The 71,932-nt window shown below is 43.4% G+C and overlaps 3 protein-coding genes across 4 annotated transcripts in view; 2 read left to right on the top strand and 1 right to left on the bottom strand.

Moving 5' to 3' along the window:
• Window positions 1–7,377, bottom strand: part of LOC140564859 (multiple inositol polyphosphate phosphatase 1-like) — a 9,929-nt gene extending 2,552 nt beyond the window's left edge. The window contains exons 1-4 of the mRNA XM_072690532.1: window positions 6,798–7,377; window positions 6,267–6,461; window positions 4,734–4,831; window positions 3,246–3,376 (exon numbers count right to left, since the gene is read on the bottom strand). Of these exons, the coding sequence (XP_072546633.1) occupies window positions 3,246–3,376; window positions 4,734–4,831; window positions 6,267–6,461; window positions 6,798–7,377 (1,004 nt within the window). The remainder of the gene's footprint in view (window positions 1–3,245; window positions 3,377–4,733; window positions 4,832–6,266; window positions 6,462–6,797) is intronic.
• Window positions 7,378–12,790: 5,413 nt separating this feature from the next.
• Window positions 12,791–21,190, top strand: LOC140564464 (multiple inositol polyphosphate phosphatase 1-like). 2 transcript variants are annotated; one of them, XM_072689951.1, is made up of 5 exons: window positions 12,791–13,513; window positions 15,746–15,937; window positions 17,358–17,455; window positions 18,155–18,285; window positions 19,114–21,190. In XM_072689951.1, the coding sequence occupies exons 1-5, from the start codon at window positions 12,916–12,918 to the stop codon at window positions 19,469–19,471; spliced, it is 1,377 nt and encodes a 458-aa protein (XP_072546052.1). In that variant the 5' UTR covers window positions 12,791–12,915; the 3' UTR covers window positions 19,472–21,190. The 2 variants fall into 2 exon arrangements, with proteins under 2 accessions (XP_072546052.1, XP_072546051.1); XM_072689950.1 differs by having other exon boundaries at window positions 15,743–15,937.
• Window positions 21,191–22,633: 1,443 nt separating this feature from the next.
• Window positions 22,634–52,793, top strand: sgms1a (sphingomyelin synthase 1a). Its single transcript, XM_072689949.1, has 6 exons — window positions 22,634–22,691; window positions 41,490–42,354; window positions 43,241–43,358; window positions 45,464–45,617; window positions 45,906–46,072; window positions 47,214–52,793. Exons 2-6 carry the CDS (start codon window positions 41,714–41,716, stop codon window positions 47,397–47,399), a joined length of 1,266 nt encoding a protein of 421 aa, XP_072546050.1. The 5' UTR covers window positions 22,634–22,691; window positions 41,490–41,713; the 3' UTR covers window positions 47,400–52,793.
• Window positions 52,794–71,932: the final 19,139 nt, after the last annotated feature.

Here is a 71,932-nt window from a genome sequence, read left to right as displayed (position 1 = left end):
CAAAGATACCTCTAAGCTTTAGACAGTACTAAACACAAGTCAATAAGGTGACCATAGTACTCTATTCGCTATTCGTCCAAGTACTCTCGGAAGAGGTGGGTCTTCAGTCTGCGTTTGAAGACAGCGAGCGACTCCGCCGTTCGTACACCCAGGGGATGCTCGTTCCACCACTTCGGTGCCAGGACAGAAAAAAGCCTGGACGCTCGTCTTCCGCAGATTTTGAGGGATGGCAGGTCGAGACAAGCTCGTCCTGTAGACCCTGACTCTCGTTTTAGCCTTAGGTTGACGTTGATGTTGATGTCCAACAAGACAATAACCTTTCTAGCCAAGAACTGCTGCTACTGCTATGCTCGTGATGGACGTGTCATGCCATGGCAATATTGGGCCTTCACTGTAACAGAATGAGCTGCAACTTAGGTCAAATCCGTACATACATTCACTTAGACTATTCCTAGCATGCAAAAACCGGTTGAAAAGACGTGTCTGCATGATGTTGTTGGTATTTGGTTGAAAAAAAAAGTCAACAGTGAAACAGCGTCTTTTTCAAGTCATAAAAAGACGTCCCTTTATGCCTAAAAAACTTGCTGCATTAAACCTTGTGGACATTTACTGCGGTGGTCTTTTTCAACGGCAGCGATTACACTCAGAAAGACGCTTAATGTTTTCATTGGGTTATTTTCATGGCTGTATTAGGGCTACATGTCCTAATTTGACTTAAATTAGGACAAATAGGACAACTAAGTCCACCTTGGCTTAAATTTTGACCGAAACACAGTCCAATTTTTTAACGTTTCTTTTTTTGGGCTAAATAAAGTCCATGACGGGCCAAGCAGATGACATCTGGTGCTGGGTGGGTTAGTCCAGTAGTGCCGAAAATGAACAAGACATGCCAAGACCAAGGCCTCTTAACTTCCTGTTAGTGATCATGATTGACTACAGCTAGTAGCGTCACTGTGTCCACATAAACAGGCCTTATCTTTACAACAACAACAACAACAACAAAAAACATGTTAATTGTTGGCTGAAATCAACAGATGGTCAAAAAAAAAAAATATATATATATATATTGATAATTTGTCCCTTAGCAAATTGTACCTTGACCAGATGATTTTTGGAGCCATCAAAAGGCATCTGGCAGAATTGTGGTTGGATTTTTGACCTCTTTTCTTGGCCAAACTGGTAGAGTTCAATTACAACTGCTGTAATTTGCCAGTTTTCTGGCACGGACCTGACCTTTAAGCACGGTCATTTTAGAAGACCACTCCAAAAGCTTAATGTTAGCCTGCCTCTGTTGAAACCCCCGACTGTGTCCAGGTTTTAGCCGTCTAGCTGATGGTTTGAGGTTATGCTGAAGAACTTGGACTTTCCCATTGTACTGCATGCTTTCGATGGGGCCACAGAGAAGCCGCCAGCTGTAGTCAACCATGATCACTAACAGGAAGTTAAGAGGCTTAGGCCTTGAACAGCTTAACCCCTTAACGCAGAAAGGCTTATTACACACTAAGGCGTATTACTAGTATCTGTAGAAACTGGTGGGACTATTTTTTTGATAATAATAATAACACTTTCTTGCCCACTGGCGGCTCATAGACCTTTTAAGGGGTTAAAGTATGTATGAATAATTAAGATGCCTGGTGTTGATTTCAGAAACCACAAAAAGTGTCCAACTTGTGTACACATTGTTTTTTGTCCTCTATTAAACGTGTATGTTATAACTTATTCAGCCCCAGAAAAAGAACAGCACAAAGAAATCATTGAAAGCCCAATATTGACATGACACTCAGGCCCAAGATAAGTAAGTGTAAACTTCCATGAGTATGATTACTTACCGTTTGAAACGAGCTGTATGTGTGTGTTTATATGAGCAGACAAACATCAGCTTTTAAAACCTAAAACCTAAAATACACAAAATGGACACAAGTATTGGGACACCTGCTAATTCATAATTTTTTCTGATATCAAAGGAAATTAAAATAAAAAGATTTTATTCTGCTTTTGTTGGAGTAACTGTCTCTACTGTCCAGGGAAGAAGGCTTTGCTACCTCATCCTAACTCCTCAACTCATCCCAAAAGTATTGGATAGAGCACCATCCATCATCCATTCCAGAGGACATAGTTCCACTGCTCCACAGCTCACCCCATGCCCCTCTAGCCCACGCCTGGCATTAGGCAGCATGGTGCCAGTAGGTTCGTCTGTGTTGATCTGCTCCAGAGAGTCCTATTCTACTGGCAGTACTTCTTTACAAGGACTAGACAAGCTGTGTGTGTGCCTTTGCACATCCGTGTCAGCAGTGGGTGCAACTTTCAGTAGCTGGATGCATTCCTTTAAAGGGGTGTCCACATACTTTTATATATTAAGCAAAATGTACACAAGTTGTTGTGTGTGTGTTATACAACAAATGTTCAAATGTTTGTGGACACCCCGTCTAATGAATACGCTCAGGTACTTTCATTTGCACCCATTGCTGACACAGGTGTGCAAATGCACACAAACACACAGCTTGTCTAGTCGCTGTAGAGATGTACCGCCAGTAGAATAGTAGAAATGAGCCAGTTGGCACCATGTTGTCTAATGCCAGGCGTGGGCTAGAGGGGTATAAAGCCCCCCAGCATTGAGCTGTGGAGCAGTAGAAGAACTGTGCTCTCTGGAATGATGGTTTGTGCTCCATCCAGTACTTTTGGGATGAGTTGGTGGAGTTGGGGATGAGGTGAGGTCAGTAACGCTACTGTCGCTGAATGCAATCAAATCCTCACAGCAGTGCTCCTCCAAAATCTAGTAGAAAGCCTTCTTCTTCCCTGGACAGTAGAGACAGTTACTCCAACAAAAGCAGGATCAACTCTTTATAATACCCTTAAAACAATGAGCAGTAATAAGCAGGTGTCCCAATACTTTTTGCCCTTGTAAAAGCTGCGAGTACCAGGTTTTGCTGTACCTGCCAGCTTGTTTGTCTGGGCGTTGCTCTGCTTTCAGTATCCCTCTTCATCAGTCCCATGAGAAGTGACACTGCAGAAAGCTCAGGCAACAGCTCCCTTGTTCTCTCTCGGGAAGAGAGACAACTAAATGGCCTTTTGTGTCACGAGGCCTTCGGTGCCCGGTTTACGATTTAAGGCTTGGCAAACAACTGTAACGTGGACAGTAAGAGGGCTAACTGAATGCAGCTGAAATCACCTGCCTGAGTCTGTCCCTACACGTTTCACACAGACAGTAAAATATTAACAAACATAAGCTGTCCTGCAGCTCTTACTTCACTTGGTTGACTACAGTCTCGAGGCGGTTGAACAGGTTGTGGAAGAGAACGCAGCTGGACATGTAGTTGATTTTGTGGCCGTAACCCCTCTTCCAATACTGACTCAGGTCACCAGCGTAGTCCATCACCTGAAACGTGCGTTACAGGGTGAATTCACATTTAGAAGACTGTAATACAACCTGCAAATACTGTCAAATTGTCGCTGGCAAGCAAAAACCTTGAATATTCATTTTTGCCATTCTTGCCATAATGTGAATCTGGCAGTTGTTCTCTGCATTATACCATAGAAAACAGAAACGCTCCAAAATGTAATATAGTAAATATAGTAATATATGTAAATATAGGCTCCAGTCAGAGCTGTAATTAAAAAAATAAAAATTGCAGCCATGGCTTTTCCTACGTTTCCAAAGACCTGGGGCGTTTAAACTATGGGAGAAGCTGAAATTAGCACAAAACAAAAAAATATGGTTTAACTGGGCAAAAGTTTCGGTGGTATACCACAGCAGCACTACCTGCACATTAAAGCTGCCTGAGGAGAAACCACACAGGCGCTGGTCATGGAGGACGGACCGCCAGAAACGACCAAAAGCACCACAGCAGTTGTCTCTTTAGGCTCATTAGCTATAAGTTGGTAGAGTTGTTGTTCTTAGCTATTGTCTCTAATCGTCTACAGTCGTCTGCCTGCTGCTTTAGAGTTTCTAGTGAACAGGAGACTAGGAGAAAATGCTGTGGTTAGGATCTGGGCTTTTGCAGTGATTGATGGTGCCGGTAAGTGTGTTAGTGCACTTCTGGCTTGGCTGGATGTAAACTAGCTCTATATAATAATTTTTTTTCGGCCATTATATTAAGCATGTTTCTATGTGTGGAGGAATTGCCATAAATACACTAAATACTGATGACTGTAAGGCAGGAGCTCCCAGTTTAAACCTACAAGTTTACACTTTAATATACTTTTACACTAAAATATTATATAATATAAGTTTTTTTGCTGTGAAAATGCTCATTTAAACTTTTTACTACTATAACTACAACTAATTGACTACTAAAAATAGTTATTATTGGTAGCCCTGAATAGAAACAAAACCGTGGTTCAGAACTGGGCACTGGGCCTCGTTCACCAATAGCTTCCTAAAAAGTTTCTTCAATTTGTTCTTTAAAAAAGTCTGAACAAAAAGTCTCCCGCAGATTCATGATGCGTTTTAAAGCACAGCACTGTTCCCAGCTATTCTCTTATTATGATAAATCCCAATTAAGAAAACTGGTACACTGGTAACATCAGAATTTTCCATTACAAAAACATTTAAAAATGAATTTCTTCTTATGAACGGTTGGTGATACTCAGTAAATTTGCCAGTGTTAAATCAACACTGTTAGAGTTAAATGAACACTATGGGTGCTTGTAACAGTGTTGATTTAACACTGGCAAATTTACTGTGTATCCATTACACTCTCAAGGTCAATCTGAAGGCCCAAACCCCACCATACCTGTGCCTCTGCTCGATCAAATAGCTTGCACCAGGGGGAGTTCACTTGAAGGATGGAGAATTCATATGCACACAGGTAGTATGCCGCCACCACTGAGTCTAAACGTCAAGGACAAAAAAACAATACCAGTGAACTTCAATGCAGTCTTATATTAGATCCCTAATACTGTGGTTTTCCAATCCTGGACCTGGATTATCACCACTGTTGGTGATACCAATTTTTTCTTAGCTTAGAAACCAAATTTCCGAATGCTGCAATGGTTATTAAAGCTTAAACTAGCAGTACATTTGTTTTAGACCAGAAGGTGAAGAAAAAAGTGTCTATTTAAAGTAGTTGTCCACTTTCCAGAGCCATTTATCTGTCCCACTACCCTGCTTAGCTGAGGAAGGTGTTCTTTAGCAGAAATCTCCAGGACCAGGGTTAGGAAACACTGCACTCAACTAAACAACAATTTCAAGTGCTGATGAAAAACTGAACATCTGAATATCATATATATGAACAGCAGATCAATGAGAAATGAGCCGTTTCTAACAAACAGAACATTGTGAGAATCCAGTTGAGTCAAGAAACAAAGCTAAAATCAAGCAAACGCTTCCACCTAGTGTCCTACAAGCATATAGCATATGATGCTAGGCAATAGCACAGTGGTTCCCAACCCTGGTCCTGGATTTTTCTGCTCTAACATTGTTCACATCTTCAACTCAGGAAGGCTTGGAAGGCTTGAAAGTTAGCGGATTAGCTGGATCTGATGTATTGGGAGCAGGGGAAAGGGCCCAGGACCAGGGTTTGGAATCACTGCAGTAGCATATATGACAGAATACAGCAAAAAAGGACTGTAATTATGGGAATTAAGGGAACATGATGGCAATAACACTGACCCAGGGTCCAAAGTGCAAGCTTGAAAAAGTAAGTGAACCCTTGAATTCAATAACCTGTCAAATACCCCCACCAAACCTATAGCTGTTTCCTGTAGCTGCAAATGCGAGTTTGTATCATTCCTCCCTGCAAATGTGTTCATTAATATTTCTGGAATGTCTTCTGGAACTCTTTAGCTCATGCCACAGGATGCCAAATCCTCTCCTTTCTTTAGTTAGTTAACTTTTAGCAGGCTTTGGGTCATTGTCCTGCAGCATGACCCAACATTTCTTCAGCTTGAGGTCATGGAATGCTGCTCTTTTATTTCACTGTGAAATGATTGTATATACTTATGTCTTCTGAGATCTTCTGAAAGTTGTTTGCACCAAGACATGAACCATAGATCACTGTATTCAGTAATACAATTATGTACTTCTTGTACACGGTGTAGAGACTGACTAGGGCATCCAGGTAGTATACCCACAAATTAGGCCTAAGGTCAGTACTACTTCTATAGTTTTTGCTTAAGGCACTGATGGTCTTTAGGCTAAAGGCCTATCTGTGTCCAGTCCGTCAACCACAATTTTATATATATATATATATATATATATATATGTAATAGGTCAGGTTCTCAACCATAAGCCTATATGAAGGGACCATGATGGCAGTCACACTGACCCAGGGTAATATCGGCGTAGGGGATCTGCAGTTGGTCGGCCAGTTTCTGTTTAACGCTGTTCATCTCCGGGCCGTTTTCGAAGAGAGTGACCTGTTCCACGGCCTCTTTGTTGTTCACCACTGTCACCAACAGGCGTTCGCATGTCACAAAATAGCGCATCAGCGTGTCGTTCACTGTGAACTCCAGATGTGCATCTTGAAAAAGATAAAGCATGACTAAATGAAACTGAATGAAAGGCGTACGAAAACAATGGACACTTGTAAACACTCTTACATAGGATGGGTCGAACTGGGTTCCATCTGGACCGAAGCTCTGCGGAGTTTAGCTGCCTCATTAGGTACACACTTTTTATCCAGTTAGCAAGGTCTGAAGTTGTGATCCAGAAGGAACTCAGTTGGACGCTCCTGATCTAATGATAGTCCTGATAGGACTCCCTATGAATAGCCTCTAGACTTTGACCATAGTCAAAATATTATATATGTGACTTGATCTAATAAGGAGATGGTCCCAAAAGACCCTGGATACTTTACCTTGAATCCCAAAAAACTCCTTCAGGCCTTTTTGGAAAGCAAGGGTGCTGTTCACACATCTGGGTACCGAACTCGTGGTGAACTTGACCCGTTTGTCCAGAAGGTTTTCCTTGGTAAGGAGGGTGGGGAATGACTTGGCCAGTCTTTGGGCCAGATACCTTTGTTCCACTCTGCCTGTTGCCACAAGGTGCCCAGCCATCTCCTCCGTGTACCACATCTTCCACGCTTTGAGCTCTGGCAGATAACTCAAGCTGCCCTTGGCCTCCGACTTCACCAGGTTGTCAAAGATGCCAATCTTTTCAATGTTTCCAGCCGTTGGGAATCTGATGCCATGCCTGATGATGGCAGTGAGATGGACGGGGACGCAAGTAGGAGCAGGAGGCTTCACCGCAGAGAGGTTAATGGCGAGAACGTTCTCCTGCAAAATCAGGTTGACCTGTTTATAAATGGTTTTGGTGTTGAAAATGTCTGCGTTTTCCGGGATGTTTTGGTTAATGGCAGCGGCTTTAACACTGCACGAAGAGAAAAAGGCTAAAAAAACAAGAAAAATTAAACACGCTGGAAGATGTTCCTCAGCCATTTTGCCCACTTATTGGACGTTACCACAGATCTGAGCTTTCTGCCGTTCAAGAGAAGGTTGTAGTCGCGTGAAAGGTGTTTCACCTGTCTGTGCCCTTCAGCCGACAGTGCTTGGCCGAGCGATCCCTCCTTATTAATACTGTTTTCAAATGCCCTCAGTGACCTTGCCTCGCCACTGGACTTCAACCCCATTATTTTCTCTTATTTTCTTTAGGGTGGAGCGAAAATCAGAAGATTAGGAATGGTCTGGGTGTGTCATGATGTTGGAGAAACGTATAGTTAAGTAAACAGTTAACATCAACGAAAAAAGGACATGTAATATGAAAATGTAAAATTCAGTTAAGTGCCCTCCGCCATCTATTGTGCTAGAGTGTGACAAGGCCTAAGCCCACGCCTTCACAAACAGTTTAGCTTGTCAGAGCATGTCCAAAACAGCAGGTCTGATGAGGTATTTCCAGTATGCAGTGGTCAGTACCTTCCAAAAGTTCCCCAAGGAAGGGTCATGGGCGTCCAAGGCTCGTTGATTCTCGTAGGGAGTGAAGGCTAGCCAGTCTGGTCTGGTCTTTTCTTAAGCACATTCGGTTTACATCCAGAGGGCAGGCTCGAAAAAGTAAGTGAACCCTTGAATTCAATAACCTGTCAATCACCCCCACCAAAACTGTAGCTGCAAATGCGAGTTTGTATCATTCCTCCCTGCAAATGTGTTCATTAATATTTCCGGAATGTCTTCTGGAACTCTTCAGGTCATGCCACAGGATGCCAAATCCTCTCATTTCTTTAGTAAGTTAACTTGCATGCTTTGGGTCATTGTCCTGCAGCATGACCCAACATCTCTTCAGCCTGAGCTCATGGACTGCTGCTCTTTTATTTCACTGTAAAATGCTTGTATATACTTATGTTTTCTGAGATCTTCTGAAAGTTGTTTGCACCAAGACATGGTTCACACTAATCAGTCTTACTTGTCTTACATGAGAAGAACAGATCTGTCAGTATGCAGGTTTTATGTGGTTTTATTTAATGGGGAAAGCAATTCTAAAATCTACACTTCCAATCTCATCTAGAGCTGGGCAATATGACATGATATTTTATTGTATCGTGATACATTTTGTTATTGTGATAACAATATGCTTTTCTAAGCATATCGAAGACACTGTTAATGTTTAATAAATACTGATCAGCTGCGGGTTTCATTACAGACAGTGTAATTAGACTAGTTTAATTATATGAAGTTCAGCAGATGTTGAATAAAAACCACTGTATTCAGTACGGGAGAGTATCTGAATAGTAGTTTATAAGATTCTGATGCTACTGATGTTTTTACTCTGTGATTACATGTATTGCGATAAATATCGTGTATTGCCACAAACGTCTTTAAATATTGTGGTATAGTATTTTTACCATATCGCCCAGCCCTAATCTCATCTCCTTAATTGAAACACCTTTTGCCAATCTGCTCTTGGAGAAGTCACTGATACAGAGGTTCACTTACTTTTTCTAGCCTGCACTATGGATGTTTACTCAAGAAAAGGCTGTTGCAACTGTTTGTGTGTAAGTAAGTGTCACTGTAGGTCATCACCTAAATACTGACAAGTGGTCGTTGATTTCCAAAGTTATTACAGTCTCTAGCTACTTCCTGAGCCTGCCATGGTTTCTTGAACTTTTGCCTGGTTTCATGTTTTTTTGAGATTTCACTACTGTGGACTTTGCTACTGTTTTTGAACCGCTGCATGCTTTCTGTATCTGCAAGTGGTGGACTGTGTTTCTAAACTGCTTAAGTTGCATAATAACTCCTTCTCATGGGTCCATCATATCTGCCCGACCCTCAGTTGCCGCAGTGTGGTTAATAACACTCAGTTTGAACCTCCTATTATTCACCATAAACTTACTTGGCCTGGTTTAAAAAGGTTGCCAGTTTAGATGACGTCAAAGCGAAGTGTTACTTTTTGGGTTGGACATGATCCTGCATGAAAGCCTCCACTCCATCTCTCTCTTGCATAACTATAATGTAATGAACTTAACATTAAATATAACATAAAAGCCGTAAAAATGGGAAGTGCATGCGCTATCAAGCTAAGTAATCAATAACAAGATTAATTGCTTACTATTGTTTATTATCAAAATTATCAATGTAATGTATTTGTTGTTGAACTCCTTTTGTAACACAAGGACCAACCACAATGGGCTGACGTTTGTCCTACTCTTCTAAAGAAAACACTGACGTGAAGTACTTGGGCAACAACGGTGTGGCAGAGTCAACAAGGGCATTTACAAAAAGTACTGAAACGGAGGGGTCACTTGGCCGACCTCCCGACCTGTGATGCACGTGGAAAAACAAACCCGTTCGCGTAACTCAACAACAACAATCAGCGATGTGCTGATGGTGAGAAGCTCCACCCAAATGCTTCACCCATGACCAAAGTTGCCACTCCAGATCAAAGCTCAAATCGGCTCTATGGTCCAATAAATATGTTTAGAACCCGATAAGTTTTGTTCTGTGTAGATTGTTCTCCAGTACATCACTGGATCTTCTGAATTACGAGAATATGAATATGAATACTGCTACATTAAAGCTAATGCTATAATCGCACTGAACCGACGTCATTGAACTGCAGCATCTTAGACAGCCGCTCGAACCAACAGGCTTCGCCAGTGTGGTCAAGTGGTATTAGCTTAAAGTTACTCATCAGCAAACTGGTCAACCACCTTGGTCAAGCTGATAGACCAGCCAAACCATCAAATGAAATCATATGCTGTGCCGGTCAAGAGCTTAGCTGCTCAACCAGCTTGCTTACCAGGTAACCTCTTGGATGACCAGTTACCAACAGAAGCTGGTGTTGAGCTGGTGTTTTTCAGCAGGTCAGTAAAGTGATGGGACCGCTACGTTCCGCTGTACTTTAGTGTTCAAGTTAGCTTACTGATGTCTAACTGATGCGCAGCAGCATTAGCTTGCATGTAGCAATATTAGCTACCTCGTAACCTCGTAATTCAGAGGATCCAGTGACGTACAGGAGGTTCTGAACATACTTATTTACCACAGAACATGATGGAGATGGCGTCAAGACTTCAGTGCTCTATAGAGGGTATCCATCGAATTAAACCAGCGATTATCTGCTTTAGAGGCAGTTCAAGGCAGTTGGACTCCATCCAAATGACTGAAAACCAATGGTCCACATACATCCAACCAACTGAGGCTCAAATCACACCCGTTCAGAAGATTAGAGTCGGGTGAATGGTCTTAGCAGTGTTTCCACTGTTTTCAGGCTCATTTAGTATACTGGCTCATCCAGGTTTGCTAGCTTTCCCTCTGACTTGAACTTGGCATGTCGCTAAATTCGCCCCCATGGCGGGCTTAGTGTTTTCTCCACCAGTTTTCAGAGGGCGACTTCACTTCACCAGTGAGCTACTTTCACGCTTTTGTCTTAGCAGTATTCACACTAAACGCTAGCACTGCCACGGCCCATGTCCGGCTTCATTAACAGGGAACGATCTTAAAAGCTGCTGCAATCTGCCGTTTATTCAAGACTACAGAATGACCTGTGCATCATTTTAGGTGGAATTGGAAAATGAAGATCTCCAACTTGTGTAATAAATGAAGAAACAACTGAAATAAACCAAGCATGGCACTCTGTGGCCTCCGCTAGGTGGCTAATCTGAATCTGAGAACTGAAGTGGAGTGAAGAGACTGAATGATGGTGGTCTGGGGGGCTGCAGAGGGAACTGTCACCACAATATTAATATTAGATACAATATTAGGATACAACAGTGAAACATGAAAGGTCATAGACCTTACAATGTAGGCTTGACCCGTTTTACTATTATTATTATTATTATTATTATTATTTTCATCTGTCCATCGTTCGATTTACACAGATGTGACTGAGTGTACCATATACACAACCACACAGCAAAGGAAAACCCCATATTTCTGTTTTCTATGGATTTAAGGCCAATCCGTGCACTTGTGACTTCAGGCCTGGTCGACTGTCTAAGCAACTAAGTGAAGACACGCATTCCCACCCATTAAGTTTTACTGCCCGACCAGGTAAATCAGTCTAGAACTGAGCCTGATGTTGAACCACATGTTAAACCAACAAAAGCCAAGTGTTTAAAAAAAAAAAACAACAACAACGAGCAGGTGTCCCAATACTTCTATGTCCCAGTACTTCTCTCTGTGAAGTCACTGACAAAGAGGTCCACTTACTTTTTCTAGCCTGCACTGGGGATGTCTTCCATATTACTGTATCATGCTAAGTAACCAACAGCAAGATTAATGGCTAACTATTGATTATTATCAAAATGATCAATTTAATCTATTAGTTTTTGCACTTCTGACATCTAACTGATGTGCAACAACATTATCTCGCATGAAATGTTCAGGGGCCGGAGATCATTTGAGTAAAAGCACATTTTGTCACCAGACAAAGTGACAAAACTGCATTATCTGAGTGCTGCTACAGAGCTAAATGTAGACAGCTAAAAGAGTAGCCCGTCTTAGCATTAGCAGATAACCACAGACCAATCCTGCATCACAGAAAAGCAGGCCTATCACAGGGAAAGTGTCAAGGGAAGGATGCATGCCTCAGTGATCCACAGGGCAAACCTGGGCCACATCTAGCACTTACTTGTGGCCCACGTCCCACATGCAATGATGGCACAGAGGGGGCCAGAGGGCCAGATGCGGTTGCCAGATCTCGGAAAAGGACGCATCTCAGCCACATTTAAACCCACAGTGACCCACGACACAACTGGGCCATTACCGTGCCACATGTGGCACAGGTCCGAATAGATAGTACATTTGATTTGGCCCGAGCCTGGGCCACACCCGGTACTTACTTGTGGCCCATGCTGCATAGAATGATGGCACAGAAGAGGGACAGATGGCAGCCAGTATACAGCCATGAGAGGGCCACATCCCCTAGAAAGCCCTACCACCAGCAAATATTAAATATTAATATGATTATTGTATTACTGTTTAATAACACCAACAATACTATGTCATTATTAATGCTATTAACTAACTATTAATAATAATAACAACAATAATTATTGCATTTTTAATGCTTGAGGACGTGGACCCCTATCACGTTTAATGATAATGATGATGTTGGCAACTTTGGTCTCACTGACAGTGCCAGTGCCAGTGCCAGTGCCAGTGCTGGTTGCCAGGTCTTTGCCATAAGTGGCTCAGATATGTTTAAGGACATGTGAGCCATATGAGTATTTTTAATATGTGGGCCACTTTGGGCTTACATGAAGTTTGCCAATGCCGATAGTGAGCCGTCTGTGCTAAGTGGCCCACAACCGTGTGCAATCTGGGGAATGCCTGAAACCGGAGAACCGACTCGACTTTTTTGGAGTCGACTCCCAGCTCTGTGACGCCGAGAGCGTGCGTTTCGAAGCTCCCCAAAAGAACCGACACGTTCGAGTCGCTCTCGCTCGCGTCTACCAGCGCAGATAAACAAACCCTGTGCACACAGTCAAAGTCTTCTCATGCCCACCACAGCTCGCAGACCCCTGACGACGTTTAGCAAGCGGCGAAATGCTGGAGAAACCCCCCCCGACGGTGAGTTTTATCGCAGCGGTTCACTTTCTCACCGTTTGTTTGGCTCCTGTCTCCCCCTGCCATGTTAGCGCCGCTGCCACAGACCAGAACATCCCTGCCATCGCCAACTACTTCAACACCAAAAGCCGCTACGAAGAGGCCAACCCGTATTTGCTGGTCGACATTCTCGCCCTGAACCACTCTGCGGTCAAGCCTCCTGCCCCAAAGTGCACCGCCGTCCACCTCACAGCCATCATCAGGCATGGCACCAGATTCCCAACTGCTGGAAACGTCCGAAAGATTGACACGTTTCAGAACCTGGTCAAGTCGGAGGCCAAGGGCGACTTGAGCTTTCTGCCTGAGCTCAAAGCCTGGAAGATGTGGTACAAGGAGGAGATGGATGGTCGCCTTGTGGACAAAGGTAGAGCAGACCACAGGCATCTGGCCCAAAGGCTGGCCAAGGCATTCCCTACCCTCCTGAGCAAGAAAAACCTTCTGGACAAGCGGGTCAAGTTCATCACCAGCTCCAAACATAGGTGTGTGAACAGCACCTTGGCTTTCAAGCAAGGCCTGAAGGAGTTCTTCGGCGTTGAAGGTAACGTATGGACGTAACTCAAGACCTTTGGTACCATTTCTTATGGACTGAAGGGGAATTCCACCCATTGTCTAAATTATGAAATTATTGATTTACTTTATTACTGTGTTATTAAGTAAACATGCAAACGTGAAATACACGCTAACCGGTGGTTTTTGGGGTAGTTTGAATTATTGAGAAGCTCAGAAAACTTCAGAACATTGAAATTTAAGAAGTTAGACGTGATATTTTGGCTGCAGTCTTCTAAATAACATGTTATAATAACTTGGCTGTGACCGAAATGGCTCCCTACTTCCTGAATAGCATTGCGCCATACAGGGAGGGCCTGTTTAGTTCCCTGAGTAATTCGGACATCATCATTATCATCATCATGCGCCAGAAAATGTCTCAAATTCGCAGCCTCCACTGGACTCATATGGGCAAACATCGCCGACTCCAGTTCGTTCCGCTGTCTGTAGCTTAAGCTACTGTAAATTTACCTCGGAAGTCGGATGTCACAGCTGGGAATGGCGTCACACCCACGTCGACCGCGTTCCAGTTGATCATTCCCATAAACATTCTCTAAAACAGTTCGCTGAAGACTTCGGAGTCCAACACAGCTGGTTTGACCATCCTTTACTTCAGTTTCTTATGGCGAATCTAACCAAAATATGCCCCACTTTTTAATGTCCGAGGCTAACATTGACAGCATTGTCCCAAGTTAAGTAGAGGATGCTTTTACTACTGTTGATGTACGGGCGGCCATCTTGGATTTTTAACTCTTTTGGGTTTCTTTGGGAAACCTATTGTGTTTCATGGCAGCGGTCCATGTCCATGTCCGAGTGCGACCTCTGCAGGCAGAAAGGACGTTCTCCAGTCAAGAAAGTGTCAAGGGAAGGATGCATGTTTCAGTGATCCACAGGGCAAACCTGGTCCACATCTAGCACCTACTTGTGGCCCACGTCCCACATGCAATGATGGCACAGACGAGGGCCAGATGTGGTTGCCAGAGCTCGGAAAAGGACGCATCTCAGCCACATTTAAACCACCACTGCTAGAAGTGACCCACAACTCAACTGGCCACACTTACTTAACAACTGGGCCATCCGAATAGAATTGATTTGGCCCGAGCCTGGGCCACACCTGGTACTTACTTGTGGCCCATGCTGCATAGAATGGTGGCACAGAAGAGGGACAGATGGCAGCCAGTATACAGCCATGAAAGGGCCACATCCCCTAGAAAGACCTACGACCAGCGATTATTAAATATTAATATGATTATTATTTAGGGTTGGTGAGGCTCTCCTGACTGTCCCGCGTAGAAAATCCCACTTGTGGGGGGGCGAAATTCCAGTCGAAATGTCCTACTTGGAACTCGAAACATTCGACATCCCAGTTTAAAAGGAATCCAGCATTAGTAACGAGACATGCGCAATGCATTGTGGTCCACATTCAGCTCGTGTAGTGAGCTACACTGTTTCCTATAAATTGAGAGTGCATTGTGGGGGATTGCAGTACTCTCAAAATCCCCTTCATATTCCGCTTTACGATTTCGGGCACTGAGGGAAAAATGGCCGACATACTCATTAGTGCCCTAAAATGCCAATAGGGAGCCATTTAGGTCACAGCCCTTGTTTTAGTCCTTTAGTAGAGCTGTGGAATATTTTGGCTGCGTCCCAATTGTGTACTACACACTAATACTACAGCCAACATACGTCACTGCAACTTCTCCGGCCGCAGTTGCTGCTATACTTGTTATCGTTATTCGCTATTTTTTTCTAATGATTGTTCCAAATGCGAGTAGCTCCTCCCTGTCTGTTTTGCATTGCATTGTGGGTTAATAGTGTCCGCTTATCTTAACTTGGCACTTTTATCTACACTACATACTTCACACTCAACAACTAGTTAGTATTAGTAATTAGTATGCAATTGGGACACACCCACTCTGTTTATGGTTATTCGCGAAGGCTTGCTATATGGAAACCCCTAGCGCCCCCTAGGGCGCTACTCTCTAGCCGCTAGCATTAGCCTCACTATCAGTGCGATACTAGACGACATGCACATCCTGACTGATTGGGAAAACTTTTAACTCTAGGGTTAGTAGCATGATATCAGTATGCTTCTTGCGCAAGGGTGTTTACATACGTGTGTCCACTGCTTTTGTGCACTTTGTCCCCGTGTCTGTTTGTGTGCACTAAACTAATGACCCTTCTTGTGCAAAAATGTGTGTGTTTTTTTGACGTTTCCAAGAAGAGGATTCTGAATACGCTGTGAACGACGAGTTGATGCGCTTTTTTGACTCGTGCCGTCGCCTGGTGGAGACGGTGGAGAAGAATAAAAAGGCAGTGGAAGAGGTCACCCGCTTCAACGAGGGCCCGGAGATGAAGAGGGTCCTGGAGAAACTGGCCGACCGGCTGCAGGTCCCTTACGCCAATATTACCATGGGTCAGTGTGTGATGGTTACATGTCCCCCTCATGTACGTTCATGGTTCAGAGCTGGGCTGATGTATCATCTTGCCAATAAAAAGGTTCCACAGATATTTGCATGCATGCAAATATCTGGTCTTTTCATCATAATGTAATTACCATACATGCATTGTACTGTAATTGCACAAGATACTGTAAATAAAGATATTTTAGATATTGTAGAAGGTTCTAAGAACATTGCCACTGTTAAAAGTAAACTGTGGAGGTGCTTTGAAGAACCTTCAAGGAACCTTTTTTAAGAGGTTCCTCCACAGTTTTGAATTGAAGAACCCCTAAAGGTTCCTCAAGGAACTTCTACTTTTAACAGGGTATAGGTACTGCTCTGTGGAATTACCATTATTGGCACATACAAGTTGCTAGGTTGTTGGCATGTAGTTTCTATGGTGTCACAGGTGGTTGCTAGGATGTTGCTAGGCTAAGGCCCTTCTCTCGCACCTTCAGCAGAAGGACCCGGTGACATCATCTGGATAAAGGATAAAGGATAAAGGTGCACGTATTCGTCACTGTACAGTGTGGACTGTACAGCGAAATGTGTCCTCCGCATTTAACCCATCTGGTAGTGAACACACACTCACACACACACACGTGTTAGGGGCAGTGAGTACACACACACACCCAGAGCGGTGGGCAGCCAACTCCAGCGCCCGGGGAGCAGAGAGGGTAAAGGGCCTTGCTCAAGGGCCCAACAGTGGCAGCTTGCCGAGCCCGGGAATCGAACCCACAACCCTGTTATCGATATCCCGGCGCTCTAACCGCTGAGCCACCACTGCACTGATCTGGGGGGGGGGTCTCTCACAAGAGGTGGAAGTTAGCTTCCTTTTGAAAGGCCCATTGTGCCGCAGCCGCTTAGCCAACGGGTGCATCCTTCGTCAAGGTTGCTAAGTGACAGGAGCTGCGTTTCGCGACACAGTGCTAAGGGCAGTCACAGTGCCTCTGAGTTGGGACATGGCTTGTGATTGGTTGAGAGAGTGTATGTCGCCTGTGAAAAAACTTTAGGTGTGCCAAGGATATGGAAAGCCAGATGTAAAGGATATTACATTGGGCTCCACAATTTAATTAATACAGTTTTAGGGCCCCTGTCAGTCACAGGCCCTTAGAATCGCCCCTGACCGACCATACAATATCAGTATGGTCAATCGATCACCAATCGATACCATAAAACATTGTGGGAATCACACTAACAATGTTTATCAGAACGATCTTAGGGTAAGAGAGGTTTCTTTGCACAGCGCGAGAGCTGGAGAAAGCGTCAGTCGACAACCCTAGTTGCCCACCTGGTAGGGATGCTCCAGGACCAGGACTGAACCAGAACTGCTTTAGAGAGCCATAGCAGACAGACTGCATGACAGCTCACTGGTGTGTGTGATGTTCCTTTCAGACTCAGTGGAGGCGGCGTTCTACCTGTGTTCCTATGAATTTGCCATCTGTGGACTGAACTCCCCGTGGTGCCAGCTATTTGATGAAGTCGACGCAGAGGTACGGAGAGGTTTGGACCTCCTTATCATGATCAGTATTCTAGGTTGACCCAGTTTGACCTCATTGATCTAGCTGAAGAATTACTGAATATGGAAAATTTGAAAACTGACCAGACGCTGACCAGACACTGACAACACTGGTGATCTGGTTCCAGTTCCAGTATACACTATATGGACAAAAGTATTGGGACACCTGCTCTTTCAATGTTTCTTGCAAAATCAAGGCTATGAAAAAAGAGTGGATCCTGCCTCTGTTGGGGTAACTGTCTCTAGTGTCCAGGGAAAAAGGCTTTCTATTAGATTTCGGAGCATTGCTGGGAGGATTTGATTGCATACAGCGACAAGAGCGTTAGTGAGGTCAGGATGTTGAATGATTACCATCTCATCCATTCCACGGCTCAGTGTTGGGGGGCTTTATACCCCTTTAGACCATTACTGGTGTTAGGCAGCAAGGTTCATGTTTACCTGCTTCTGAGAGTCAGTACTTTGCTGTAAACTGTATCTGAGTCAGCAATGGTTGCAAGTTAAGGTAGCTGAATGCATTTATTAGGGGTGTCCACAAACATTTGGACATATAGTGTATGTTAAGTTCTATGTGTATGAAGCGTATTATTTCATAAATATGTTATACACTGTATGTGTGTTAAATCGCCCACCCCTGATTATAAGCATATATCTGTGATGTAATCGGGTGCATCAGGTGATAGAATACTCTGGTGACCTGAAGCAGTACTGGAAGAAAGGGTACGGCCATGACATCAACAGCAAGTCCAGCTGCATTCTCTTCCACGACCTATTCATCCGCCTTGAGACTGCAGCCAACCAGAGCAAGTAAGAGCTGCAAAACATCACACTAATTGTGTAACAACCTGGGGAACATTGTAGCCATAGCAACTACGTAGCAACCACTTACAACAGCACAGCAACCATCTAGCAAAAGCATCCTGTGGTTTCATGGTGCTGTGGGATATCTAAGTAAATACCTAGCAATGTCCTAACTACTATCTGTGACACCATAGCAACCACATAGCAACCGACCAACATGGCATACCAACTTGACAGCAGGACCCTAGCAGACTAGGCATCTGTCAGCCAGCCAGCAATACCTGGCAACCACCTGAGGCAGTATACCAGCGGACTTGTAGAACAGCAGTCACTAAAAACAACATTGCAATCACTTAATACAACATGACAACCACCTAGCAACAGCATAGCAACTGAAAGGCATGGCATACCAATTAGTCAGCAGGACCCTAGAATACCAAGCATCTAACAACCAGCTTGCAACATCCGAGAGGCCACCAACAACATAGCAACCATCTAGCAACAGCATAGCAACCGTCAGACATGGCAGGACAACTAGTCAGCAGGACCCTACCATGCACCTGACAACCATCTAACAATCATAGTAATCACTTGTAAAACAGCATATCTCCACATGACAACCTGGGACATCATAGCAACTGCATAGCAACCACCTTGCATCACCATTACACCCACCTTGCAACTCCATAGCAGCTGATAGACATAGCATATCGACTATCGTCAGCAGCATCCTAGCATGCCAAGCACCTAACAACCAGCTAGCAACATCCTAGCAACCACCTGAGGCAGCATAGAGGCAGCCTATCGCTTCTAAAACTTCTCTCCTTCCCTCAGGTCTGGTCTGCCCGTGTCGGAGGCGGTCACCGTGCAGGTTGGCCACGCCGAAACGCTGCTGCCCCTCCTGACCCTGCTGGGCCTCTTCAAAGACAGCACCAGCCTCACCTCTACCAACTTTGCCCTTCAGCGTGGCCGAGCTTTCCGCTGCAGCCGGAACATGCCCTACACTGCTAACCTGCTGGCGGCGCTGTACGACTGTCCTGATGGCTTTCGGCTGCAGGTCCGAGTGAACGAGAAACCTGTGACCCTGCCAGGCCTCGACAGCTTCTCACCTCTGTACCAGGACGTCAAAGAACAGTATAAGCAGCTGCTGCAGGGATGTAACCAAGACACTGTCTGCCAAATGAGCACCTAAATGTGCGCATATACAGCATCGCTACTATCACCTAAAATTTTTCTTTTTTATTTTTGAATGATACAAATATAATTTTTGACTTTTTGACCGAATGTGAATCTGACACTACTGCACATTCTAAAGCATATCTACTGTTTATTCGCTTAATTTAACATATTGGCCTGTGAAAAAGCAATGGCGCCCTAAATACATTTTTTTCACATGTAAATTTTTGTTATTATTGTGTTCTTTGTGTTAAAGGAGATCCATTTCTGCTTTGTTTATTGCTTCCTGACATAATGTGAATCTGTCAGTTGTTCTTTATATCATGTCAGAATTTCATGGTGAACGGACCAATAGAAATGCTCCAAATTTTTATGTTGACTTCCGTTTAAAGTGGAGGACATTTTTTCGTCCCTCTCCTGTACTTTTCTGTGACAGTTACGATGGACTACGTCAACACAGTTTTGCCTTTCGGTTTACTAACTGTGGTGATGGATTTGGTTTATGTGGAAATTATGCACATTTGAATCAGATAAATTGACCGTGTTGTTTTTTTTTACACTGGCAGACAGGGATAACGTTTTTTTTTAACTTTCAATGGAAGTCAATGTGAAAAGGTTGTATTATTTTGGAGCATTTCTATTGGTCCATTCATCAAGACATTTTGAGACAAAGTGAAAAACAAGCGACGATATTTTTACAACACTATCTGGTGAGAATAATTGATGTGTTTTTGTTGCTTTTGTTTCATGCATAGTGCAAAAAGAGGCAAACAAGAATAAAGTTAGAAGTAAATAGCAACGTATTCATGTAGCTAGCAACCTTAACCTAACCCTGAGTTTGCTGAGTTTGCTTTGTGGTACAGTCTGACACTGAATCCCTAACCACCAGGGGGCGCCGTTGTTTCTTATACTGAAAAAGTTAAAGAAAGTCAAGTCAAACCATACCTTTTTTTTCTGGAAATGGCCTTCAACCCTGTACTATATACTTTACTATTAACCTTGAGCCTCCATCCGACCAGCCATCCAGGGTTGCAGAGGTTATCCTACCCAGAACCCAGAAATCAGGAGTACCTCTGGACACTCTGGAACACAATTTTAAAAGAAACATTTGGCCGCAGCTCAAAATATTATTCAATTTGAGTCTTTTCTATCCTCACTACCATATTCTCCCAACGTCTGGAAGACTGGAAAGGTGGACTGGATGCATGTGCATTTTTGGGCCGTAAATATAACGAGCCAGGACTGATAGGCAACAGTGTGAGGGTTTGAAACTGGCCTGTTTTACAGCTCTGTTTTACTCATGGGAGATGTTAGCATTTAAAGGAGAACATCAGTGGGTTTGAGGTTTGAGGTTTGTCACTTCTTTGTACTGAGCTCTCATTATTTTGCAAGGCCAAGAAACATGTAGTTTCCCACTGTAGGAAACCTAGTATCTCGTTCAGATATAATATATATAATAATATAATATTTTGAGATATAAATAGTTCCCCTTATGTAGTAAAGCGTTCCTTCAAATTGAATAACTCACTATCACTTCAATTTATTAAACTGAAGGAATGATTTATTATGATTTATTAAACTGAAAGAACTGATCGTTAAATTGAGGGAAAGATGTATTCAGTTGAGTGGCTGATTAATTAAACTGAGGGAACAATGAAATGGATGGAATGATTTATTACATTTAGGGAATGATTTATTGCATTTATTTTATTGAAATAAAATGTTATTAAATTGAGGGAATTATTTAATAAACTGAAGGAAGAATTTATCACATTTAGGGAATGGTTTATTACATTTATTTTATTGAAATAAAATGTTATTAAATTGAGGGAATTATTTATTAAACTGAAGGAAGAATTTATCACATTTAGGGAATGGTTTATTACATTTTTTTAAATTGAAATAAAATGTTATTAAATTGAGGGAATTATTTATTAAACTGAAGGAAGAATTTATCACATTTATGGAATTGTTTATTAAATGTAGGGAATAATTTATTACATTTATTTTATTAAAATAAAATGTTATTAAATTGAGGGAATTATTTATTAAACTGAAGGAAGTATTTATCACATTAATGGAATTGTTTATTACATTTAGGGAATGATTTATTAAATAAAAAACAATATAATACATTGTTGATTAATTAAATTAAATGAATCATTGTTGATTAATTTAGGGGAATGGTTTATTAAATAAAAAAATATATGAAATTTACTGAGTAAATTATTTATTAAACTATGGGAATTATTTAATTTAGGGAATGATTTAACAAGAGTAAGAACAATTGATTAAATTGAGGGAATTCATGTTAACTAATGTTAACTTATATGAATATTAAATCATATCAAATAATCAAATTAATAATAAATCCTCTCTTTTTTTGGGAGGGGGGGCGAAGGGGTTAAATGAATGAAGACGCGCCAGTGAGTCGACTCTGAGTCACTGTTCCGAGTCTTGCCTTCTGATTGGACGGTGGAGGGCTTGAGGAGGGATCGGCCTTTGCGTAACAGACCGCAGTGTGTTGTGGGAGCAAAAGGACACCCCCCCCCCCTCTTCCTCCTCCTCCTCCTCCCCTTGCCCCTGCTGCTCCTCCTCCTCTGGTGTGAAGTGTTCAGGCTTCGGACAGGAGCAGCAAATCTCAGTAAACAGCAGCTCTGTCTGAGGCTCGGCCTGCTGCCCACCCCGAGAGCGGATTAACCCAACGGCCAGCGGAGGACGGACAGACAGACAGGCGGGCAGACAGACAGGCAGACAGACAGGCGGGTCGGAGCAGCAGGATAAACTCAGAGAAGATAGCTAAGCTAGCTCCAGTTTATTCGCCACCGTCCTCCATCATCACTCCTGAGAGCTACAAGTCTCAGCTGAGGGGAAGAAGGAGGAGGAGGAGGAGGAGGAGGTGGAGGAGGTGGAGGAGGAGGTGGTGGAGGTGAGTGGGGCTTAACTAACCGCCTTTCTGCTAGTTTCTACGTGCGTCGTCGTCGTTGTTGTTGTTGTGCTACTGGCAGTGAGGAGGTGGAGGAGGTGGAGGAGGTGGAGGTGGTGGTGTTTACCGGCCCGTCCCCAGGTTAATCCAGCTGGCGCCTGGAAAACAAGCTGCGCTGCTGCTGCTCCGGGAAGGAAGCGACGGGGCTGAACTTTGGAAGCTGATTTGGGAGCTGCCCCACCTTCGGATGGAGCTCCAGACACCACTGCCAGCCCTTAAAGAAAGGTGGTGTCAGGCGGTGCTGAGGTCGGTGAGTGAGTGAGTGGTCCTGTTTGAGAGGTGCCACGTCAGAAATGTCAGGTTTCAGTTTTGGGGATGGCTCCTTACAGGTGGTCTGGACGTAGCACACAGGCCTGCTGCTTGGTTATAGAGGGGCTTGGGGGGGGGGGCTTTTTTTGCTGGGATGTTTGTTATGCAGAACGACATAATTCTGGGTTATTTGGCCTTTTTTGCTTTAAAAACCAACATGTGCTTTTTGACAGATGCTTCTCATGTGGTTGTTGGGAGATAGCAGTTTGTGGTCATGATTTATTTGATTAGAAACTGTGTGTGTTTTTTGGGGGTGTGTGTGTAAAAGTTTATGTTGTGTGAAAACTTACAGAAGAAGAAAAAAATTGGGAAAAAAAAAAACTAAAAATAATCATTAAAAATATGAAAAAAATATTGGAGCATTTCTATTGGTCCGTTCGCTGTACAATTCAGACACGATGTAAAGAAGCTCCTCCAGATTCAGGTCCTGTCGAAAAATGTAGAGACCTTTGAACCTAAACGTGTTCGGGATCATTTGAGAGGTAGGTTTGACGAGTTGGACCACTTGACACCGGTTCACTTTCGGTTTCCTCAGGCCTCCGGTGTGGAGGAGCCGGTCTAGTATGGACATGACGTGTGAATTTAGCTCTTTATTTAATTTTTTTTCCACTTTCTGTTTGATGGTAAATGATGGGAGTGATGTCGTAAGAGCAGAGAGGCCTAACTGACTCCCTGATGTGGTGATGTGGTGTATAGATCTGTCAACAGAGCCTATTAAATGCATCAGGGTGAGTAAAACACAGGTGTTTCAGTGGTGTAGTCCAGCTGTAGTCCAGTAGGTACACCATCAGGTATTGATCTGACATCTGTTCACCTGCCTGATGCTGATTGGCTTTTTAATGCCGTTTCCTGCTGACACTTATATGATTGGTCTTTACTTTAAAGAGCCCGTATCTCTAAGCGCTGTGCCTGTTTTTGTGATGTCACAAAAAAACCCGACCACATTTGCATACAACCTTCTGCCGCATATTCACTCTAACTCTGCAGTGTTTCAGCCAGACCTCTACGAAAGCCAGACCCTCTAAATAGCTGGAATGGTCGTGTAAATAATTGTGAACAATGGGCGAGCAGAAGAGTCTGGACCACTGGATGGCTAGATGACCAGGTCAGAACATCTCCTCCAAAACATCAGGCAGGTCGTGTGGGATGTTCCTCGGTATGAAGGTATGCAGTGTTCAGTACCTACCGGATAACTCGCTGACCCTTGTGGGGAGCGAAAGCTAGCCCACCGTCTGCTCCGACTGAATGCTATAAGCAGCTGGAATGGTCATGTCAATAATTTTACGGTAATTCTGTGGTAGTTTTATGAAAAGCTTTCGGCCCAAAACACATTTTTAAAAATCACGTTCGTGGCTAAGAGGTCCGTGCAGGGCATCGTGACAAAGTGTAGTAACCAAGAAAGCCATTATCAGCGTTCCAGAAGAACATGTGGAGCTTCACAGGGGTGTGTTTTAGTGCCATAGTGCCGTAGCTGTTCAGTTAATACATCATCAAATATCGGTCTGAAAAATTGAGGTCAGTTCTCAACATCTGTCTGATGCTGATTGGCTTTTTAAGACTGTTTACTGCTGATACTTATATGATTGGTCGGACTTTACTTTAAAGGCAAATGTAGAATATGGGCCCTTTAAACTAGGGCTGTACGATGAATCAGTCCCTGAAAATGGGAAAACTGAATTATTGGACTTGCAGCCTATCATTTATCACCATCAATATGTTGGTCCCCCCCCAATCAGCCATAATATTAAACCATTCATGACATTGATTATCAGGTTCCAGTGGCACTTGTTGGGCAGCAAGTGAACAGTGGGTGAGCAGAAGAGTCTGGTCCACTAATTGGCTAGATGACCAGGTCAGAACATCTCCTCCAAAACATCAGACAGGTCTTGCGGGGTACCTACCAGATGGCCGGATGATAGGCGTCCAACGAACGAAGCCATTCAGAGTGGTTTGGTGTGAAAGGCTCAGGTCTAGAGGAGCTTATTATATAATTTATTATATTATAGAGGTTATTTTATGGCCCAAAACACAGGGCATTGCAAGGAAGTGTAGTGTAGTGTAGCGTTCCAGAACAAGATGTGGAGCTTCACTGGGGGTCTTCGATTGTAAATGAAGTAGCTATATTTGCATTAGACCAGCCCACCCCAGGTTCCAGGAACCTAGAGACTGGGTCGTTTTCCTCAGGAGAGCGGCAAACTGCAAAACTGGGCCACGTTATACGAGAGAGAGAGAGAGAGAGAGAGGACATTTGTGTGTTTTCATTTAGGAGAAGAGGGAGTGTCTCCTACTCTCTCTCTGTCTCTCTGTCTATCGTTTTCTCTCTCTTGACAGGAAGTGCATCTGGATTAGATCATGTACGGCTGTTGGGCGTCTGCAGGCCTGTGGAGAGAGCGGGGGCTTGTTGCTGTTGCTGGTTCTGGCTGACTTGTTCCTGTCAGGAAAGAAAAAAAAAAAACAAAATACCAGTGATATAATCATTTCGGTAGTCCTGTGCAGTGGCCATGGTTTTGAAAGGCCTTGGTGGAGGTAAATAGCCTGCTAATGCCAAGCCCTGCCGTGTGTGAGAGCTTCAGTTGAAGGTCTGTTAATAGAAGCGGGGACTGTAGGCCTTGCCGCTATTTATACTGCAGTTAGCTCCGACCTCACCAACCAAGCTGACCGTGCTGATATTTGTGGCCTTGTCACACTAAAACTGTATCACATCCTCATAAGCAAGTTTGCTGTTCGCTGGGCGGCCATCTTTGCAGCACCCGTCACACTGGACCAGGCTCCCATCTCTACGAAAGAGGAGAGAGCCTCATTAATAGTTTCTAGCGTTTGGCTCAAGACCAGTCTGGCTACTGAACTTGAGCAGATCTCCACGTTGAGGGACCTTTCCCCACTAGCATGTCAACCCTGGGGCAGTGGTGGCTCAGCGGTTAGAGCGCCGGGATATCGATAACAGGGTTGTGGGTTCGATTCCCAGGCTCGGCAAGCTGCCACTGTTGGGTCCTTGAGCAAGGCCCTTTACCCTCTCTGCTCCCCGGGCGCTGGAGTTGGCTGCCCACCGCTCTGGGTGTGTGTGTGTACTCACTGCCCCTAACACGTGTGTGTGTGTGAGTGTGTGTTCACTACCAGATGGGTTAAATGCGGAGGACACATTTCGCTGTACAGTCCACACTGTACAGTGACAAATACGTGCACCTTTAACCCTCTGCTGCTAGTGGCATAACCAGCAGGCTGATTGGCTCTATTTCGCTGAAGGCCGGGACTTTATCTGTAAACGGTATTCCAACCAGTGGCCGGCCTCCTCATTTATAACGTCTCTGGCTGAACTTGATACTTGGCTTTATCCATTGCACCAAAGGTGAGGTCTATAGTTTTAGCAGATATCTAGGACCGCATACAGGGCTCTAGGGGTACTCTAACGCACCTGCAATGTTACCGTTGTTACCGTTGAATAGCGATAACTAATTTGTAGTGAACTACTTTTTGGTGGAAGGATTTCTTCGATTTAGTAAAAACTGCTGTATAAAAGCAATAGATCACTCAAGATCGTGTGTTATTGTGAAGATCATCACAGCTGTAATGATCTACGGCGCTCCCAATAACAACACACTCCCTCTCTGTTCTATTGCTTATGTAAACAAACGCTGATCCAGGTACACGTAGTCCCAGTTACTACATTCAGATAATTTTGCTGTCTGGGCCAAACCTCACATCTTCACTATCTTCATCTTCTTTCTCAGTTTCTGATCTAAAAGTCCCAAAAGCTGTTGTTAGCTGTTGTTCGACGTATATAAATAGTACATATTTGTCTTCGGTTGGGGTAAAACCCACTCAAGCCAGTTTACCACCCTGTTATTTTACACAAATTTTCCTTTTACGGAGCCTCATAGGGGTAAAAACGGATGAGCTCTGCTTTTATTGGCTGGTTTACGGCTCAGGGGACTATAACCTAGCTTACTACTTTGTGTTGCTGTTCTCTCGTGGTGTATTTGGTGTTGTGTACATGTGTTGTTCCCTAGGTAAAGAGGTGGTAGCTCTCAGGTTAGCTTTTAGCCTAGCGTTTGCCTAGCATCTACTTAGTTTACCAGCTTGCCTGGACCCAAGGGCTTCCCCTAGGGCTGGGCGATATGATAAAAATACTATACCATGATATTTAAAGACTTTTTTTCAGATACACAGACTAAAAACATCAGTAGCGACAGATTCTTATAAGGTATTGTTCAGATACTCTTCCGTACTGAATAGAGCGTTTTTTTTGTTTTTTTTTAAAATAAATAATTACACTGTTAGTAATGAAACCTGCAGCTGATCAGTGTTTATTAAGCACTAACACTAACAGAAAAGCATATTGTAATCACAATATGATCAAATTTCGTCATATTTCCCAGCTCTAGCTTCCCCATGTGAGTACCTCTAGTCTTTTTTTGCTTCCATATTCCTCCCTAAGTAGCCATTGTGTTTAGCCTTGGAAGGCTTTCTCTAGTAAACTGGGTTTATTTCGATTTTATGAGCGTAAATAAGTCAGGAATCTTGCCTCACATTTTTAGTGGGTTGCAATTGGCCCTTTTTACAGCCCTGTTTGGATCCTGCTGGATTTCCCTTTGAAGGAGGAACAACAGGATTGGAGAAAAAGGAAGATCTTTGCGAATGCAGTTGGACCTGTTGCTTTTAGACGTCTAGAGCATGTCACACATTTTTTTTTTCTTTCTTTCTTTCTTTCTTTTTTTTTTTCGTTTCAGCTCCGCAGCTGACGGGAAACAAGCATGCGATCTGTGAGATACAGGGTTTAGAGTTTGTGTAATCTCTCACTCTCGCTCAACCATTCTCCCACCCACAAACACACATCTACCCTACTCTCAGTGTCTGTTTCTGTTTGACTAACTCGCTCGTTTACTGGCGCACTCACACACACACACCTTTGTCCCTCTTTTTTCCCCCCTCTGTGGATTTTGTCCCACTTAAAGAGAAGAGTCATGTGACTCTAAATATAGCCGGGTCTGCAGTTTTATCGTTAATCTCTCTGTCAGATCGATACTGCTACAACCACTAGAAAGAGATATTGTGTGTGTGTGTGTATGTGTATGTGTGTGTGTGTGTGTGTGTGTGTGTGTGTGTGTGTGTGTGTGTGTGTGTGTGTTTCTTGGCCATAAGGTTCTAAAGCATATTCACTGTTTATTGGCTGAATTGAATATAATTGCAGAAATAGCATTAACGTGGTGCGAGTAGGGCAGTGATGATGACCATATTACAGTAAGCTCATCACGTCATCGCCGCAGTTATTATTCTTTTAGAATATGGATTACGGATGCACCGATACCACTTGTTCCTTTACGATACCGATACCAGATTTTCAAGTATCTGCCGATACCAAGTACCGATACTGACTCTGACATGAATACTGGATAGATGGCCATAAATCCTGATATTTATAGTCTTCCACTTTTTATAGGTTGTACTTTGAACTAATAAGCTTGAAAGAACAGCATTTACTGGTTGAGGAACTGCACATTTGTAAAGTTTCAGAGCTATACAAAAATAATAACAGCTTTTTAATCAGTGAGTTAAATTCATATTTTAGAGTGTGGTCTTTAAATAAGCTGCTGAAACTGTAATGTAAAAGTTCCATTAAATGTCTGTTTAATGGTAAGAACTATTTACGACTGGCCTAAACTGGTTGTTTAATTATTTGGTTTCCAAAAATGCTCTGTGTGAAAAAAAAAAATTAAAATCAATAAAAATAATAATATTAAAATGTAGGGCATCACTAAGCTTCATGGTGTTGGTGATCTCTACTGCCGACAGCGATACTGTGTGCAAGTGCCAGCGTCGGCGCCCATACCGATACGGTTTAGCTATAGATGCAGCACTAATATGGATAGTTTCGGCTCCAAGATCTGATGAAGGAGCCACGTGTAGGGTTGGACGTGTATAAAAATGATGGCGGTATCTCAAAATGAGGGGAAAACTCAGGCCCTCTGTAGTTGCGAGTTTAGCGACGTGCCTCGAAACAGCTGAAAACGCCCCAAAGACCATTCACTTACTTTTATGCTGTCAGGTATGAGGCTCAATCCTCTAAACAAGTGGGATTTGAGCCTCAGCTGGCTGGACCTGGTGGTTCTTTGGTAATTTGGATAGATTGCTGCAGAGTCCAGCTGCCTTTAACTTGAGCAGATAACCGTCCGTTTCATTCCTGGTTTGGCCGCTTTCTCCAATAACAAGAATGTTTGCCATTCAGTCCAACTAAAGGGGGCGTGGCGTCAGTGTGTAGCCTCTATACACAGCCCTGCTGGCTTCACACCGCACCTCTGGTCACGTGTGTCTCCTGGGCTTTGTTGCCAGCGTGTTGACATGCCTGAGAAGATTGGTCATTAGTGCATCGAGCTGGCAGGTGCTTTTACGAGGGGGTGATGAAGGCAGGCCTCAGGAGAATTACAGCACAATGTCCTACAGGTTAATACCCCAAACACACACACACACACACACACACTCGTAAAACTACCTTATGCTATCTATTTATATGGATATTTAACTTTTTGGAATACTGTAGACGAAGCCGCCGCCACTGCTGCTGCCGCTGCTGCTGCCACCTCCGCTGCTGCTCTAGTGTTCTCCTGTTTATTAGGTGTGTAGGAAAGCTAGCTTTAAGATATTGCAAACGGTTGGTGGTTGGTGCTACAAGAGCATGGTTTTCTATGCGGGAGCGAGACAGAAAGTAGAGCACTGCCCAGGGTAAGGTTGGTACAAGGAAGCTGGAACTGGGTCGCAGGAAGTCGTTATGCATTAAGACCGTGAGGATTTTTTTTAGTTTAGTAAATGTGTAACTTCATAAAACTTCATTTTTGCATTTCCTAATGCTGTGCACTGTGGTTTACAGAGACCTGCCACCTTTTAAACAGTAGTTCCACGTTTGAGAAAAGGCTGGGGAAAGCATCGAGCGCAACGTAGATCAATTTAAAGGTACAAGAAGGAAAATCCAACATCAAGAAAACAGCACAGTTGGCAGTCCTTCGTTTAACACAGTGTTTCTATGCTATTTATGTAAAGTAGCGTGCAAAATTAGGACTTTCCTGGTTAAACGACAATTCAACGACCTGAAAGAGACATTACGGTAAAGGTGGAATATTCCTTTTATATGTTTTTATTTCAAAATAAAAATAGATTTAAGATTATAAGAATTATTATAATAAATGTAAACATACTGCCACAGATAAATCATGCAAATATGCACAAGGTCTTGAAATGCAACGCGATATTCTCCGCTCCGCACAAGCCAAGATTAGGTGAGGCCGTGTGCTACAAATCAGGGAAAACCAAGGGAAATGGGCTGGGACACAGCTGATCAGCCATTGCGGTGGTCACCATATCAGCTCCAGAGACAACCACGACTTGTCAAGCAAATGTTCACGGACAGCGAAAAAAAGGTTAAATACGCGGACAGGCTGACGATGCCCATAATCCACTCAGAAAAGCGCACTGTGATGTATCGTGTATCATAACCGCAGTAATGTGTTACGCAAAACATTTGAACACCCCTGCTCTGATGACACGTGGTGTTGATTGTGTGAATGAGTTCACATCCTGTCCAGAGACACACATCTGCACTTTCTAGGGCATCATTTCTGCTTTAATTAAAATCATTCCAAATAAAAAAATAAGTGTGGCAAATGTGCAAAAGTAATGGCACGTGAAATGCACTGTTTTATTTGATCAAGTGTTAAAGGCAGACACCTTCAAAAAGGAATGTGCAGAAACTTTGTGTATATATAACCCAGGAGTCGCCATGTCAACAATACAAATATTTATAATTAAATTTAATATATACAATATTTTTTTTATTTAATAAAATGTTTTATTTACTACCCAAAACTACTACTAATTTTTTTTTATGTAATACGAATGTAAAATAGAGGTAAATCAGGCAAAGCAAGTTTTATTCAGGGACTATTTTGCCCCATAGCGCCCTGCGAATACCACTCCGCCAAGAACTGCTTGAAAAAAAAAAAACAGTGCTGAAACCAAGTATAATACTCCTAATTTCCGAAAACCAGCAGCGTCCAAACCGCCGTATAATGCAATATCGTCACATTGCTGACTTCCAAACAAGCCAATTCTGACCGGCTGCCCGGAAAAGACAGGAAAGCAGCTTTCCTCACACCGGGTTATTAATAAAATATATGATGCAATAAAAGTGCTGGGTTTAAAGTATATTCCAGCACGGCGTTATGGTTATTTCCTCTGAAGGTGTGTCTCCTGTAAGATAACGGGAAGCAAAGTTCTGAAGAGATTGGAGCCAGTTTAGCGACTCGGGTTGTTAGAGTGTTAGAGGGAGCTTAGAGTTTCTGCCTGTAAGAAAATCAGGGTGTTATTTTATTACTTGGAGAATTTATTGAAGCAAATGGAAGAACCTGCAGTGCATTCCATGAGTAGTTGCAACAGGAATGTGCAAGTTCTAAAGGCGTTTTGTGGAATGACCGCATTTGGGGGTATTGCATTGTATTGGATGGTGTGCTGCTATTAGGGAAGAGGAATTCCACAGAATCTTTGACATTTCTGCATTTCTTTCATTCAATGGTTGTAAATTGATTTGAGTGAAACTTGTCGGTTCAAGATTTCTTTACAAAGATGGTGATAGGAACCATTACATGTTGCCATGTCAACAACACAAAAAGATACTGTGGTTGGTGTGGCAACAGATAACACCACTATCTGCCAGCGACCTACCACACCATGTGGGAGACTGGGGTTTGATTACACCAATAAGAGTCCTTGGGCAAGACTCCTAACACTACATTGGCCCACATCTGTAATACGAGTAACCTTGTAAGTCGCTCTGAATAAGAGCATCAGCTAAATGCCATGAATAATACATTGATTTCTGTAAGCCCACAGCAAAATTCTAACATGTTGGCTTCAGAAATCTATCGGAAAGCTGCGTAAACTGAGAACAGTGGTGTTAAGTGACATGGCTGGACCTTATTTAAACGGTTTAAGACGGGAACATTAGAATGACGTTATGCTTTATGTTTCACTATAACGCTATAACACTATAAGGACAACGATACCACATACTGTGCTACGACTTACTTTCTTCCTTTTTTCCATTTTTATTTTATTCACTACTCAAAAAAACGAGGAACCTACAGGTGTCCCTTTTTGTATGTAATGCAAATGATAGTAAAATAGAGGTAAATCAGGCAAATTAAGTTTTATTAAGGGCCTATTTTGCCTCATAACACCCAGCAAATATCACTCCGCCATGAAAAACACATTTTGGGCCAAAATTTTTTTGTCAAACCACAGTAAAACAATGTTTTAGATGTTATGTAATGTATCTGTAAACCCTATATTTTGTAACGACTGTCTGTGACTTTGCTTTTACAGGCATTGATGTCTGGTTATATTCCCCACCGCTGTTCTCTAGAACGAAGCGCTTCGCATCCAACCCACCCTGGAGAACTTTTGTTTAAACAAATGACTTTGCTGCAATTCTTCAAATTCAAAATAGAATTTCTCTCTTAAAAACAGTATCAGGGCCTGAATATCGATTCCATGTGACAAGGCTAGATTTTCACAAGTTGTTCATTGGCAGTGTTCAGTGTTGCGTAAGAGCTGTTGAAACACTTATTTTGCCAAGAATTTGCCAGTGTAGGACTTTTGTTTCCCCCCTCCTCCCTTTCTCTGTTCCTCAGTCATAAGGCCATCAGAATCAGAGAGAGATAAAAGCAGTTAGGCAACGCCAGTGACCCCAGATTAAAGGTGAGCATGTCTGCAGGTGTGTGATAAGTGATTCTGAGAATCCGGCTGGTGTGTTATCATGATCTTTCTTAAGAGAAGCTGTAGAGGACAGAGAGGAACTTGCAAAGACGAGGTTTATATAGTTCACTCACAAACCAGCAAAGCGTCAGAATTTAATATCGCTAAACAATTAGACAAGCTGTGTTTGTGTGTGTGTGTGTGTGTGTGTGTGTGTGTGTGTGTGTGTGTGCGCATTTGCACATCTACAACCCCCCCCCCCCCCCCCCCCCCCCAACTCTCCCAACTCATCCAACTCATCCCAAAAATATTGGATGAACTACTGTCCATCATTCCAGAGAGCACAGTTTCACTGCTCCACAGCTCAATGCTGCTGGGGCGGGGGGCTTTTGACCCCTCAAAAGGGTTAGGGCGTCCCAGAGTAGAGTCCTATTCTATTGGCGGTACTTCTCTACAGGGATTAAACAAGCTGTGTGTGTGTGCATCAGTGTCAGTTATGGGTGCAACTTAAAAAAGCTGAATGCTTTCATTAGAAGGGGTGTCCGTAAACTTTTGGACGGGTAGTAAATTTTAATTATTGTGATTATATTGAGACCCTGTAAATTACAAAGAAACAAGTAACTGATTGGATACCAGCAATGCATATATATATATATATATATATATATATATATATATATATATATGTATGTGTGTGTGTTTACAACGAGTGAATTCAACACGTCTGCACACAGTGAAGTTTGGCAGTGTTGAAACGGTCACACCGCAGCGTGGTTTAAAGCAGATGCCCTGACGTTGCGGATGCCCCGAGCTAGTGTAGTGCTTTGCTGTTAGTGCTAGCGGGGCAGGCGTGTGAGCTGAATTAACAGTTCACAGCGTAACAGTTCTTAGTCCAAAGTCAGCTACGACATGCTCTGATCCCTGTGCAAGCTGAAGAGTGTAATAGCGATAAGCCATACAAATGCTTTACTGGGCTAAACAAACTGCCGTCTGTGTGCTCCATTGTACTTTCATTTCCACTTTGGGCCTCCTGAGCAGGCCGAATTGGTGTGTATTAAGGCTGCACAGTTGAAGTACCCAAATTTGATAGGCACATACTAACACTAATGCTATATTTTGCAGAAAGTAAGTGGACACCCTTCCTAATGATTGAGCTTGGCTGTGTTTCAACCTCACCTGTCTCAAGCAAGAGTATACAATCAAGCGGTCTCGATAGACGTAGGCTCAGGGACATTAAACATTGTATTGTTTGTGGAATTTTTGCCCTGCTAGAGCTGCCCTAGTCAGCTGTAAGCGCTGGTTTTACAGCAGCTCTAGAAGCGACAACAGCTCGGTAACATAGTGGTAGACCATGCCGACTTGCAGAGTGGTCTAGCAAACTGCCTCTGAAAGCAAGCCTCATCAGCGCTGGGACCTTGACTTGGCTTGGTTTGAGATGCTTGGTGTGGAGTAACCTCAATGTTCTACATAGAACATTTGTTGAAGTTCAACAAATCTATGGAGTGTCCTACAAAATCACATACAGTCAGTGTGATGCTCTGGGGTCCACATACTTTTGGCCAGAAAAGATTACAGATATGTTTGAAGTATCTTTTTTTTTTTTTTAAAAAAAGGTTCTTCAAGGGTTCTTTGGTGAAGGTAATTGTTAAATATGGAACGTGTAGATCCAAGTAGTCCTTTGCCTGGTTAAAGGGTTCTTTAGATTTTTTTCTTTAAACCATTTGTAGATGGTTCTATGTAGAACCTTTATTTAAAAAAACAATGATTCATTTATGAAGGTTCTACCAGTAAGCAGCGTTTTTTGCTCAGGGTACAATTGGTCATGCAGTACTTTCATAAAACTGTTTAAAGAACCGTGTTTAGAGCCGGAAGAACCTTCAACAGAAGCTCAGAAGCCCCACCCAGAGCAAGCACATGAGCAGCCCATCTTGCTCCTTAGAGGCTGTTGCATGTCCTGTGGGTATTTATGCTCCCATCAGGAAACCACAGAACATGACGCTTCCTTTATCTGCTCTCACAGAGGCAGATCGGCCTACGTTCATGCCCTCCTGTAAAAGCCACAGTATCTACAATAGTGGTCCCATGTCTTCACCAAACGTTTGTTGTCTCGCGTCCCACCCAGAAGCTTTATTATGGTCAGAGCGCCGGTTGAGTCCAGTCAAGGGTGTTTCAGACACTTTTCGAGAAGTTGTTGGTCAGCCTAGCGTGGGCACCGTTGGGTGCCTTAGAATGGAAACCTGTATTCAGGATTGAATAAGGAGAGTTTGGTACCTGGTCCTGCTACTCCACTTTTGGTAGGTACTGACCAACCACTGCATACCGGGAACGCCCTGATGTTTTGTAGATGCTGTGACCCAGCCATTACAGTTTGGCCCTTGTCAAAGTAGCTTACATCCTTATTCCTTATAGCCATTTTCCTACTTTTCCTGCCTAATATATCCCACCTTTCGACCGATGCCACTGTAGACCCCCCCCAGCATTCAAGGCTAAACCTGGCTTTGCGTAGCTGTAACTAAACCTGTGACTACTGTATCACCTGATACTGTGATTACAACAAAGACTATGATTCATTTCAGCTTGCATTCAGAACCTGATCTTCAGGACAGCCTGTGATTCATTAGCCAGGCTAAGAGGGGATGTGTAATCCTGGGCGGGCGGGCGGGCGGGGGATTCCTGATCTTTGTTTAGTGACTCTATTTATGGCAAGAAACACGTCACTTTAAGGCCTGTTTCGGCGGCCGGTCTGCCCCCAGGGCTCAAGCTGATTTACTAGGTGGTTGATTGTGTCCCAAACCAAGTCTAGAAACATTTGACGTGGTGCACTCGAAGGGGTGGGGGGGATAAAGAAGGACTTCTAATCCCTGGCTTTATTTACTTTGTCCAGAGAGTCTTCATGCCAGCATGGCCCCATGAAGGTAGAAAAAAGCATAAATCAATATTTGAAGACTAATATTTACAGTATATTAAAAGAAAGGCAAGCTCAACTTGAGGCCTTTCCCTGCTTCTCTTCCCCATTCGGAGCGTTAATCCTCTGGCTTTAAGCAAACCCGACATGACGGGTTCATTCAGGTTCGTTTTTCCATGACACAGCTATGAAGAAGAGGAGGCAGGTCCTGGAGAATTGCCTCGAGGCTTACTTTAGTCAGGTGTGTGTGTGTGTGTGTGTATGTGTGTGTGTTTTGAGTGTGTGTTAAAGGGGTATTTCGGTGAAGAATCAAATGAATATGATTCATCATCTACCTCCAATGCGGTCAGCCAGCCAAGGCATGTTTCATATCTGAAGCTTGCTTCTGTAGTTTAGAATGAGAGATGCTAGGCTAACGCTGCTAACGAACAGTGCACTTGGATAAAGCTTTTTGATTGGACACACGGATTCTGCATAGGCAACAGATTTGTGATCATCAGATTTTTTTTCATATAGGAATGAACTTGGGTACAGAAGTTTTGGCACCCTTCTCATAGCACAGTAATACAAATACGCTAGGAACAGCCCACCAACTACACGGGGTACTACAGCAACCACTTGACAACCAGCAGGGGCGGCGTAGCAGGCGGCCGGGGCGGTGTAGCAAGCGCCAGGGACGGCATAGTAAGCACCCGGGGTCCCACAGCAACCTCTTAGCACCACCATGGCAACCACTTAACACCATAAGCAACTGCGTTTGTGTGTGTTTAGTTATATTACCTCTCTCAGTATCTCTCAGTTTAGTGAAAAAAGTTCAAATGTACTAAAAAGACCCGAAGAATGTCCTGATTTCCTCCCCCCCACGTGACTGTATGTAGTGTGTGTTGTCTTTTGAGGCAGGTGAGCTGTTATGGAGCAGATTGTAACTAAGGCAACAGATGGACGGTTACAGTTACAGAGTGATTGATATGAGGTTTAAACAAACGTACAGTATATTTGTTATATGAATCCGCCTCCAGCTTTCTCCTGTTGTTACACCCTTCGACCCCTGTTCCCTTTCTCAGCCTCGGTGTGTGTCTTTGTGTGCATACGTCTGCATACATTCCTGTATGTGTTAAATAAATATTTGCTCGCTTCAGCCAACCTCATGGAAACCAGGTGTGTTGGGCTGCCGTGTTTGTCCAAGTCTTGAGGAGAGGAGACGGGTTAGCACGGGGGACCGACCGAACAACCGACCAACCAACCAGCGCAAAAGCAAACACTTACAAGTCCTGGTTCTGTTCAGTGCAGTTTTCTGAAGGAAAACACATGGAAATGCAGCAGCTGTGGGACTGTAATCAGTGCTAAATACACTATATGGACAGAAGTATTGGGACACTCGCAAATTCATTGCTTCTTCCAAAATCAAGGGTATAAACAATGTCTCTCCTGCTGTTGTTGTTGGAGTAACTGTCTCTACTGACCAGGGAAGAAGGCTTTCTACTAGATTTTGGAGGAGCATTGCTGTGAGGGCCTGAATACACTCCGCAATAAGAGCGTTAGTGAGGTGAGGTGAGGATGTTGGATGATCACCACTCCACCTCATCCCTCAACTCCCAACCTCATCCTAAAACACCAACCATGATTTCAGAGAACACAGTTCCAATACTCCACAGCTCCACAATGCTGGGGAGTCTTTATTCTTTATACCCCTCTAGGGTTAGGCCCATGGCGTTAGGCCCATGTTTATCTGCTCTAGAGAGTCCTATTCTACTGGCAGTCCTTCCCTGCAGTGTGTTTGTCAATGTGTCAGCAATGAGTGCAGCTTAAAGTAGCCAAATTCATTCCGAATACGAGGGGTGTCCACAAACATTTGGACACATTACACTATATACCCGTTTGAGTTGAGCTGACCCACTTCCAACTTCCAGGTTAAACTAGAGAAGCGTCACTTTCTGACGATGTACGTGTGTGTTGCAGATGGATCATGGATGTGATGCCTGTTTATTAGATCAGTGCCCATTAGATTAGGCCTTTTTGCAGAGCCGTTAAAGGGTTAACCTGAATGTCTGGCTCTGCCAAACATCACATTTGCAAAGTTTTTACTCCCTGATTCCAAACCTAGTCAGTCAGCCTGGGCATGTTTTGGAGTCGGACGTTTCTAAAGCTTCTTCAGTTTTGCACTGGTGCGACAAAGCTAATGTAACTGGTAAGTAATGGAAGCTTTGGTTTCACTGTGGTTTCCGAGCGAGATTTCCTGGCATAAAAAAAAACAACGTATGAGCCGTCTTAAAGGTGGAAGGTGATTTATGGTGAAAATAAAAAAGCTTGTGTGGTTGTGGTGAGGTTTCTTGAGGGTGGGCTGTTTTGAAATGCTGGTGCCAGTGTGGTTATAGTACTTGCCTATTGTGGTGCTGCAAAGTAGTCTAGAGTCTAGAGAAAATTCCTGGCCTACCGATTAGGAAAAACCCCACCTTTATTTGAATGTAATTTTGATTCATTTCACTTTATTATCAATTAGACTTGAAATTGTTTGATTAGAAATTCATTATCAGCACCTTTTAGATGCATATTTTTGTGTGTTTGTTAAAGTTGTTATGGGTATCAGTTGGGTATCAGTCACCGTAAATGTTGTGGTTTATGTCCCTTTAGAAAAGGCAGTTAACAGGAACAGTGGAGCTCGAGCTGAGATCTGGGTAACCAAGAAAGGTTACCGAAAGAACGGCTGGTAGAATTTCTAGGAGGCAATTCTCAAAACTCTTGCACCTTCAGGACATTTAAGCAAACGCAGGAGTGGTGGTGCACTTTTCTACTGTGCAGCAACACCTGCACAAAAAAACTCTTCCACAAAGGTCGTTGGAAGTGAACTTTTTTCTGCATCTTTGGCACAAAATTCAGCCTCTGACAATTTCAAAGCAACATCTCAACAGTCCTGATGCATTTTGGATACAAGTCCTGTGGCCTGGTCAGGTTCAAATGACGAGTCGTGGCCACAAAAGGCAAAAGGTATGGTGAGAAAAATAGGGATGCTGACTTTCTTGAAAAGAAACCTTCTCCAAATGTGAAGTATGTGTTGCAGCCAGTGGCAGGAGGAACATTTCACTGGGAGAGGGAGGAACGGATTCAGTGAAATACCAGCAAATTCTGGAAGCAAACATCACACCAGCTGTGTGAAAAAGTCCTAAACACACCTCAACCTCCACAATGGATTACCTCATGTTTAACGTCATGCCTTTTGGAAATCAGGTCACCTTTTGTTTGCTTAGCTATTCTTTGAAAACCTATTCTCAGCCTTGTCTTGGTCTCGCCCCTAACAATGTTTAGTCTGCACTACTTGTTGTTGTTGTTGTTGATGTTTACAGACGTTCGATAATTACTCTTTTTTTTTTTTTTATCCTGATGCATGTAGATGCTTAATGTTCTAGTGATGTTCTCATGATGCCCATATATTCAGAAAGCATTGATATTGATGATGATAACATTACCACCCCAGCTCTCGTCTAACCAAATATTATTACCTTTGCCCTCTCGCCCTCTATGAATGTGTACACGTCTGTGCGTTTTCACTCCTGTTTCTTCATAATCTGATTTACTGGCCAAAGGTCCACTAAACTTGGCTGACACTGCAGCTGCTAATCTCTCTCCTACCTGTTTGTTCCCTCTCCTGTTTCTTTTTTGTTATTTTCTGTTTGACCTTTTCACTCTTCACTCCGTCTTTCTGGCTCTCCCACACTCTCTCTGTTCGTGGGGCTGCTTTCATTTCAGTGGTAAAGGTTAGCAAGATTTTGAAAGTCAGTGTGGTTCCTGTAGCTGCACTATAGACCTGCCACACTCTGCACAGGAGGTTTTAGGGCCTTGCTGTTTTGCATCGCGTAAAACACAGTTAGTCATTTGAATAAATAGAGAACGCCTGCTCCATACACTATGCACACAGAAATGTCATGGTAATACCAGGCCTATAGTGATTTTCTGTCTGTTGTGGGCCTCTTCTTGCCATTATTGGTAAAGCTCAGCTTTTTTTTTTGGGTTTCCTGGCACAGAACTTAATGCTTTATGTACTTCATAGCAGTCTCTGATTGTGCTGTTGGAATGCTCCCAGTTGTGTCCAGTTTTCAACGGTCTAGCTGATGGCTTTAGGTCACACTGAAGAACTCTGAAGAGCCAGTGCATTATACCACTGCTCTCAGTGGACCACATACACACACATGTTCAGGGAATAGAGGTCCCTCAGTGTAAAAATACAATGTGCAATTACCCCCCCCCCCCCTCCTATAATTTATATTGTGTATATAGTGGTAATTTATCTACGTTTTGCATCTGAGTGTCTTGCTATCCCTTTGCTGCTGTGGCACTGTGGATTTCCCCACTGTGGGACTAGTAAAGGATTATCTTATCTTATCTTACCACCACCATGATTGTAGCTTAACAGTTACAGGTACAGTGGGTGGAAAAGGTTAAAAGCCTTACATTCACTCTTACTCTTATCTGGCCATCAACTTTAGGTGTAGGTGTTGGGGCTTCTTTCTTGGACTGCAGCGCTCAGTCCATGGTGATGTAAAACTCGCTTGACTGTAGACAGTTGCCTTCTAGGAAATTATAACACTATTCTCAAAGTCTGAGGTTTGCATCTTATTTGTGAGGTTGTCATTAGCTGGGCTACCTGTTGCCTGATAGGCTACCTGTTTGTCCATTGCTCCATTGTATAGCAAATAAGAGTGTGAGCAAAGGATGCTGTAAGACATTTCATATATATATATGGAAGTATTGTGTTTTGCAATACTGTGTCGATCCTCAGAAACTCAGTATTGATTTGGTGTCAGACAGTGGCTCTCGGATCCCACTGTTCTGATTGGATATAAAGTCAACTTGTGTACCTATGGTGGGTTTTTATACTATGCTATGTTTTATACTCTACTATACTGAAATTTGATATAAACAGCAAGCGTGTTTAAAACATAGAGCATAGACTAGTGGCTACAGGTTCTGTGTATGAAATCAATCACAGGATATCCATCTGATGGCTAGCTATGTCAGACAGCATTGACCAGTAGTATTTTCAGCATCCTGAAAGCGCCTGACCAGTCATTGTTCAGTGTACTCTGCTAAACTCGGCCAGTACTACATTTCTGCTACGCTGTATATAAAAAAAGTATGCTGTAAGTAATTTGTTCCAATGTCATGAGCATCGTAATACTGCCTAGCTTTATCAGTCATGGACTCCTGTGGCCATGTGGTGTCATTTGAATGCCATGTGAGTGTGTGAAAGGACAGGCTGTGGGACTGGTCTATGGCTTGCTTTATTCAAAGGCCTTGACTTTCCTCTCACCTCGCAGCTGTGGAACAGGCCAATCTTCATTTGCAATCATCACACACACACACACACACACACACACATACACCACAGTACGTAGCTGGTCGTATCTTGTTTGCCATTCATTTGTGCTTAAAGAATACAATCTAACCTTTATAGTAAAGTGTCAGGAAATGGGACACATGACACGACAAATGTGAATAACCTTGATTAATTACACAAAAATGATGAGATTAATCCAGATGAAACACTTAAATAGTTTGACATCGCTGTATTTTATATATGTATTTTTGGACTGTCAAACCATGCAAAAAATCAATCACCTGTAATTGCATTATTTTTTGCTTTATTTGAGCAAATAATGGTGATCTCATTTAATCACATTATTTGTGCTGTTAATCACGATTAATCACATTATTATGCATTGTTGACTGTGAAGAATCATTTAGAATAATTTTGCATGATCAATGGTGATTTTTTTGCATAGGTAATAGTGATTAATCAGTTATTTTTACAGTTCATGGAGATGAATCACAGTAGTTTTGCACAGTTCATTGCAAGTATTTGTGAAATGCAGATTAATTGCATTGTGTTGTGTAGATAATGCCCATGTAGTAATATTTTTTTGTGCAGTTAATTTTGATTAATCATATTTTGTTGCATATTTTTGTTGCATAGACCACATAGCTACAGCCTAGCAACTTCCTGCAAGTGGGAACCGTTTAAGCTGCACAAGCTTCATTATATTGACCCTCATCAGTATGTAAATGTAGCTGAACTGTCTCTATGTTCTGTTCTTGCAGTGCTGGAGACCCGGTTCTTGAAAGAAAACCCAGAGGAATTGGGCTGCAAGCATCTACACAGCTTTCTGGTTTGGTCCAGGTTAAGAAGACGAATCCCTCAGCACCACATCTCCGATGTTCCAGGAGCATCATGGCTGTTCTCTTGGGACTAGACTGTTGAGTGTAAACTGTAAAGTCACCCCCGTCCTGCCCTTTTTCCTGCTCTGACTCACCCCTCGCCAGCCATGAAGGAGGTGGGGCTCTGGTCAGTGGCAGAGGTATCCACTTGGCTGGTTGACGAGGGCATGACCGAATATTCGGAAGCCCTCCGGGACATAGACGGCCGCGCCCTCCTACAGCTCTCTGAATCGGACTTCAGGGCACCTCCGCTGTCGTGGGTTACTGGGGACAACGGCCGCCAGCTGCTGGAGCGGGTGGAGACGCTACGCATTGCCAACCACATGGAGGTGCATAAGAATGGAAAACACAGCAGCAGCCACCACACCAACGGACACGTGGGCACCTCCCTTGGCAATGGGACCGTTAGCAACGGAAAGGTCCTCAATGGGGAGCCAAAAAACGGCTTCCGATCAGAGGCCGTTCGTATACATATTCCATTACCCACAGAACATGAGCGCTCTTCGTTTCCCACCGAATGGTATAAAACGGCCATGGCTTTCCTGTACGCCCTGTGCTGCTTCGTCACAACGTCAGTGGTGATTTCGGTGGTGCACGAACGAGTCCCATCCAAAGAGGAGTCTCCACCTTTGCCGGATAAGTTCTTTGACCTGTTTGAGCGAGTGCAGTGGGCCTTCTCCATATGCGAGATTAACGGCATGCTGCTGGTGAGCATGTGGATCATACAGTGGCTCCTGCTCAAACATAGGTAGGTCTCCAAACAGGGCCTTTTCAAAGGCATTTCAGGCTGTGTTAGACGAGGTGAACTCCTGTCATACCAGTACACTTTCCATCCCTTTGAGGAAAGCCATGACGTGCCCTCATTTTTTATTTTTATCAACCAAATCTAAATTAAATCTGAATAATAAGACTCTGTCCGGATTGGGTTTGATTATCAGGGGGGGCATCTACCCTTAGCCTCAAATAAAATGCCAGAAGGATGAAGAATTTAGCTTGTATCACATGATCACTTTCATCCAAATGAAACAGTTGCATCCAAATGGTTGAAGAGACACTCTCTTATTTCAGTTTGACAAAGCTCCAACAACAATTTAAATTGATTTAAAATTGATTTATTTAACTTTCTGAAATTAACTTTTTTTTAATTAAAAAAACTTTCAGAAATAAACGATTGAGAATTGCGATTGAGAAAGTTTTCATTTTAGAAAGATAATATTTTTGTGATTGACAGTTGTCAGTTTGCGATTAAAAAAACATTTTTTGTGGGTTTTTAAAAAAAATAAAATTGTAATTTGTTTAACTTTTTTTGCCATTTAAACAAAAAAATAATTGTAGTTTTAATATTTTTTTTGCGATTGAGAGAGTTTTCTTTTTCATAATCCAGATATAATAATATCATATATATATAAACATGGCCAGTGGGCAAAATCCCTGTAGTGAATCTCACCATTGTTTTACTGATATGAACGTCACCACACTGTGATGTAAAGGTGTGCTAGCTGACTGGATGACGATGCTGCTGCTGATTAAACATGTCTTGGACATGAACACCATTAGCGGTCAGGGTTTCCTTTAAATCTAGTCCAAAGTTGTGCTAACTTTTCTTGTGTGTATGTCTCTCTGTTGTTTTTCAGGGCCATAGTTGGCCGCCGTTTCTTCTTCATCGTGGGCACGCTGTACCTCTACAGGTGTGTGACCATGTATGTCACCACCTTGCCTGTTCCAGGCATGCACTTCAAATGCTCGCCAAAGGTAAAGCTCTCTGCAGTAACTTTTGTAAAGCGTGTATGCCAGTGCCATTGGCTAGGTCAACCTTTAGCATGTGAGACATGTAAAGCCAGCCAACGTCTTCTTTTTCCACACATGAAGGAGAACGCCAGCTGCCAATTCTGTCCCCTTAGCTAACAAACACTCAGGCTGGCTAGCATCACACTGAGGGATCCGACCTATCCAACAAGAGAGCTCAGACAGTTATGCTTTTTTGGCTGCCTGGCAATGACTAACTATGGCATCTCTGGGGATTGAACATTTTAAGACAGTTAGGCCACCTGGTCAGGACCAACACTTGGACAGTTGCGCCACCTGGAAGCCCTGAGCGGTGCTCATTTGTCTGGTAAATTGAATCATTTCCAGACACCATTACCGGCAGGAGAAAGTATTATTGGAAACTCTGGTTTGGTCGCATAGTGGAATTAATTTGTGTTGAATTGAGCATGACTTTCCAAGAAAGTTTCCACGGTTGCATCTGTTATTCTTTGTAAATGGTTCGTTTTTTACAATGTAGGGGAAGGGAGAAAAAACGTGCTATTAGAAGCTGCACCTGTACTGAAACTGAGTGTGGGAGACAAAGACAATGATAAACCACATATTGTCCTGGATTTCATTGTCTTTGGGTTGCACACCCACACCTTCTCACCAACACTGTCACTCATCATACCCTCAGGGGCCCAAGGTCAGTGGCTTTGGTTTCCTGTCCTGCCACAGTAATGATGCCTGCATGCAAAGTGTGATCATACACACTCCTTCTTCATTGTTCAGTCCACATTGGGGCAGTTTCGCTGCCAGTGGAACAGGCTCATTGCACAGAGCATGATGCTGCTACTACCAAGCTTCACAGTCTGTACAGTGTTTGCCCTTTTCTTTGTCTGTGTGGTCAACTAGGGTTGGGCAGGATATCGGTAATACCGTCACACCACGGTATGCGGTATCTGATGTGTCTAGTGTCTAGTGCCTGGGCAAATCCTCTTATTCTCCCATGTCTATTTAAGAGAACCACAGAGGTTGGTGGAGCTGTGGATGCTCACTTATTGTGGATTTTACTCTCTGAAAACAGTGGGGGGGGGAAAGCCCACCCTAGTTGTGAGGTTTGCCACATGGTCAGTTTGATGAAAAGGTAGAGCAAGCAAACCTGGATGAAGCATGGATGTCTACTACATGTACCTGAGTGGAAACAGTAGAAAACACTTCTAAGACCGTTCACTAACTTTGCGCTCACAGATATGAGGTTTTATCCTCTAAACGGGTGTGATTTGAGCCTCAGTTAGCTGGAACACGGCCTGTGCTGTGGTGTTTAGCCTGCAAGCTAACTTATCTAGGCCTATGTATCAGGCTACAAGTCCAAACACAACAGAACCGGCCCCTCATTTCACCTTTCCGTCACTTCCAAAACACCAGTTGCTCGACTTCGCTCTCAGACACAAGTTTTAATCGTCAATGCTTGTGTCGGTAGCTCAGCAGTTAGCTAATATGCGCATATGTCTGATACTCAGTGTGTTTGTAGTCAAGCTGGCTAAACAGGGGATAGCCTAGCGAGTGGGCTACGGATCCAAAACCACAGGGAAAACCCTTAATTCAGCTTTCTGTCCTTTCTGTCCTTGACCCATTCTAACCGTCTAAACGTTTATAAGTGGGCCAGACAAGTCAGCCAGACTTGGTAGGCAGATTGTTTTGCTGCTAACTGATCTGCTGCTTCAGAGAAGTTTACCATTTGCAGTCTACTTCCCCGTAATACCATAAGCCACAGTTACATTTTAAGGTATGAAAAAGCAGATAACACCCAACCCTAGTGATCAGCTGCGAGCTTTAGGTAAGCTTGAATGTGTCGTTCGCAGAGCAGGAACTTCTTTCTTGGAGAGTATATAGTAATGTAAAGCTCACTTGACTGCAGGCAGAGATGCTGGTGTTCCAGCGGCTTTAATATTACATTATTAAACATATGTTATGTTGATTCTACCCTATATTTGGATTCTACCCAAATTGCCCATGAAATAGACATGTCGACACGTAGTAGATATGTGTATGCAGTTTGTTTCTGTGTTGATTGTGTGTGTATGTGTGTCTCTTTGTGTCTTTTGCAGCTGTTCGGGGACTACGAGGCTCAGACGAGGCGCATTATGAAGATGATCTCTGGCGGTGGTCTGTCGATCACCGGAGCTCACAACATGTGTGGGGATTATCTTTACAGCGGGCACACCGTGATGCTAACATTAACATACCTCTTTATTAAAGAATGTAAGTATCCACTGGAGGTCAAATTATTGAAAGGACCGCAGAAATAGTGGCAAGAGAATCCGTTCCTGTACATGATCGCATTGACTTAAATTTGAGCTAGCAGTGCCACCTAGTGGCAGTGCCTGCCTTTACATCAACTGTCCCGCTTATCAGTCACACTCACGCTGTTGTTCCAGTACCACAAAGTCCCTAGTGTGTTACGGTATGTGGTATTTCAATAATGCCAGGAGGTCGAGAATTGAATTGCATATTGTGTGTGTGTGTGTGTGTGTGTGTGTGCGCGCACAGATTCTCCACGGAGGTTTTGGTGGTATCACTGGATCTGCCTGTGTTTGAGCGCTGTGGGGATTTTCTGTATCCTGCTGGCTCACGATCACTACACAGTGGATGTGGTAGTTGCTTACTTCATCACTACACGCCTCTTCTGGTGGTACCACACAATGGCTAATCAGCAGGTGAGTCTGGGCTTGTCGAACATGTGACCTTATAGGGCCATCCCAAACTACAGATGTTCTTAGTCAACCAAAAGGCTTGATTTTTAAAAAAATAGCATAGTACCAAAACAAACACAGGAGCCAATCAGCCATAACATAACATTAACACCACCTGCCTAATATTGAATAGTTCCCCCTTGTGCTGCCATAGCAGACTCCACAAGGCCTCTGTAGGTGCCCTGTGGTGTCTGGCACCAAGACATTAGCAATGGATCCTTTAAGGCCTGTAAGTTGTGAGGTAGGACCTCTATGGATTGCAGTGAGCCTCAAGTGCCCATGGCCCTTTCACTGGTTCAATTGTCTTTTCTTTGACCACTTTTTTTTTTGGAGATGCTCTGACCCAGTCATCTAACTATCACAATTTGGCACTTGTCAAAGTGTCTCGGATTCTTATGCTTGACCATTTTTTCTGTTTTTAACCTCTTCATCAGCTTCAAGTGACTGTTTACTTGCTGCCTAATATATCCACCCCTTGACTGATGCCACCGTAGATGAGGATAATCATTGTTTTCACCTGACAGTAGTACTAATGTTATGGATGATCTGTGTATGTGTGTGTGGATCAATAAAAGTGGTCCGAAATGACTTGCATTAAAATTCTTTTTACATTGACTTCCATCAAAAAATTCACACTTGTGTTATGTTGGCTAACAGAGGCCCCTGATAACTAGCATCACGCTGAATAATGGGGGTGGGGGAAGGTGGGACTGAGCCATCCTGTCCACCCAGAGGGAGCAAGGCCAATTATGCTCCCTGGGACTTTCATACAAGAATTTTTGTGTGGGAGTCAAACCAGTGATTGGGCCAACACTTGGGCATCTGTGCCACTCAGGAGCTGTTTGATCAGTTCCCCATTGACCTCTCTTATAAGTAGGGTTTGAGCCAATGGCTTCTTTCCTAAGTACATTAAAGTTGAAAGTGTTGTCTTGCGTAATCAAAAGGTAGAATATTAGAAGCAGCAGGTAGCAGATCTCTCTACAGACATTGTGTACTTTGAGAAATTTTAGGTAGAGTGATGAATTTAGCCATTCTTCAGCATTGCTGTTGCTTGTTTTGGTCTTCTATGTCTAATTTCTGTGTTTTTCTTTTGTGTCTTCTACAGTTTCTCAAGCAGAATTCCCAGGGGAACACGTTTTCTCGGGTCTGGTGGTTCTGCCTCTTCCGATACTTCGAGCAGAACGTTCAGGGCATCGTGCCTCGCAATTACCAGCTGCCACTGCCGCTGCCTTTGCTATGGCGTACATTGCCAGGGAGCAGAGTTGTGTACAGCCGGCTGGAATCCCACTGACCTGACCGGATAGGACCGGACCGGGCCAGGTCGGACCTGATGAGCTGGAGCTCTGTGAGACTCTGAGAACGGGAGAGAGACTGTTTCCCATCAACCCATATATGACTGGCTGAGCACTGTGACATGTATATTACCTTCTTTTCTTGTTTATTATTTTTTCCCTTCATTTCAGCATCCCTCGAAGATGATGGTGGTACAGCTCAGCCCCAGACAACTTGATTCGATCTGCTGCTCTATACTGCAGTGCTGATGCCAAGAGTGGGTTAAGCTGATTCAGACGACCCTCTGAATATTCTGAAGCATGTAAAAATTCACCGCCAAACTCTTTCAAACCGCCTGAACCTTTATCATTAGTTCTACCCCACTCTACCCAAGTCCCACTGGCGGCAGAACCGTCCCAGCAGACATGCTCATGTGGGACTCACATGGGTGGAAGATGTGCTAGGTGGGTTCCAGTTGGGTATAGGCTTGAGTGGGTTTGTACATGCGTTTTTATTTAATGGGCCCCATCGTTACAGTCCACCTTAATCATAAACAGTGTACAACCCAGATGATGCCTATCCTGCTCTAATCACTGCATCCATATGTAGGGCCAACATGGAACCTGAGCACAAATTTTTCTGTTTAACCAGTTGGTGTACCCATACAGGTCCCACATGGACATGTTAGCTGGGAGCGCTAGAGAATGATGCAACCACCACCATGTTTAACAGTTGGTTCAAAGTTCTTGGGGTGGAACTTTTTTTTTTTGGTAGAATCGTACTAATCGTGGTTAAAGTGCAAGAGATTTTTCTAACCGTTTTCGCAAAAAAAATATTTTCCAAATATATGGGAAGTTTTTTAGATTTGTATTTCTCTGAATGCTGGAGTACCTGTCGTCAGTTTTAGAGCTTTTTTCCAGTGCCTTTTTCTCCCCTCGACCGATTGTACCACAAGTTTTTCCACCTGGTTCTGAAATGACTGACGTGTAAATGACAAACAAACAGACTGAGTAATTCCACACGTTTACTGTTCTATCCGTCATGCTGTCTTGTCCGTCCGAATGTCTTGCTTTTGATTCTAATTGACCCACTAGAATGAATGTGCAGAGTCATCTCCGCCTGACTTGACCCTCCAGAACCAAAACCTTAAGCCACAGAGGGAGACTTCGGCTCTTTTGGACCACGGGCAAGTGAACAGTTCTAGCGTGCAACGACTTCTTGAGTTGTTCAGAGCCGAAGGGAGATTGTTGACAGCCGATTCGCAGTAATTTTATATCACTTCCAACATAAAGCTGCATTAACATTTATGAAGGATTGTTCTGGCAACCGTCTGTTCCATATATCGGTTTTGTTGAGGTCGTCAACTCGGCAAGCAACAATATAACAAGCCTTTGTAAATGGGTTTTAGATATACAGAAGTTATGTCAGTTGTTATGAAAGGCCTATGTAGGTGTCGTTTAGCCTTATGAATGAATCTACTGCCCTTTAAAAGAATTGTAAAATCCCCCTAGCGCCCCCTAGTGCCTGACAGTGTGACTGGTTATTCAGAACAATAGCACATTATTGAAGGTGTTCTATTAGATTTTTACTGTATATTTCCTTGACGTTATTAGGGATATTCTGCTGGTACCACGTGATATGTCAGTCGAGCCCTTGTGTGTACTTTATGTAACAGTACGCTCTCTCTTCATACGCTCTTACCTACAGCCTTTCTCCACAATGTTGTTTACCTGTAAGACCAACAACGTTGGATGTATTAACGGCTTGCAGTTACTGCCATGTATTTGCAATATACATGTGTGTACTGACCACCAAAGGTGTGAGGATTTCACACGCAGTGTCCTTTCTGTAGAAAAAGCTATGCTTTTGTACCCATGACAAGTGTTTTCACCTCCAGATCAAATTCAGCACACCTCAATTAGCTAATTAAGCACTTCTGAAGGCAGTAGTCTGAGATGGCTTGAGCTGGTGACCACCGCTCTAAGGAATACTCCTTCAAATCTGCCGTACCTGTGAACAGCATTACACACATTCAGTATATTTCCCTATATTAGCACCTGTCATTTGCTCTATGTAATGGACACCTCCCTCCTATTATAGCTTTTTTTTATTTATTTGACCAATTTTCTCCTCAGTCATTGCCGATTGCCCCTCCACGCGATGCCTTACGAAGACTACAAAGTCATGTAAAAACCCACGCTTGGAGGAGGCCGCTAACCGCCCAGTTCTGTTAAAATACAGCTGCATTTGAAGGATTTCCTGAATTTCCTGGCTTAGGATGGCTGTGGCATCAGTGTACTCTCGATCTTCCTGACAATATGGCCAGCGCTTAGACTGTTGTGCCACTCGATCAGCAGCCCAATCTGTTCTTTTCTCGTCTGGTCTTTTCTAACTGCAGGGAATCGCGTCACAAGTATTGTCCGCGGTTATTGGCTATAGTCTACAGCTATGAAGGCTAAGGTCAAGAGTCACAGAGAAAAAAAGCTAAATGATAAATAATTTATTTATATTTGTATTTTTGTAAACGGAATCATAACGTCTAAAACTCGGGCCCACAGTGGGGTAGCTTTTGTAGCTGAAGGCATCGAGCACATGCAAAACGTGGCTTGGCCAGAGAACAAGCTTCCAAAAAATTCGCTTCCAAACATACCTCTACCTTGGATGTTTTTCTGAAGTTACATGCTTGACTCTAGGGCTGCACAATATGGACAAAATACGACTATTGAGCTTATACACAGATCGGCCATAACATTAAAAAATTTATCATCATTACAGTGGCACCCAAATCATAAGGTGGGATCTACATCCAGTTCTTGAAGGTGATGTATTGGAAGCAGGCAAAGTGGGCAAGCGAAAGAATCTGAGACAAGGGTTCAGTTGAGATGGCGAGATGACTGGAGGGTCAGAGCATCTCCAAAACGACAAGCAGGCCTTGTGGGGTGTTCCCGAGAAAGTGCGCCAAGACAGGACAACTGGTGAACAGGCGACAGGGTCACGGGCACCCAAGGTGTCATAAATGTGATCCATAGAGGCCCTGCTGCTAACACCACAGGACACCTTTAGAGGTCTTGAGGGGTTCATGCTTTGAGGGGTCAAAGCTGTTTTGGCGGCACAAGGGTTTGGCTGATTGGTGCGTAGCTACGCATTGGGGTGGGGTTAAATATAATGCATCATGGCTGCAGTTTAATCTAGCTGAACACCTCAAAGCAGAACATGCTTTTTGGGATCTTCACTCGTTCCCATAGCAATGTCGTCTTCCAGTTTTGACACGATTAGACCCATATTTCTCACAATTGAGGAGAAAAAGACCGACGGTGATCAAAAGCACCGACAGAAACACTCTTCTAGAACCATGATTGGTCAAGATGATCGGACAGCATTCTGATTGGTGATAACTCACTCAGCCTTTTATGACATCACAATGGTATACAAGCGCTCTATCGTGCAGCCCTATTCGATGTCGGCGCTTGATGAATGTTTCGCAAACGTACTTTTATGCTCTACTCGTGAACTTCCTCCCACTTTATAAAGGTGGCCACGGCCGGGTGATGCCGCTTTTAAAGAGGCCTCACAAAGTGTCTGTGATAAGGAAACAAGGTATATTGAAAAGCACTTTAAAAGAAAAAAAAGGACGAAAATGTACTAGTTAGTGTTCGCAGAGTTAGCACAGATATTAGTCCAAACGGTTCCTCACGTTAGCTTTGGCGACAGTATTACCTGGATAGCAAATTGACCCTGGTGTAGGAAAGCCCCCTTTCTCCAACAGGACTAAGCATTTAAACTTTATTGCATGTGAATTGTACGAAGTTTGAATTCCAAGTTATTTTGGATCGTCTCCATTGGTCCGTTCGTCATGAAGTGTTGGCATAATCGGAAAGGCAGTCTTTTTTTTTTTTTTGTTTTTTTTAAACCATAGAAAAACTGTTATGAAAATAATGGAAAGTGTGAAAGTTATGTGTTTATATGATTGTAACAAAATGTCGGTGTGTGGCATGCATCAGGATTCCGAATCCTGTATTAATTAGGCATGGGAGTCTCAGGCAGATTTCCTATTTGAATGTGTAAGGGTTAATGCCTTTGAGAAATATTCTAATAAATATTCAAATGGTAACCTTCTCAGGCAGAAATGCTAGTCCACACCAGGCATGTCGGGTAGATACAACCAAGAGATATTGACTTTACTCTAGCGCCTTCCTATTACTGTACCTTATAAACCCAAACCCAGACCACAAATCCATACTACAGAGTGCACAACTCCAGTCCTGGAGGGCTGGTCGGTCTTCTGCAAAGTTTGGAAGTTGCCTGGAAAGTAACTGGTGAGTTGAATCAGGTGTGTTTGAGTAGGTCAGCTATTGAACTATTACTGCTGGCGATCGGCCCTCCAGGCCTGGAGTTGAGCACCCCTGCCATAGAAGGTGACGGTGGCCCAACCGCGGCCCAACCGCCCACTTAATCAGTGGGAATTGCCTCTTTAACGTTAACAGCCAAATGCTCACTAGCTAGTGCTTCTAGCCTAGCCGAACCCCAAAGTTGCTTCCTTAATGTGCTGATGTTTGCGAAAATAGTCCCTGGTGGTCGCCTGTAGGAAGACCCTCAGGGTGACCTGGACAACTGCAAGAAATTGTGAAGTCTAAACAAACAAGTTTGTGGACAGCAACTGCATTGCAGATGTTGGCTGGAGACTAGCTTTAGATTAGGAACAGTCTTGGTCTATGTTGATCTCTTTTTTTTTTATTTATTTTTTTACTTTAATTTAATGTTGAATTATTTTGCTGACCCTCCGTTTGATTGCTGAAGTCACTGGGGTTTTGAAAATAAGTGTCCAAATGTGCATGGACAAATTATAATCCCTATAGTCCAGTTAAGCGTCCACCGTCCGTGTTGATCGTGAAGAAGGCTGCTGTCTTGCTGGCAATTAAGCTTAATGAGAAAGCAACACTATTTTCTTGGAAATAATTATGTAAATGCAAGCATGTATTATTATTATTATTATTATTATTATTATTGTTTCCTTTGTATGTAAATCACCAACCCGCTAAAGTTGAATTATTTCTGTTTTTATTTTCTATGGATACCAGTTGGTCTGTGTACATCAGTTTATGTTTGTGGTAAACAATCTCACGAATATGAAAGAAGAAAGGGGCAGAGTTTGAATAATAAAAAAAATATTATATATATATATATATATATTTTTTTTTTTTTTTTTTTTTTTTTTACTTTTAACATTTCCGAGAAGTCTAATTCAATGAAATTCAACCAAATTCTCAAAGTTCGTTATTGAGAAATTTAGTCATTCTGATTTCTTGACAGTGGTGAAACTCAGGGTTGGGATGTCTGCAGCACAAACACTCTTTTTGTTTTCTATCCAGAACTGAGAAGCTTTGTGAAATAAACCTCCAGTGTTGAGACAGTATCTTCTTTTTCATGTCAAAGCATCATTAGGCCACTAGGTGGTGCTACTCTCTTTTTCTATTTGTGACTTGCACAGTCCTGTAGTGCAGGCTGGTTTGGTGGTCTGCTGAGGGCAATGGCAAGGCCTTGAATTGCAGGGATGGGGAAAGTGAAAGTGTTGATGCTGTATAGAGACGGGAAAAAGTAAACATTTGGAAATTCAGTAACGACAGATGAGTAAATATGAATTATTTGGGGGTCAGTTTCAACTGATTTTGACTGATTCATTTGCTTGAATGGAAATAAAAGGAAAAAACAGACAAGCCTAGATTTGCCAGACCACTGTTGGCTGCATAGGATGGACCAAAATATCGGCTCTTTATTGTATTGCTTACAATAAAGTATTTATAGCATTGCTAACAATATCAGCAATATAATTATAGTGCTGATAACCCTATAATAGCTATGCTAATGGCATGGTCACAGTGCTTACAGCCCAATAATGATTCTACTAGCCACAGTCACAATGCTAATGGCACGGTAGCGTAGCTGAGCGAGGCCGGCACATGCCATTTTTTCCTTCACAATAATATTTCAAGTGAGGAGACCCAAGCGCAGCTTACCTCAGCCTACGTAAGATTACGCCTCCCCTCGGCAGTACAGATACTGGTTAGCTCTGTGGCTAAATGTAGTCCTCAGACCGTCAGTACCAGATACTGGAGAAACCATCACGAATGCACATGAAATTTGTGTCCATTCTTTTCAGAATTACTTCAGTTAAGATGTATTTACCTCTAAATATGTAAGCATGAGGCCCTGTTTGTGAGGCCCTGCCCCAGCACCTCTATGGAATTCAGGTCAGGACCTGACCTGGTCACTCCAAGCCATTCATTTCGCTCCTTTTCAGCCGTTCAGATGTAGGTTTGCTGTAAAACCAGCTTATGTTTCAGCTTCAGCTCGCAGGCAGACGAACCAGCATTCTGCTTAGATACGGAACAGGACTCCAGGTGCTGAGACAAGGACACATCCCAACACCATGCCACTACCACCACCATGTTTAAGGGTTGGTATGATGTGCTTTAAGTGGAGTGTAGTAAGCTAGGCCGGCCCGCTAGGTGGTCTGGCAAAAAAAGTGACTTGCCTGAGTGATTAGCAAGGGAAAGGCTTGTCCTTGTTTGGGTAAAAGGCAGTAAGGTGAACCCCAGTAAGAGCCACTCAGCTGAATCTCATCTCCATAGACTTTGTAATTCTGTGCTCTTTGCCCTGCAATGTGTTATCTGATACAGAACACCCAGGAACAGTGACTGCTGGGACAGGTCTTTTAAAGGGACAGGGCAGTGAAAATTCTCATTTGCGCAATTCTCCCCTTTCCCCTAATTCAGTCGATCGGCCAAGACGTGTTTAGTGTCTGAGGTTTGCTTCTCCAGTTGTGCAATGGAGCTACGAGGCTACTGTAGCTAAATCGGGCTCAGTTTAATGGACACTAATGGATTAAACAAAGACAAAGACTGTGGTGAGTCTCCGCCCTGTCCAGGGGGTACTCCTGCCCTTGAGTTGTCCAGTTATCTGAACTCAAATGGTTTAGGAAACCAGTTAATTGCCTTAGAACATTTATGTTAAAGTAACGCCCTGGACTTCATTGGTTTCCCTGCTCTAACGGACCTACCAGAACTACTAATTGACAGGTGAGCTGAATCGGGTGCGCTTGACCAGAAGAAGCCCAAAACTGTGCAGAAATCTGGCCCTCCAGGTTCACGGATGCTGATGGCATAATTCTGCACTAAATGGACTCAGCAGCATTTAGCCAACATAAAACCACGCACAGCAGCAGAGAAGCAGAGAAGGGTAAGAGCTTATCTTGCTCTTATGGCCTTCAGCATTGAGGCCAAGTGATGACACCACAATATAAATGACAACTGACCACATAGGAAGAAGGTAGCCTAAGGGGAATGGTACACACTGGCGGTGAGTATGCCAATATATGGTGCCTGGAGCTAATGGCCACACTGCCCAGACATAAGGCCCACCCTAAGGGTCACCATTTCACCATTTCATTGAAACAACGCAAGGAACCCCAATCAATCCCAACACCATGCCACTACCACCACCATGTTTGAGGGCTGGTATGGTGTTCCTGCTGTAAAATGCAGTGGAGTTCTGAAAATGACATGCCTAAAGCCCCTCCTACCATCTGTACCTTGTTCACGTGTCTATGACAAGTCTGCACAACCCTCCACCACCCAGTCACCTCATTCCTGGCTCCACATATCAGAGGGGAGACTGGCCTTCTAAGCAGAAGCCACAACTCTAGCCCAGCGTTCTCTGAATTCTTACTCCCCCGCCTTGTCATGCAACAGGTTCCAGGTTCCATAGATGGGTTTAGGAGTTGCCTGGGTGCCAAAAAGTGGTAATCAGCATGTTTTTTATTGCATGAGGATTTTCCCTAAACCATTCGGGACAATGTTCTCGACTGCCTCAGCTCACTCCTGGCTGATCTTCCTATACGTACCATCAGTCCCCTGCAACTGCAACAGGCCCCAGGACGCATCTTCAACCCTCCAAGGTTTAGCCATGTCACTCCCTTGCTGCGTTCCCTTCATTGGCTTCCAGTAGCTGCCAGCACTAGATACAAAGCCCTGATGCTGGCCTGCAAAGCCAAAAATGGTCCACCACCTCCATTCCTGATGGTCCTTCGTACCAAGAGATCATCGTCCTCAACTGTGGCCGGATATGACCCACCATCTCTCAGGGTGCATGGAAGACCAGCATCCAGATGATTTTTTTTATTTTTTTTTGTCCTGGCACCAAGGTGGTGGAACGCATGCCATCTTCAAACGTCAGCTGAAGACCCACCTCTTTTGAGAGCTAACATCCATCCATTAAAGCTTCTTCTATCTATTTGTGTCCCATCAGTCGTACACACACAGTACTGACCAACTTCCATGATGATGGTTAGCTGCACAAAATGCTGTATAATGCGTTGTTAACAACTAGCTAGGACAATGCAAATGATGCTAAAGTATCTCTTGTTCCTTTCCACAAGTTTGCATGATTTAGCATTCTCTACACTTCTAGTACTTCTACTTAATGAAAAGCCTTACCAGAAGAGCAGAGGCTGTTACTACAGCAAACGTTGGAAAACTCCCTATGAATATCCCCCTCCCGGATAAGCAGGTGTCCACAAACTTTCAGTTAGACGTGTAGTGTAACGGGGTGGTAATTTGCTATGTTTCCACACGTCTCCACATTTCATGTTTTCTTCATTTGGAGGCCAAGAAGCAAATCTCTTATATTAGCTGCTAGATATTCAGCGCGAGAGCATGGTTTTTATTTGATAGATGAGGCCTGTTAGAATGTGAGGATGAGTTGTAGACAAACAGCTCGCCCATGGGTTTAGATAACAAGGCGCCATGCTAATGACGCTTTCAGTCTGAGTTTATATTCTCTGAAAAGTAGAACTGTAGAACTGAGGAATGTGATGTTGGTGGGGAGGATTGAGATTGGCCAATATGGTTTATTGACCCCCCCCGATCGGAGCAGCAAGTCGTTAAAAAATGAAGAGCACTTTAGAACCAGTATGTTTATTTGATACATGAAAAATTCTAATATTTAGATGCACTATGAATGTGATAAAGGGAAAGCTCCAGGGCCGGCTTCAGGCTCCAACACATCCTGTTCTTCTTTATTAGTGAGTGTACTGTAATGATTTACAGCATCCAAAATTGTGTTGACCTGATTCTATACATTTTTAATACATCAGAAACAAGAGATGGCAAAAAAAAAATGCCTCGGTCACATCCTGTTGTTGTCAAAAATGCCCCAAAGCTGATACGGGATGTCCTGTGGATATTCTTCTGTCCATTATCACTGGATCCTCTGAGTTACGAGGTCATTAAACAGTCGGAATATGAATACTGCTACATGAAATCTAATGCTATTATGCACTGAAATGACGTTATTAGGCCAGCAAGCCTAGTTTTGCCTGACCGCCATTGGCTACATAAAATGACCTCTATTACGCTTCATGTAGCATTTCATGTGACCTTGCCTGACCCATTCCTCTTGTGTTCAACGGTCAAGCAGTGATTCTGAAGGAAAGTTCATGCTGAAATACAGGTTGTTAAGTGCAGACCACTCCTGCTGGCTGAGGCAAGGAGAAGTTCTGGGGGGCTTCGAGCTGATGGGACCCGAAGTCAGTTCCCCTCCTTGTTGGGGAAAGGTTGAGTATAATTGGACCATCGGGAGGAGCAGGGAAGGAGATTCAATACAAAGCTGAAGACTGAAAACTGAAACATAGAAACCCGTCAGAAACCAGATCAGCATCAGAATAAACATGGACCGAACAGTCTGATTATGAGGCCACAATCCAGGCTTTCTTGAAAAACTTCAGCAGCTTTAATGGCCAGTGATGACGGGATTATTACACACGATGGAAAAGTAGGAAAGCTATCACTCTGTGTCTCGCTCTGTGTTTTGGTGCGTAGTGTGAAGAGATAAGTCATAGCTGATGACCTAGCCTGGCCTACAGCTGCAGCTCACCAACAGCGAGACGACTATTTTTACATAAACTCGTGACTTCACCGTTTCAGCAGTTCGAAGGGTGGGTGGGTGAAGGAAAATGATCGTAATCTCTCAAAACACTCATTCATTAATGTGTTTTCAGAGCATTTTCCTCCAGTTTAGTCATTGTTTTTCCCCCCTATCAGACACAGAGGGGGAAAGGCACAGGCAATATATATTTACATTTAAGGCATTTAGCAGACACTCTTCTCCAGAGCGACTTACAAAAGTGCTTTGCTATTTACCCTTACTAAGCACAAGTCAATAAGGTGACCATAGTACTCTGCTATTCGCCCAAGTACTCTCAGAAGAGGTGGGTCTTCAGTCTGCATTTGAAGACAGCGAGCGATTCTGCCATTCGGACACCCAGGGGAAGCTCGTTCCACCACTTCGGTGCAGGACAGAAAAAAAGCCTGGACGCTCGTCTTCCGTGGATTTTGAGGGATGGCGGGTCGAGCCGAGCCGTACTTGAAGCTCGAAGGGCTCTTGGTGCGGATCGGCTTTTGACCATTGCCATCAAGTACGGAGGGCTGGGCAGCAGCTACAGGAAGCCAGTGAAGGGAACGCAGCAGTGGAGAGATATGACTGAAAGAATATATATATTCTAATGCTGTGGTGTCACCAAAACATGAGAGCTAAGATCTGAGGTGCACCGACAGTGCACTGGCTGGCTGTACATGTGTCAAAGGAGGTGTTTGTCAGGATCATTGCATGTGATGTGGGGAGAATATGTATGGGTTGGGTAATTGGAATTCCAAATTGGGCAGAAAAAAAGAAAGCAATAATACTGTCTATAAAATTATTTCTACAAGATCTATAGACCACTGGACCAAAACCCAGGCCTTGCCCTCAGAGCCTTAAGATGTAGACCATATGGACCTCCGCCTCCTCTATAGGCAGTCTGGCAGTTCAATTTGACTTATTTGAGTTTGTTTGTTTACCATACTGGTCCACCAATATAACCAGCTTGACCAAACTAGTCAACCACCCTTGTCAGGCTGATAGGTCAGCTAAACTTAAACATGGTCAGTAGCTAAGCTGCTGCTAAATTGCTCCTTTCATTACCTTTGGAATAAGTTTGGGAAGTTTGGATGAGTTGATCACCCAACATCTTGACCTAACCAATGCTCTTGTCACTGAATGCAATCAAATCCTCACAGCAGTGAGGATCTACAAGCAGAAAATATAGTACACAGCCTTCCCAGGACAGTAGAGACAGTTATTCCAACCAAAGCGGGATAAACTCAGAAACTTGATTTCTGAAGAAACAATGAACATGCAGATGTCCCAATACTTTTGTCATTGTGCTTGGTGGATAGAGATAAGAGTTTTTGGACAAGCACACAGAATGACTGGCTGCATATGTGGCTTAACTAAGTATAGGTATGGATCAGAAAATGAAATACAGTGTGATATTAGCCACAGATGGCACCTGACACAGCAGGGCCTCCGACCTAAACCCTTGAACTGCTGAGAAATGGCTTTTTTTTGGGAAAAAAACAAAAAAACAAACAACAACAACCCAAACAACCTTCATCTCGTAAACGGCAGCCGGAAGACAAAAGGAAATTGCTATTATTTATTAAAAAAATATGTTGAACTGCTTGTGAAACATCTGTTCTGCCTTCATTAGTCAGTACCAGAGCATAAAACGCTAACAGTATGTAATGCATCATCCCTCTCCGGCATGCAGAACACGCTCTCTACCCTGAGTGACTCATTTATTTCAATATAGAATCACAGCGCTGAGGCCTAGGAGGCGTTTTCAGAAGATGCGGCGAAACATACAGAGGAAATGCAATTTCGACTATTTGCAGAGCCATTTAGGAATTGAAGATAAAAGACAAAGCCAGGCACGAGTGAAGGCCAGAACAAGCAAACAAATAGAAGATGAACAGATCGCTTTTACTTCCTGTGAGAAAATGCAGAGATCAAAGGCGCCCCCTGCTCCTTCCTTTCCCCATTAAAACGTGCCCAGATTTTACATGCACTCCAAACGCGGTCACATGCCGTTGTCCTCATGTCCTCCCTGCCTGTTCATGTGTCTGAAAGTGATCGTTCGCCCAAATCTGGAGGCTAAATTGACAGATGTCAACCAATTCCCAGTGAGCAACTACTGTACATTTAGCTTAGAGTAGAGACAGTCATTCCAACCAAAGCAGGATAAACTCAGAAACTTGATTTCTGAAGAAACAATGAACGAGCAGGTGTCCCAATACTTTTGTCCTTGGTGGATAGAGATAAGAGTTTCTGGACAAGCACACAGAATGAATGGCTGCATGTGTGGCTTAACTAGGTTGGGTATGGATCAGAAAATTAAATACAGCATCCTTGTAGCCACAGATGGCACCTGACACACAGCAGGGCCTCCGATCTAAACCCTTAAACTCGCATGCCGCTGTCCCCATGTCCTCCCTACCCGCTTATGTGTCTGGAAGTGATCGTTTGCCCAAATCTGGGCGCTAAATTGACAAATGTCGAGGCTTGAGTTTCTAAATGAGAGTCTGAGCCCAGTCTGGAGTCTCTGGTTGCGAGTCTGAGTGGAGTCTTAAGTTTTTGTGGTACAGGTCTGAGTCAGGTCTAAGTCTTGAGTTTCTGCTTGCAAATAAATGAGTCTTGAGTAAGTGTTTCCGGGACAAAGTCTGGAGTTTCTAAATGAGAGTCTGAGCCCAGTCTTGAGTCTCTGGCTGCGAGTCTGAGTGAAGTATTGAGTGGACATCTGAGCCTAGTCTTGAGTCTGTTGGTGCAAATCTGAGCAGGTCAGAGCTTTCTGAGTGTATCTGAGTGTGAGTCTGAATCAAGTCTCAAGTCTATGATTGTGAGTCTGAGTCTAAGTCTTGAGTTAACTCTCCAGTCTCTGGTTGCCAGTCCAAATCTCGCGTCTTTGAGAGTGAGTCAGAATCCAGTCTCAAGTCTCTGGTTGTGAGGCCAAGTTGAGTCTTTGGTTGCAAGGTCCTAGCCTTGAGCCTCTGGGTGCAGGTCCGAGTTCTTGAGGTCTTGAGTTTCTGGTTGTTAGACTAATTCAAGTCTTAAGTCTCTATTTGCAAGTCTTGAGGTTCTGAGTGAGAGTCTGAGCTGAGCCCTGAGTCTCTGGATGTAAGTAGTCTTAAGCCTCAAGGTGCAAGGCTGAGCCGAGTCTTGAGTCTTTAGCTTTGAGTCCAAATCTTAAGCCTCTCAGTGTGAGTCCAAGTTGAGTCTTGAGTCTCTGGTTACGAGTCCAAGTTGAGTCTCGACTTAGGAATTGACCTAGACTCACACCCAGAGACTCAAGTCCCTTTACCATTGGTCATTTATTTATTATTATTTATTTTATTTTTGTCATTTTTTAATGCTGTATTGTACCAAAGAGTACTTATTTTAGTGTGCCAAACACAACCTGAGCATTGGTCATTGGTCATTAACATGCATGAGCTTAGTATTTCCATTTTGATTGGCTGGGAAAGAGGTCACATGTAAAAAGAACCACAGTCTTCAAGAGACCACCATACCTTTATAAAAAAGGCTTAAATACTGCACATTTTGCTGAGAAACTGTGGAGCCCACTAGACGAGGATGAGCTTAAGATTGGACCCGCTGTAAAAATGATTGTGCAGAACCACTCTATTAGGACAGTCAAAACTTGTGACAGCTGTATCTCTTCCACTTCACTGCCACGTGCTCTGGACAGCCAAAAGAAAAGGTCCTTGAGTCTGAAATGACTGTTTGCCCTTCTGGCTGTTTGACGGAAATTAGCTGTTGAGAAAGCGATAACTGTGATGATCCGCATCTGCGGGGCGAAAAAAACATGAAGAATGTAGTTTAATTATAGAGTGTCGGAGGAAAGGAAAGGAGTGGAAAAATAGAGTGAAGTAGAAGAAAAAAGGAGGACAAGTAGTACAGAAAGAAGATGGAATGATGACAAGGAACGTTCGAAGCAACAGGAAAAAATAAGGCCGTGGAAGAAGATAAGGAATTGGAGTCGGAATAAACAAAGTGGAAAAACAGGGTCGATGATCAAGTGCGGAAAGTTGATGGGAAAGGAGGCGAAGTCCTGGGTTCAACCTTGACCTCAGTCTCAACGTTCTCTTGGAAGGCAAGAAAAACAAATGGAACGTGGGCCTGGACCTGACCTCACTTTTTGCTGTTCTTCTGGCCAAAGAACTTTCACATCTGTAGTGATCGGATTATGTAAAATGCACAGCTATCCAGCACATAGAGTCCGATGGGAACAGTCTGGGCCTTCCAGACCTTCAGAGAAAGCCTAATGATGTTTGGGAACTGTGTTTCATTTGTTTAGTAAAGTCCTAAAACAGCAAAAGGAAAATTTGCAGTAGGTGTAAATGGAAACTGACCAATCAGGATTTTATCCTGTAGCATCTTGGGGGGAGATACAGTCAAGCAAACTCTCCCATTGGGTAGACAGGAGATGCCAAACTCTGTTTAGGTAGCAGGTCACATTTTGACCATCCAACGTCAAGAAGGCTAGACTGGCTTTTCTTGTACATCCTAATATTCATTCATTCATCTTCCAATCCTCTTCTTCCTGGTCAGGGTCGCAGTTACTTTGGAACCTACCTGGAATTATTGGGTGCAAGGCAGGAATAACCCCTGGACAGGACGCCAGTCCATCCCAAGTTTTTCTAATGTTCTTAATGGACTTTACGCTTATCATGCTGGTCCAACAGATGCCTAACTTGGTCATGCTGGCTGACCTGCTTAGTGATGCAGGTTAGGCTTGGGTTCCTTATGTTGGTCAAGAGCTAAGCTGGTCAACCAGTTTAACTTGACGGACCAACCTGAACTGACCAGGCTGTGGGTACGCTTTCTCCAATTTCCATTTTTTTACCTCTTGGAACAAAATCCTTGTCCTCCTCTTCTTCCTTCTCCTGAGCATCCTCCTGTGCTGATGTGGTGTTGCAGGAGGTGAGTAGTCTTCCGTGGTTTTCCCTTGGTCACCCAGAAGACCAACTTGGGAGACCACAGAAGACAATCTCAGAACGCTTTCCTTGGTGATGAAGGAACGCTCTTGAACTGATGAGTCTTTGAACTCTTTGAACTGTCAAAGTCCTTAATCAAGTAGATCTCTGATGAGTGTCAGAATACAGAAGGATCACTTCCAGATGCAAACCCCTGGGAACACCCAAGAAACGATAGGCCGGTAGAAACTTTACTAGTGTAAGAGAATGAAAAAAATGGAAGAATGTTTGTTGTGGTGTGGAAACAATCCAGGCTGAGTCCCAAGATAGTCCCAGTTTATTGGATAAAACCGCTGGACAAAACCTTATTTCATCATTATCATAAAATAATCAACCAGAAATCAAGCTAATATAAGAAAGTTTAAACAAGGTACAAGAAAATAAAGGAAATTAAAGATGAATTAAAACCTCAGAGCCTTTCACCCCAGTAAAAACAAAAAAGGGGGTCTTCCCAGCTTCGCTCTTACTCCCAACTTCGCCGACTTTCAAAGTAAGCTTATCTAAGTCTACACATCGCGACCTTCCTCCAGCTTGGAGCCTAACTGTTATTATTCTAGCAAAAGACACTAGAAAGATAATCCGATAATTCCAAGGCAAATTAAACATCTAATCCCTGATATATATATATATATAAACTTTAATAACATTCTTCTTAATAATTATATTTCTGATTCTGTAATGCCATTGAATAACATAAAGTTGGATGGGCAAGAGCCCCAGATCTCTTACACTACAAAAAGCCTTCTCTGTGGTGCTGCAGGAGGTGAGTAGACTTCCATGGTTTACCACAGACTGACATCCGGTATGGTGACCACCAGCTTAGACTCCTCATGTTGGTTTGAAACCATCTGCTTTTCACCATCCAATAAAATCCTTAAAATCATCTCCCGACAACAAATTCCCACCCATTCCCACTCCTTTCCTCGGAAATGCTGTCGTCATTTCCTTGACATTCGAGTCGTTGAACTTTCCGACTGGCGGGGGGCCACTGACGCCTGACTTGACCGATTATAAAAGACGTCCTGGGGTTGATGCACTTATGGACACATTCAGAGCTAAGACCTCACTATAACTGCCAGCTTAGGACTTCTCATTCCCGCTCGTTCTCTCCCTTGCTTTGCACTGGCCTCCATTAGATCCTATTTACACTACCGTTTCTGGAAAGAGTGAGGCCGAGCAAGCAGATGTCTTCATGAGAAGGGGGAAAGCCAATATTATTCACAGAACTGCTGGATTGCCCATTGATTGTAATACACACACGGGCACACACACTCACACACACATTCAAACACAGTCCCCCCCCCCAGCTGGCTTGAAAGACCCTGGTTTTCAGAGGCTTCATTCAGCGCTCCCTGAAGATACCGCCACAGCTGCGATTTATGGCTAGACATGTTTACCAGGAAGGAAGCTGGAGATTTTCTGTATCCATAATGAATCCTTTTCTGTTTGAATAGCTAGATTTTCCTGTACTCTGGGATTACACCATTTCTGCTCTTTGGCACACATCAAAAGTTTGGGTAGTGCAGTCTGGACTGGTAGTGTTACGGTTGGACATTGTCAAGCAGCCATGGTGGTGATAATTAAAGCAAACATCGCTGTGGAGAAATTTGACCCCACTTATCTTTGCAGGATTTCTTCAATTCAGCCACATTGAAGGGCCTTGGACACGTTGGAACATGATCTGCTAACATCATCTTCTACAGGATTTGCTGGTAGAGAGCAGCATTCATGGGATCCGTCAGTTATAGCAAGTCACAAAGGACCTGAACCAGCAAAGCAACCCCACCCAGTCACACTACACCATGTTTGACAGCTGGTATGACGTTTGTATTGTGGAGTGCTGTGTTAGCTTTGAGCCAGATGTAACAAGATTCCAGACTGACACATTTCAAGGCAGCATATTGTGCCGATGGTTGAGCTAACACTGAGAGTGTGTTCGAGCTCGCTGTAAAAAAAAGTTTCTTTGTATTGTTTCTATTAACTTTACCTGTAAGCTTTTAATTTTCTTTTGACGCTCCAGCAGCACCCTCCTGTGACCACGTTTGACTGTTTCTCTAGGAATTTCTTCAAACACAGAGCGGTTGTTGCAATATGGGCCTTCTAACTAAGTTCAAACAGAGATATCGCTCCAAATATTATATATTAATAAATATATGGCTGTTCCACCACAAAACCTCCCTCACTGCTGCCTGTTGTCCATTTTCGGACCCGTTCAGACTGAGTCGCAGTGCCATGTATCGGATATGTACCACATATGAAAGTGGCCCAAATCAGACAGACATTCTCAGTTCCACAAACGGCTCAGTGAATGTAGCCTAAGGGCCAATTGGTGTTAGAGGTAACTTTTTTCTACTTCATTGAAAAATGATAATTTAATTCTTATAAAAATCATAATGTAATTTAATCAGGTATTTTGTTTACCCTGAGTGTCTTTGTGTCTTTTTGTAGGATCTGAAACATTATTAACAATAAGAGGGGCACCACATGTACTTATATAATTTAGCATACAGTCAGGTTCATAAGTATTTGGACAGTGACTTCTTTTTTTGTCTATGTGCACCACCTCAGTGGAGTTTAAATGAAGCAATCAAGTTGTAATTAAAGCGTTGACTTTACATAGTCCCTTAGGTACCTGGTTCAAAAGTAATTGGACAAATTGTCTGATTAGGAGATTCATGGCCAGGGCTGGCTTGTTTCTTCATGTTCATGACAGTCCATTACTAGTGCTGAATTTGCAGTTGGTAGTCGTTCATGAAAACTATAATGGATTGTTCATAGCAAGAGAAAGAGAGAGAGAGAGAGAGAGAGAGAGAGAGAGAGAGAGAGATGGATGGGATGAATATTATTGTGGTCTTGACATCAGTTATTACAATGATGTGACTATAAAAGTACTCTCTTTCACACACACACACATGTACCCACGTACACATCGGTACAGCTCAGTATTCCATGAAGTCTTCTCTCTATATTCTGGCACTGATAATGGAGATAAGTCTGATGGTCTGATGCAAAGGGCTTCACTGCCTGAGTGGAAGGCCTCTTGATGCTCAGTTTGCATACAAATAGGGTGTATATATATATATGTATGTATGTATACAATTAGACGTCAAAGTGAGGTGCTGGAGCCACTCATGTCATACATCTATTCACAGCGTGACGCTGAGGTTCTAAAAATAGTGCCCAGCTGGCCTCATGTTTCTGAAGTGTGAAGGAAATGCATATACCAACAAGGACAAATCATTGACTATAAACAACTGTGCCCTTTGTGTGTGTATGTCAGTGTGTGTGTGTGTGTGTGTGTGTGTGTGCTTAGTATTTTCCCCTAAACAATCTTGACCCGATGTTCTGAGTCTGGCACAGCGAGAGGGAATGATATACCCAGAATACCAACAAGAAATATCTCCTACAGCTTCCAGTAGTTTTGGAACCTCTGGAATTCCAGTCCTGCTTAAGAAACTGAATGAATGCAGAACAGCAGTAAATGATTCACCACTGTCCAGACAACTGTTTTTGCTGGACATTGTCCTCTGGATCTTGACCTTAAAGTAAATGAGTCTAATCCAGGGTGTTTTCACAATTTATTTATGTCCGGCTACATCAGGTTGGTTTTCATCCTTGGTGTGATTAGTTTGGGCAGGTGTGAATACAGTGAACACTGGGATGTGGGCCAAAACAACCTCACAGAGACCGAGACCAATCAAACTGGTTCATCTGTGATCTGACCTCAATCCGACCCAACAGTCAGGTCCCACAACAGCTCCCACAGCCAGGCGTTAACCTGGAATAGTGCCCAGATAATCAGGCTACTACAGCTATGAACTAATGCCATCCATGTTACAGTTTTTTCTCCATTGTTTAAAAACACATCATGACCGGTTGATATTCCAACCAGTGATCTTCTGGACACAGTGACAGCGCTGTATTCCGCTGGACCAGTCGGGGTCCCACAGCACAGTTGTTTATTTATTTATTTATTTATTTTATTGTGGATCATGCAGGACCTCTGGACACACCTGTCTAATGCAGACCTCTACCTCTACAAGGCAAACCAGGACTGAAATCTAACAATGCATCATTTTCCCGACCAAGGGAATCAAGGGAAATATAAACACACCCTTCATTCTCATACGTAAATAGAAAAATAAATGAGCCTTTAGTCCCAATTTACCCATCAAACAGCCTGGGGCCCGCCGGTGGGACGAAAGTGTTATGACAAACTTCTATTACCAAAGAATAACCCCACCGGTTTGTACCGAAGTCCCCGTAGTTACTGAGTAGTACGCCTTAGTGTAATAAGCCCTGCTGTGTTAAAGGGGTTAAGGGGCAGGGTGGTCCCAAATGGCTCAATGTCACACAAGAATGTAAAAGGCTGATATGAAATTACAGGAAATGTTGGCTGCAGTCATTGCTGCTAAAGGTCATACAACAAGTTATTCATTTTAGGGGCAAGTAATTACTTTTTCACATGGATAAATAAATAAATAAAATGATGCTTTAATGCAGTTTTGTGTTTTAAGGCTGATTTTGTCTGATTTCCATTTTGTGTAAAGATCTAAATGCATTTACTGTAATCAGCAAGGGGGCAAATCCTTTTCCACGGCCCTGTATGGCTGATATGCATCTTGGTAAGACGCTAACAGGGCCCTACCAGGAATCACATCCTAATTCTACTGTTATGAACAGGCACCTGATGCTAAAAGCTTCATTAACCTGATTAATGATGTACTGCATTTGATTAAAACGTCATCAGGGCTTTCGAAGCAGAGAGGCGCTCGCTAGCGGTTGCAGAGATTTGGTTCAGTATTCTGATGAGGTGCTTGTCAGCGGAAACCCAGCCGTCCAAGTAATGATCTGTCGTTAGACACATCTTGGCTATGAATATGTATGAGGATGATATGTGCTTTATATAAATGAGGCTCTTTTTTCTGAGGGCACTGGCTCCTTCTGTTTCTAGTCGAATCGGTTCTGAAGTAGGCCTTTGGTCTTAGGCTGTGGACGCTGGTCATGAAGGACCCTAAAGCGGCTAGCTTTGCTATTTAGCTGTCCTGGGTTTTAATGGAGTGCTTTAACACACCCCTGTAGTTGGATCAGGTGTTGGATTAGGAGCAGGGAAAGCACTACAACGTCCAGGGTAAGGTGCCTCCAGGACCAGGGTTGAGAAACACTGCTTTATAGCATAGCTAACTAGCGCTGAGTGTTGTGGTGTACCGCATCCAAAAAAGGGGAGGATTATGGGCTCTGAATGTTAGACATCCACTCAAACGGTCACACGTCTGCTTTTACCATTTTGTGGAGGAGAAGCTTGGTTATGGGCTCCAGTAGACAAGCAGACACATTGAGTGTTTGTGAGACTAGCAGCAAATTCAGCCTAGAGCCTGACTATAACCCAGCGATTCTGCGAAGCTGCATAGCTGAGGCATTTCTCTGGGTAAGGATGCTCTGGCATTGATTTCTTCTCCACAAAACGGTACGAGAAGATGTACGGACCTTTGGGTGGAGATTTCAGATTCAGCGCCTTCAACCACAGACGCAGATCCTCTTCTTTAAAAGGCGTCAGAATAGTTATATGGCATCCCACAGCACACTAACGGTGCATGTTATACTACTGACTGTATACTAATTATCACTGTGGTGAGCATCCTCACGGCCTGCAACACTGTCTGGTACGGCAGCTGTACTGCCTACGACCGCAAGGCCCTGAAGAGAGTGGTGAGGACAGCAGAGTCCATCATAGGCAGCAAACTTCCAGACCTGCAGGACATCTACCGGTCCCACTGCCTGAGAAAAATCCAGAAGATCCGGTTGCACTGTAGCCACCCAGCACACGGCCTGTTCACCTTACTGCCATCAGGCAGGAGGTACCGCAGCATCCGGGCCAGAACAAACCGGCTAATGAACAGTTTCTACCCAAAAGCCATCAGGTTCCTGAACAAACTGTGAACCTTTCACCAACACCACTGCACTCGGACACTTTATTATTAATACTCTAATATTTATATTTAGCTCCACTCTCTCTCAGACTATATCTGTCTCATAAATGTACATATCATGTACATATTTTGTGTGTATTTTGTATTTATTTAATATAATATTTATATAACTTTATTTTAATATGTTTAGTATGCATATAGTTTTGTCCTCCTGTAGAGTATCAACCCGAGCCTCACCACAAGCATTTCAATGCATAAATGTCCTGACATGTTGTACAGATGACAAATAAAATGAAAGTTCTAACACAAAGTAAACAAAGATGGCCACCCCAATTGTTTCTGTTTCATGTGGGAAGCCGTCATTAGAAGCTTATGTAGGTGTTATGTAGCCTAATAAAAACCACCCAATTCAAGGTTTCAAGGATGGAATGCTGCAATCTTGCTTGGCAGACCCACTCCACTGTTACCCCCATCCAATACACAGTGCAGATATGGGGCCGACAGCAACATCAACATCAACGTAAGGCTACATTTGAATGTAATCCTTTTCAGTCACGTTGATTGATATTGATTGAGACGTTATGACCACCCCTGGTTTGGAATGAACTCGGCCCACTATATCAGCTCCACTTTCCATTTAGGATCACTTTGTAGTTCATCTGTTCATCTGCATACTTAGTTAGCCTCCTTTCACCCTGTTCTTCAATGGTCAGGACCCCACAGGACCACCACAGAGCAGGTATTATATGGGTGGTGAGCACTGGTAGCACTGGAAGCACTGTTAGCAATGTGTAATGGGGAGGCCTAGCTAGCTAACTTGACTTGTTAGTGTGATTCACTTCTCTTTTTGTGTCTGTGTCTTAGAGCAAGGGTTGAGTTTCACAGCCTTTCCCAGCTCTTTAGATATTTCCAGTATTCAAGTGATCATTTCCCTACCACAAATCTACAGCATTGGGTAAAATGTTGAGTTTTCCCAGCTTGTACCAGGCTGCTGAGCTGTATCTGCTTAAGAAAGGTTTGGGTGGTCTTTAGAAAAGGGACTTTCCTAATTCCTTATATCAAGTTCCTCATATGCGAGAGAATAATTTGGTACGTCTTGCCGCCCTTGCTCCAGGGCCTTTCTGGGTGTTGAGTCTTGTTTACCTTGGGTTTAGGTTAACTGTGTGTTAAGGAGAATCTAAATATGACAGGATGGTGGATCTTCAGGAGCAGGATTGGGCTACAGATGATAGATCATTGAGCTTAGGCCTGAAAAAAAAGCTGAGCTCGAACGCCTCATTACACCCTTCATTAAAGTAATAAAAGCACACTCTGAGCTGTACCCACAGAAAGGAAAATCCATGGCACTTGTAAAAAAATAAATAAAAAAAATAAAAAATGAGGCATGAGATACAAAACCTTCGCTTTCATGGCTGGTTCATGCGGACACTTATCAAAACATTCAGGAGAATGAGGGCCACGTTCTGCGGTTCATATGAGCAGCCTTCTTCAGAGCCTCCATAGTAACCACCATAACAAAACGAACCGCAGGCCCAAACTGCCCTGTTCTTGTTGAAGAGGCCAAGATGATCTAGAAGGAGATCCACCACTGAAGCTTAATGAATCTGCAACCAAAGGAATTCAAAATTCGCCTCCGGTCCAATTAAATTTCCTGTGATTCCTCCCGAAAAACTCACACGCTGAGCTTTTAGGCTGAGCGGAAGAGTGTGTTTTGATTCGGCAGAACAGGGAAGAGCCAAACCGCATGCGACCGGCGTGCTGTGCATAGAGATTTAGGCGCATTAGTGGCGGTTTGTGGGGATCTGAATCTGTCCTTTTGTTCTCCAAGGCAACCCCAGTTTATTTCAATCTGTCTTCATGCTGAAGGACGTTTCACTCAGACTCTTGCTCACATGGGAGAGAGAGATTTAGTCAAAGAAAGAGACAGAACAGAGAGAGAGAGAGGGAGAGAGAGGGAGAAGCCAAAAGAAACATTTCCCTAGCTTCCCTTAACAAATACCCATTGTGTAAAGAGAAGATCCCACATCACGAGAAAGATCTCAACTATGTGTGTGTGTGTGGGGGGGGGGGGGCTCTTTTCAGTTAGAGCCTGCTCTATTTTCTGCTTTGTATGGCCTATTTTAATTAAATATTGATGAAAGTCACCGATCCACCGCGTAAGACTGTTCTACTGCTTAGATGTGCAACATACTCATAATATAATAGTCATAATAATCATAATATAGTACAACTTAATATAATCATAGTAGTGATGGTAGGAGTAATGAGAGTAACGATGGTTAATGGTGGTAATAATAACAGAGGCCGATTCTCGAACATAGTCATTAGGCAGGTAGCAGTGGCAGGGAGGTGGGCAGCTTGTCTGATGCAGGTAGAGGGGACCCCAGCGGCCTTCTAACAGGTTGGGCCGGATGAATGGATGGAAGGTAAAGAGATAGATTTATGGAGACAATGATATATTACTTTACTCTACACCACTGGAAGATCCACTTCTGCTTCCTTTTTTATTATTTTGTCAAAGGAAACCCCGTCACATTGCACCAACTTAACTTTTGTCACAGCTAAACGTTTTCAAGAAATGCAACCAAAGAACCCAGCAAACCCCCCAGACTTGGCTGAAGTTTTCTTTTTAAGCAGCATCATAAATCGTGGTCACGTCTGACCCATGACCTTAAATCTTTCCCAACGCAGATTGCTAAATACTGTGCTGAAGAACAGCCCGATTTTTTTGGAAAGGCAGTGTAAGCAGTCAAAATCACCAGTTCTGCTGCAGGGGGTGTGAGTGGTGCACCACTATTAACCATGTGCATTCATTTGCGAAGGCCTATGTGAGGTTAGAAGTGTGTGGTATGGGACAGTTCTCAGAGTTGCGTGGAGTGTTCTTTTGTCCTCGTGGTGAATTTGTAGCCGGGAATCCTGATTACCCAGCGGCTGGACTTTCCAGACAGGTGTTTTTATACAAGAATATCACTCGAGACACTCGATTCACTGCACTCAGAATTGCAACTCTACTAGCACCAACTCCATGGACCTCTGTTGAATTAAGTCAAGTCACTTTAAAGGGGGGTGAATCTTGATAATTCACTTATCTTACATGATATATTTTTAATGAATTGACTGTACTGAATCTGTTTTTTAATTATATTGACCACAATTCCATTCATAAAATCAATGCCGGGGGAAAACATCCAAGGGGATGGATACTTTTTATAGTATCCATCCCCTGACCCACCATGACCCTGACTCTGACGTTTGCCTGCTTTGTCCCAATGGTCGCCAAGTAGACTCTCAACCCACCCTGATGTTTTCCTGCCTTGTCCCCAGTGTTTTCAGATAGGCTCCTGACCCGCTGTGACGTTTTCCGGCCTTGTCCCCAGTGTTTCCAGGTAGGCTCTCAACCCACAGTGACCCTGACTCTGACGTTTGCCTGCTTTGTCCCAATGGTTGCCAGGTAGACTCTCAACCCACCCTGACTCTGACGTTTTCCTGCTTTGTCCCCAGTGTTTCCAGGTAGGCTTCCGACCCACTGTGACCGCGACCGTGACATTTCCAGCCTTTTCCCCAGTATTTCCAGGTAGGCTCCTGACCCACCGGGGTCCTGACTCTGGCGTTTTCCTGCCTTGTCCCCAGTGTTTCCAGGTAGGCTCTCAACCCACTGTGACCTGGATAAAAAACATCCAAGGGGATGGATACTTTTTATAGGCGCTGTAAGAACT

Source organism: Salminus brasiliensis, chromosome 10 (genome assembly GCF_030463535.1).
Source record: "Salminus brasiliensis chromosome 10, fSalBra1.hap2, whole genome shotgun sequence".
NCBI classification, from domain to species: Eukaryota; Metazoa; Chordata; class Actinopteri; order Characiformes; family Bryconidae; genus Salminus; species Salminus brasiliensis.
Note: the sequence above shows the minus strand (reverse complement) of the source record. Positions and strands in the feature narration are given on the sequence as shown.

Coding starts and splice junctions, on each gene's coding strand:
- LOC140564464 (XM_072689950.1), top strand. CDS start 12,916: ATGCTGGAGAAACCCCCCCCGACGGTGAGTTTTATCGCAGCGGTTCAC. Junction 13,514..15,742: donor GGAGTTCTTCGGCGTTGAAG/GTAACGTATGGA, acceptor GACGTTTCCAAG/AAGAGGATTCTGAATACGCT. Junction 17,456..18,154: donor TTGATGAAGTCGACGCAGAG/GTACGGAGAGGT, acceptor CGGGTGCATCAG/GTGATAGAATACTCTGGTGA.
- sgms1a (XM_072689949.1), top strand. CDS start 41,714: ATGAAGGAGGTGGGGCTCTGGTCAGTGGCAGAGGTATCCACTTGGCTG. Junction 43,359..45,463: donor ACTTCAAATGCTCGCCAAAG/GTAAAGCTCTCT, acceptor TGTCTTTTGCAG/CTGTTCGGGGACTACGAGGC. Junction 46,073..47,213: donor ACACAATGGCTAATCAGCAG/GTGAGTCTGGGC, acceptor TGTCTTCTACAG/TTTCTCAAGCAGAATTCCCA.